Genomic DNA, 72,089 nt, shown 5'->3' with positions numbered 1-72,089 from the left:
TTGAAAAGGACACTTCTTTAATTGGACTAGCCAAAGGAACAAGAGCTTAAAAACACCGGGCGAGGGATTATTTGATACAAGTACCCTATGCTTGTTTAATTGTTTGATTTATAATTAGACAAAGTTTCGCAAAAATATACATTTGTATCATAAATTAGACCTTTGATTTTGAAGAATTAGGATGAGGAGTGTAGTGCATAATTTCAACCTTCAATCAATACACCAATCACGAAGTAAGGCAATATCAATTTGTTATAATTCAGACCAAATCTGAAACTACTTTATTGAAAGCAGAGCAGCTCTGATACCACTTGTTACGAAAAGAGGAGGTTTTTGACACAATATGAGGTATTGATCACACAAGCAAGAACGAGATTAAAGAAAGGAGCGATTGACGGATGAACCGAATAATTTTATTAATTGACAATCAATGGAAAGAAAAATACAATTTCAACAATCTCTGCAATACCTAAACTGAATGAATAGTCTACTATTTATAGGGGACATGTCAAAACCCCAGAAATAATCTAAAAGATGGTAACTAGGTCAAAATAAGCTTGAAATCGACATAAAGCGAAAAACCAGAACGGCGCTGTTGCTCGAGCACGTCTAACGATAGGCGAACGACAACCCTGTCGCTCAAGCAAGAGCTCGACGATAGGCTGGCGATAGCTCCCAGCTCTAAAAACTTTCCCTACTGCTCAAGCAGCCAGCTAGCGATAAACTAGCGAAAATTTGACTACTTTTCTTCTCAGTCCATAATTTTGATTTCTCCATGACCACTTCAACTAAGATTCCAATACCTACTAGAATTTGGGTTACATTACAACAAATCTCCACATTGACACAAATTTTGATGCAACGAACGAAACTCCAAAATATTTCCACCTAGAAAAATAAGTCCAATTGCAACAAAATAGACTAAACTCTTCAACCAGAACCAAACTTTTCCACTTTACGAAAAATTACTCTTTCCTTTCTACAGTATCCATAAATGATACACAAACCCAAACACTGAATTCCCAAAATTCTCACAAGGAATTCAAGATTTATCAAACAGGGTGAAAGCACACATTATAGCAGAATTAGCTTCAAATGCTTTAACTGAAGGTCCCTTTCTACTCTCGAAACCTTCAAAATCACAAAAGACATATGCAACCGGATCGGCATCCTCGTACCTATCCTCAATGGATTTTTCCCTAGCAGTTGAATACAATGGCACCGTACACAATGGTGGCAAAACGAAATTATCCATATCCTCAAAACTCATCCAAGTAGTGTTCTTAATAATGACATAGAGCTAACTCCCAAAGGTATTGTACCAAACTGTATAGCCACCACGGTACTAAACTTGTGCTATTAATTCTTCACTGATTCTACACAACCTTGCAAGATATACAATGAGGACTTCTTTCGTCTTTCCAATACCATACGAACACACGTTTAGACCTTCAAGACTCCACCTCCTTCAGAGAACTCATAAACCTTCAAATCAAGGGTACTTAGTGAAATGAGATTCTTCTTCAAATCTGGAATATGTCGAACATGGCTAAGTATTATAATTGTTCTATCCAGTAACGTCAATTTGACCTGCCAATACCAGCTACTTAACAAGATTCATTGTTACCCATAAAAACATCTTGCGTCACCATTTCATATGTTTCAAACAAATTTCGATCGGAACACATATGAAACGTACAACCTGTATCCAAAATCCACTCATCGTCAGGTTTGGATTCCATGTCAAAAATTGCTAAGAGGTCTCTATTACTCAAATAGTCCTCAACTATGTTGGCCTCATTCGAAGTATTTGATTGCTACCCATAATTTGCAGTCGAATTACCTTTGCTCTACAACTTCTCGCAATCTCTCTTGATGTGTAATTTCTTCTTGCAATAAAAACAAGCCAGATTACTGTAACTCGACCTCGACTTTTCCTTTCGTTGATCTCCATAAACCACAAGAGCTTTTTTATCTTTGGGCTCAACTCTAACCAGATGTTTCATATTCTCCTTAGAGAATAAGGCATCATACACATCTTTGATGATGAGTGTGTCACGGCTGTACAAAATCGTGTACCTGAACAACGAAAACAAAGCGAGCAATGAGTACGACAGGATCAAGGCCCAAGTCCTCTTCATCATATTTTACCTCTAACGTTTCCAAATCAGCAACAATCTCCTTGAACATGGCAAAATAGTCTTCCAAAAGATCCTTCTTCTGCCATGCGATAAGAATATAGCATTTGCTTCAAATATAACTTGCTTGTCAAACTTTAGGTCATGCATAGTTGCTCCTACTTCAACCACAATGCAGCAATTCTCTTCTCACTTAAAACATCCCAAAAAATATTGTTAGATAAATGAAAATGAAAACGTGAAAGTGCCTTTCGATCCTTCTATTGCTTCTCCTCCATTGTCCAAATTGTGGAACATCTTGTTAAATCAAGCACAATACAGATCGTATCTTAACTTGCCACAATAAAAATCTTGTATTGCGATCCAAAAGCAAAATTTCATACTTCATGACTGTCATCGATAACAAAAACCTCAAATAAAATCATAACCAATAGCTTTGATACCACTTTTTATAATTCGGATCAGATATGAAACTACTTTATTGAAAGTAGAACAACTCTGATACCATTTGTTACGAAACGAGGAGATTTTATGACACAATATCAAGTATTGATCGCACAAGCAAGAATAAGATTAAAGAAAGAAGAGAGATTGGCAAATGAATCGAGTAATTTTATTAATTGACAACCAATCGAGAGAAAAATACAATTTCAGCAATCTTTACGATACCCAAATTGAACATGTCAAAACCATAGAAGTAAACTAAAAAATGAAAACTTAGTCAAAATATGAGTGAATCCGACATAAAGCGAAAAACTCTAATGACGCTCTCGCTCGAGGGCCTTCTAGTGGCAAGCAAGTGACAGTCCTATTATTTGAGCGAGAGCTCGGTGACAGGTGGGGACAACTCCCTGCTTCAAAAAATTTTCCTACTGCTCGAGCTGCCAGCTAGTGAAAATCCCGCAACTTTTCTTCTCAGTTCATAATTTTGATCTCTCCATGACCACTTCAAGCAGGACTCCAATACCTACTAGAATTTTGGTCGCATTACAACACAATTGATAATATAACAACATAAACACTGTAAAAAAATGTGAATTTAACTCTCCTTTGAAATGAAATTGGCAAGCAAAAGTAGATTATAGAGGGCTCAGATCAACATCCAAACCATAAGACAACTCCAACACTATATTATCCAAAAGAAACTTGTGCCAAAACCAAAAAGGAATCACCCAAAATGTCGTCGCGAAGTGGTGGCAATGAAGCTGCCGATTGGACAGCAAATAAGGAACGGACGGAGGTGCGAAACAGGGATAGTCGAGGGTTAAGAAGAGGGGCCAAAGATAGACTCTGGTGAGAGAGAAAGTGAAAGGACGGATCACAAAGAAATGAATGTGGCAGCTGACAGTCGAAAGACCAAAATCACAAAAAGCTGCTGCTATCACTCAAAAAGAGGGCAAAGAAGAAAACGTGTATATTGTAATAATAACAAGGCCAAGTGATAATACATAGGTGCCAACAAGAAAATAGGTTAAATAACCTAATGGGTCGAGCCTCACATATAAATTATTCATGCACACAAGAGCCTTGGCTCGTCTGCAATAATTGGATTATCAATTGTCATTTAGGTCGACTATTAATTATTGTCTCAATAATGGGCTCCTAACGAAGCTTATGGTTTTATTCCGATCCAACTAATCATCATAGTCCCGAGTTTATTTGGTATGAAAATACCCACAAACCTCCACCTTGATACCAAATACATATCCATGATCAAACTCTTTCAAATGATCAAGCCACAATTTATTTGATGTAGCATAAAAAGAAGCACCTGAGTCGAGAATCCACTCATGCATATGGGGAGTTCATAAACATGTTATTTTCAGCTAGTTCACTATCTAAGAACATGTAAACCTTCCCAAGTTCATTTCTCAGGATAATAACATTTGCCTTTCTTGGTTCACCAATCCTCTGATTTCTCAACTTATCTTTCTCTTTATGGTACTCATTTATGAAATATCCTAGTTTCTCACAACTGTAATATTTCCTTTCCTTTGCCTTTCCTGTGACTTAGATCTACCTCTCCCTTTCTTATTATCATCACCATTTTGCCCCTCTCTACTCCTAAAATGATATTTACCCCTCATTTGGTAAACCTCTCTCTCTCTCTCTCTCTCCTTACTCTTTAAGGAATTGATAACCATATTTGATGTAAGGATCTCCCTCCCATATTTGATTGCATTCTTGACATCTTTATAATTATCAGGAATAGCATTCGAAAGAATAAGAGCTTTACATTCATCAAAAACCTTTTCACTTCAATTTATAATATTTTGAACCAATTTATTGAAAACGTCAAGAATGTCATACAAATCTTTTGAGATATTAATTTTGAAACTGAAGAAACTTCCAAATAAGAAAAGTTGGGCATCAATTAAGTTAAATAAAATTCTTCAAGCATTTTCCAAAGTTTTTCAGTAGAATCATATTTATCAACTTTTCGCAAAAAAAAAAAAAATTGTAATCAAGGTATAAACAAGTTCGTCAAACTCTTTTTTCTGATTCTCAATCAAAGTAGCTAAAAAAGTATTATCAGTGACTTTAGTCACCTTTCGTTCTACTAAGATTTCTTTCATCTTTTATTACTAATAAAAATATCACATTTACCATTAAAGACACACAAGTCAAAGCGGTGCGTCGACATCGTAACAAATAAGAAATGTAGCACGTAAACACAACCTTCACAAAGATAACCACACAGAATATGTCCTAAAGGTGGCAGATATATGCCAATCTAAATTTTTAGGATTTTCATGAGATTCGCGATCTTGGTCTCAATGGAATTGTCGAGCGGGGTAAGATCTAGGTAACAATGCTACCTACAAACGATAATGGAATCGTGCAACAATCAATATAGCCACAAAATATATAATATCACAAATTAGGTAAATAGTCCTGAAATACTAACATCAGTAAGGCCGCCCTACACGATGGCCTACTATTGTAGAAAATTAAAGAGTTTCAACCAATTTACTAGAGCGAAGCTATCTGTGGTCCAAACAAATGAGATATGCGAATTTTAACTAAGGATTCAAGTCTTTATAGAAAAATCAGCAACAGAAGATCACATTAATACACGTTCAAATCACATGTTCAAATTTTGAAATCATGCGAAAAGGCTTATGCCTCAACCACTGTCACTAGAGCCATACCAAGGCTCTAATACCACTTTGTAGTGTAATTTCAACCTTCAATCAATACACCAATCACAAAGTAAAGCAATATCAATTAATAACATAACAAGAAAAAACACTTAAATTAAAAGTAAGAATTAAACTCCCTTTTGAAATGGAAGTGAACAAAAGTGGATTGTACAGGGCTCAAGGCAACGCCAACACTAGACTATCCAAAAGAAACTTACGCCACATGAAGGAATCACCTAAAACGAGGTTGCGAAGTGGTGGTAGAAAGGTTTCCAATTAGGCAACAAATAGGGACGAAAGAAGGTACCATAAAGGATAGCTGGGGGTTCAAGAACAGTTGCCAAGGGGGAGAGAGAACAATAAATGATTACAAAGAAACAGAGGTGGCAGTAGACAGTCGAAACATCAAAATCACATAAGGCAACTGGTATCACTCAAAAAGAGGCAAAGGAGAAAACATGTATATATATTGTAATAATAGTACGCAAAGGCCAAGTGCATAATATATAGGTACCACCAAGAAAATAGGTTGAATAACCTAATGGGTGTGGCCTTGCACGTATAATTATTTTTATTATGAGGAAATTACTAAAATAGTCAACTTTTGGTTTTGCATTTACAAAAATGTCACTTTTTAAAAGTCTTTTCAAGATTGTCAATTTTGGACATTTTTGCCTCTATTAAAAATTCAAATACCCTACATATCATTGAGTTGACAATATAAAAAGTTGTACAAAAAGTGGAGAAAATGTGACAATCAATCACCTCAAAATTGTACTTCAAAATCCTTACAATATATATAGAGCAAAATTTATTAACTTTTAACTCATTCATTTTTATGTCTCTAGTACGTTTATTTGCAAAATTTCTTTTTTCTCTTTTATTCTTTTCTATGTTTCCTCTCTTGATTCTTTGAAAACTATGTAAAGTGCAAGTTCTTACATTAGGATCCCGTTTATTATGTCAATACAAAAGAAAGAAGAATGTCGTAGGTAAGGTTTCGAATATATAAGTTTTTTTAGATTGATTGAAGGTTTTTTTTTTCAAGTTTTTTATTAATGTTCATTTTTTTTTTTATCTTTCTCTTAGATTGCACAATCAATTTTGAGTTTCCTATATCGAGACCGTGAGTTATATTGTTCTCTATTTTGTGTTCAACTTTGTTTAGAGTGTACATTTACACGTAATTTGGATTTCTCCATTTTTTTGGGGTTTATATTTTTTTGGGCATTTTTATTTTTTCTAATTTTTTTTTGGGTATTATGTATGAATTTTTTTTAAATTTTTTCTAAAAAAATTATTTCACATTTTGTCAATTTTTTACTTCATATTTCTCTGAATTTGTTTTGTTTGTGAAAGCTAGTTATTATATTATACTTGTCATTTCAGCCTACCTTATTTATTATATTTTTCTAGGTTAGGCATGGGTATCGAATTTTTTAAGCGAACTGTTTAATTTGTTAAAATGGAAGTTTGTACAGTTATGAATTCTCAACCCAAGAACTTCTCGAAAAATCATTTATGTAACCCATCTGTTGCGATAAACTGTCGTCCCGGACAATTTGTTTCAATTATTCTCGACAGATGAGTTATCTTTCGATATAAACGGTCATTCTCGAAGTTAAAGATAGTATTTCCCGAACATTATAGTTTGTTTTTTTATTTCTTATACGTGTGTTTAGCATTAACATCTGAAAAATTCAAAATTTTAAATACACTCGTCTCATTTTGTAATATGCAAACTAGAAATATTGAATTCATGTCCATTAGTATTGTAATTATTGTGTTTCAATTAGATGGAGGATACATCAACCCGTACTCCGATAATCATGAGGGTCTATTGCCTAGTGAGAACTAAAAGGCGAACGGTATGTGTGTTAATTATGAGGAATTCAAAATTTTAAATACTCTCATCTCATTCCGTAATTTGCAAACTAGAAATAATGAACTCGTATCGGTTAGTATTGCAAATGTTGTTTTCAAATAGATGAAGGACCCATAGAGCTCAAAGTGTCATGCCAGAATAACAAGAAAGTTCCCTCAACTTGTACAAAGAGCAATGATCAACACACATTCGATTTCCTACAGCATCTACTAGGACTCCATACACCAAGGAGAGGAGAAAAAGAATAAAGAAATAGTGTGACCAAATTTGTTAGTACTACATTAAAATTGATTTGTGTAATCAATGACCTCATTTTGCTTACCTCCAAGAATGTGGTTATAAACATGATTTAGTGATTGCATCCACATGTGGTGACACATTTTTATCATTTCTCGTTTCTCATACTCATTGGATTGTTCAATTAGCACGAGAAAATTTGTTAAGTTATGTATTATAATTTTGTCAGGGATAAATATAGTAAAGTCTTTACCAAATGTTATGCAATAGCTTACCCTTGTGTATCTTATTTGTAGTTACATTTTCTGTTCGCAACCAACTATCGAGAATGACAGAAACCTCCTGTCAGGACCGATAGTTTAACTGTCATGATGTTACGTAATGTTTGCAAATGATACTAAAATGCTAATAATAATGAAAGTTGAGAATATGTTCGAGAACAGCATGTCCCTCATACTCTTTTTTGTGGTCAAATTTTCTACTTCGCAACCATATGTCGAGAATGATAGAATCCTTCTGTCGAATGGTAGGCAATTTTTCTCTATATAATTATTTTGCTTGTGAACTTAAACACGACTAATATCTGCAAACAATAATAAAATGATAATATAATTTTAGAATGTATAATGCTATCGGGAGAATATTCAAAATACAACTTCAACTACTTTTAGATATCAAGCATATTTACATTAGTTGTGTTAGAATGGTGTTGGAACACGTGGTCCGTTTATGGTCAACTCTACCATAACGAGTGTATAGGTCATACTTGTCGGAACTAAAACGAAAGTGGTTTTGTCCACTCTCCACTTTCATTCATCATCCACATAAACAAACTTTCATCCATGCACACGATAAATCTCAAATGATTATTAATATCTGAAAAGTTGATATTGCAACGGTAAGAACTTTGCACAATCAATGTGTCGACATTTAATAGCATGAAAGTGACACTTTTGAATATTTAAATCTATTCAATGACAAAAGATGAAATGAATGGTTGAATCCAAACAGTTAAATTATTTATCTCGACGTTTCTAAATGTCGAGTTCGACAGTTCAACTGTCGAAAAGTTTTAGACGGGTTTGGTACCTTGTTGGAAACATTAATGATTATAATCAATTTTCAACTACAACAACTACATCATCACAACTTCTTTCCCAAAATAAATGACTAAATAATTCATTAAATATGGTATGTAATACTTAACATTTGCCTAAATCTTTTTGTAATTTCTTTTTTGTATCTTTTCTCTTCAAAAATATTTCAAAAATCAAGAGTATCATGATTAATAAGAGTTTCAAAAGCATTCTTCACTTTGATGATCATGTTATTTTTAATATTGAAAAACGGGTAAGCTATTCGATAAAAATATAAACAATTCATAATAACTAACATCTCAAATGGATGATGAATCAAATAGTGATGTTTTCCTGATCGATGAATGAAGAAAATGGATGAAATGGGGGTTTGTTGAAGAAGATATTTGTTTGGTGTTAAAATAGGGTTTTTTTGCTTCTTTTATCCTTTTTTAAGTAAATTCATATTATACAATAGAATATACATATATCCTATGATTATAATATATAAATTTAATATATCCATAATTATAATATATAAATTTAACTAATCAAATCATAACATTAATTGGATTGAAAAGCTAGCATTAAATGCTCCTCAAAAGGGGACATGGAGGGTAAGTTGGACTTTTCCCACAAAAAAAGTGACATTTTTTATAAAATTAGGTGCACATGCAAATTTTTTGTGCATTTTCAAACAAAGTGACATTTTTTATAATACTCTTATAATTATTCGTGCACACAGGAATTTTGGCTCGTCCCCAATAATTGGATCGTCAAATTGTGGTTTGCGTTGACTTATTAATTATAGTTTCAATAATAGGCTCCTAATGAAGCCTATGATTTTAATCCAATCTGTCTAATCATCATAGTCCCAAATTTATTTGGTATCAAAATATCCAACAAGGAGGGTGGGCGAATTTGCTATTTTCAAGCCTTGCTTGTGCATTGAGCCAATTCGGTCAATACCATGGTTCCTTTAATTGTAAGCGTTAGGCATTGGACAGCATTCCACTACTTTTAATTATGTCCCCGGAACACTTATCATAGTTGGAACGAGAGAGTAAATAGACTTTTGAGAATTGTGCATTTGAGTGACTAATGATATTCTTGAGTGAATGATGCTATGTGTACAGGGCCAAAACGTCTAGAATAATCCTTCTTGAGTCGAGCCCTACAACAAAACTTACGAGTTCTATGAGCGTTCAGCTCAAATGATGGATTAAGTAACCAATTAAGTGGTTTAGCTCGGCAATATTTCACATTGATGAATAGTATTCCATTAAAAAAGTGGATTGAAATTCAATTTAAAGTCAACACACAAATACATATTCCATCAACTTTCATCAAAATCTAGTAAAAATCTTTTCTTTTTTTATGAAAGCCAAACGGCGGACTAAATAAGAAAACAAACAAGCATTTCACGAGAATCTCTTCTTTTCATCATGCCGAGTCCATTGCATCACATGACTCAACTAAATTATTATATTGATTATATCTTTCTTCCCATAGAGCTTTATTTTTCAAAAATTATTATTAAAACTTTGGTTGTTCTAACCTGCATGATCAATCATAATCACTCATCTCTTGAAAAGTAACCTTTTAATAAAGAAAAAAACAAAATCGAACCGTGAATATTTTCAGGTTAAGCTAAATGATTATTAGCCTTTATTCATATTATTACAAGTAAATGAGTGATTGTAAATTCAAGATACTTTTAAGATTAAATGTCCATGAGAATAAGACAACATGTCAGTCCATATCTTGACATTCCGTGACCTTCAAAGCACATTACTATTATAATTCCTCAGTCTTTTTCCCCTCTATAAATAGCATGCAGCTATAGTATGCATATAGCTTTGAGTTTGGGGGGAAAACACACACATACACGCAAAGAGAAGATAGACACAGATGTCATCCAAAATGCAGAGGAGAATGGCACTGCCAAGAAAGCTTCGCATTTTGAAAACTCTTACAAATTCCAAATCAGTATTACTCAGTCACACGAGTTTATAACTTGTGCTTGAACTCTGTTTTTCGATCCTTTTTTGAGGTAAATATAAGTGTCTGATTTTGATTGTTGTTTTCTTGTTGTTTGTGAAGGTGAAAAAGAGTTCCATTATAATGGATGCCTTTCTCTATATCTACAAGTTGAAGCTCCAAGTAGAAGCCATCCAAAGAGAATACCAATACCTCGTAAATCATATCCAAGTCTCTCTCTCTCTCTCTCTCTCTCTCACTATAGAGAGTCGCACATAATTAAAGGAAATCTCCATCGTTATCCTGTCTGGTAGTGTCTGATGGACTGATGTACCAAATATGCCCAAAGTGAATGTTTGGTACATTATATATGACAAAACACAATTTGAGTTTGTAGGGAATATTGATAAAAGAAGTTTCTTAGCAGATTTTGATTAAAAAAAATGAAATATGTGGTCGAAAATTCGACAAAGTGGAGAGTCTCACGAAATGAGTGTTTAAAATTAATTGTTGACATTGACCTCAACTTTTTCAAAAAAAATTTACCTTTTTTTTTTTTTTTTTCAAATAAGCACTAAAACAGAAGTCGAAATCTTGTTTGTATTATTTAACCGTGTCATCTGTAAGTACATATGTGGGTCTTTGTTAATCGTGTGTCAGGATTTTGATTATACGCAATTTGCTTGAATTGAACAGGAAGTGAAAGTAGAGAAGAATGGGACAAAATATGTAGTGAGGGTGACATGCAAGAAGGGAGAAGATTTGTTGGTGTCAATTATCGAAGCGTTCGAAGAAATGAATCTTAATGTCCTCGAAGCCAAAGTCACCAGCAAACACTTCTTTGGGATGGAAGCCATTGCTGAAGCTAAAGGCCAAGACATTGATTCAAGAATCTTGACTGAAACCATTCTCAATGTCATTCAAAGGCCAACTGGAAATGGGGCTATCAATTAATAGTAATAGTATACAGTCAGATGGTTATTGTTTTATGATTTTGGAAATGTCACTTGTTTTTTGGAGTGAAGTTGTGATAAAGTGACACCCAAGCACACCCCGTGAGGCTACTTTCCCTAGAAAAGTGAAAAACCACCCAAAAAAGTTTGTATTTGTGGCCTATGTTATATATTCGTGAGATCTTGTTAGCTCCATTGGTATTCTTGATTTGACAGTTTCTTTACATATGGGCATAGTAAACCTTAAAACATAAATTACTAAATTTAAATTAACAAAAAATTAAATAGTTTAGGTGACTATTGTTGAATGTATAAATATAAATCTATGCTTGAAACTTTAGACTGTGATGTTTCAAAGCTATAAGAGATGAGTGACAAAAATCTTGAATAAGTCAAAAGCCATCAAACAGCAAGTAATATCATTTGGACAAGGCTGAATATTTTTTATTAATCTTATTTAGAAAACTTTCAAATGATTAATTTTATATTGATTTCTCAATTTAACATTAGAGAAAAAAATACTGCAATAATTCACAAGTTCCCCACAATATATTTTGATGTGAATTTTGTTGCAGGTGATAGAGTTACCCGTGAATTTTCGTCGTTCGATCCTAATCCCTGTCCACCTCCTATGGTGGAGCCTAAAATTTCACTAGAGAAGTGTGGTTGTCTTTCATAAAATAAAAATAAAATAAAATAAAATCATCATTCGCTTGTTACATTGATGATTTTTTTTTTTTTTTTTTTGTTGTTGATCCAAATGTCTTCCAAATTGTTTCTTCGGCAGTTCGCAGCTATTTGCCATAATAAAAGTTTTCGGTTCTGGTTTCTACAAAATGTAAAAAAGATGTTTGGTACAATTTTCCACAATGTTGAGCCCAATTATAATGGGCCTTTAGTAATTTAATTATGGGAAAAATTCAAAACGTCAACGGTTAAATATGACAAATTCAATTTACAGGTGTCAAATTTCAAAATACAAAACTCGAGTTTTAGTTAATTAATTAAAAATATTTATTAATTAAATTTAATAAGTTCACAAATATACAGCTAATGATCACATATACATAATTATAAGTCACAACCTTTTTACTGGGCACATATTGTCAAATTAATTTATTACAGGTTATTTTGAGGTTACAAATTAAAAATTTTATAAATCACAATTTATTTCATTAGTCACAAATCAAAAAATTACAGGTCAAAATTTACTATCAATCACAGATTTTCAAATTTGTTAGTCACAAATTATCAAATTTTAAGCTCATGATTTAATACTTGGTCATATATAACGAAATAATTGGTTCACCACCACCAACACTAGGGCCACTTGTGACCATCCATGCCAGCACAACAACACTACCACCATGACTAACAAGAAGCACCCCAAAAACCAATCGACTGAATCCAACAAAATCTCATAAATCCACCTGCACCACAACATCGAAACCACTACCAGATTTATTCACTACAATGGAGAAGGCACATATACACAGTGGCTCCTGCTAAGCAGATTAGATCGAAAGGAGAATGAAATCACCCCCAACAACCCCAAATTACCTTCTCAAATTTTCTCTGCTGCTAGCAATCGAAAATCACCAAATTTTCTACAGCATACTGGGCAACTCTCTCTTGAGTTCGCAGCAGCCTCAACATTGTCGTTTGACACTAGGGCTGGCAAATCTCCTGAACCGAACCGATCGAATCGAATCCGAACCGAACTGAACCGAACCCGACGGTTCTTGTCAAATTAAATACCCGAAAGGGTATTTGAATTGAGAACCAACAGGTACGGTTCGATTTTCGGTTCTAAACCAAAAACCAAATAAGAACCGAATCTTTCTAATTTTTTTTATATTTAGTAAATCAAATTATTTTAGTTTTAATTTTTTCTAAACAAATTAACAATTTCTAAATCCAAACTTTTGGCCCAATAATTTGTTTCATTTCTAATTTTTTTAATTTTTGGTCCAATTACCCATTTTATTGTTTCATTTATTAGCCCAATAAGATCTAATCCACTAAATAACCCTAAACACCTATACTAAAGTGCATAACATTATCTCGACTCTCGCACTCACTCTCACAACCTCACTAATATTTCAAAACATATACAATCGTCGGCCGACACTGTGACCTCTGATCGAAGTTATAACCTCCGCCGACCGAAACTTTGACCGTAGCGATCATTTAAACAATGTAGTCTATTAGTCTCTGACATTCCAAAATCATTGAATGTATCATTAGTTGAATTTATATAATGTTGTTATAAATGTTAAAAATTTTAATTATAACACAGAACCAAACGGAACCGAACCCGAACGGTTCCATAATTATATTTGGACCCAACGATTCCATTTACTAGATACCCAAAAATTTTGGTTCGGTTCGGTTCTAAAACACTGCGAACAACAAAATATACACCAATATCTCAGTGTCTCTCAGTGACGTCTTCCAGTGGTACCGCCTTGTCTTCCGATACGTGTACTACAGTCGAAGGCACAAATGTACTTAAGGAACAAATGTGATCGCCTAATGCTGGTGTCACGCTAAAGTCGTCTCTAGTGTGGTATCGTCTTCGACAATGAAGAAGGAAGGGAGAGGGATGTAGACAAAGAATTGTGAGAGGAAATAATTAGGGTTTGGGGATAGGACTATTGGGGGTAGGTGGTTTTATAATTAGATTAATACCTTATATTTGCACAAATAAAATTTCAAACCCGATTTATGAATTGTATTTCTTAAACACATGTTGCCATGTAATTTTCCCATTAATCATTGACAATAATATATAACTACCTGCCTCATAGGATACATTTTCAAATTTGACAAACTTAAGGATTTCTTCCAAAAATTAATTAATAAATAAAGATGTCAAAATAATTTAATTAATCCCTTGTTTGTGCACCTTTCTCCCAAAATTATAATTAAGAATCCGTCCCTTGGAGCATAGTCCAGTGGTGCAAATAACAGAAGTGAGATCTCACTCTTTGCTGGCGATTGCAGCGTGAGAGTTCGATTCCTAAGACATGTAATTGGACTCATTGTTGGCACAATGTACATGCGACTCTTGTTCCCTGACCTATTGGAGCACATCCCGCGATTTACCTCCCTCACAAAGCTCTAGGGGCAAGGCGGTGGGGACCCTCAAAGTTGAGGTACAACCTTTTTTTTATTTATTAAGAATCTGACCGTTATACAATCATCGGGCCCCACTGCGGCAACTATACTTCTGTTTTATCTGCCATCAATTAAAAATTTTGAGAGAAAGATCATGATGCCCCTAACTTGTTGCATTCAATATTCTTAAGTGAGACAATTTTGACATTTCAAAATAGAAAATGACGGCTGCCATTCTTTTTCCAAATATTGCGGTTAGATCAAGTTCAAGCATACTGTTACAACATTCATATTTTTAATTAAAATGTGTAATTAATGGCGCCCAAACAGGCACTAAATTATTACTTAATTAAAGAAAACTGAAATGTTCATATATAATAATCAATTTTAATATCTCCCTTCAGCTGATCTGATACCGCATCACCGATCACCTCCCAAAGATGGATAGAAACCCCAATCAAACTCTCATAAGTTCACTCATTCGGTAACAATTATGTCATGTTCTACATATTGACAAGATGAATTTTTGGTATGAAGTCACAAATTCTTGAGCCTACATTATATGCCACCGTCAACCCCATTTAGCTTACAAATTTACAACTTCTGGTTTGGAGTCACAAAGCACTAATTTCCTTCCTCAGTCATAACGATTGGAGTAGAAAAATTGCTCCTCTTAACAGTTCTAATTATTTGATTTCATATAGGTATGTGATTTCAAATTGCCCTTTAATTTGGTGTCATTTGTGAATGTCAAAAAGTCAGACATTGGGTGTTATTAAGGTGCAATCAAAGTGATTTGAATGTATTTAAATGTGACACTGTTTGTCTGTCATTGTGAAATTTTTTTAATACCAAAATCATTTCTCCATATCTGTGCTGGTCACAAACGCAGTTTGTGAATGTTGATGTTTCCACAATTTTTCTATAACTATGATGTCATAATTTTGATATTGCCTGCACGATTTGAAGATTTTATGAAGTATTTTGTGACCTATATGTGCTTGTTGTAATAACTGCATTAAAAAAACAAAAAAAAAGGAAGAACCCTCAAATTAGGTAATGTTGATGTGTTATTTCTGGTCATGTTACTCTCTGCGTCATTTCTAATATTGGCAATGTGTAATCAATCTGATATCAATTTGATTTCCAATTTGGATGTTCAAAGTCGTAGCTAAGTGCATCAGTCACAAACTTGATAAGATGTGTATTATTGATTGTTATCAATAATGTTTGATGAACTGATTGTAACATCACATGGTCACAATATATGTATTAACAATTTGTTATCAATAATATTTAAATACAATAAACTTTGACATGTAATATTATTGCCACAGCAACCTGATGTTCAATTTTTGCTTATAAATGTTTCAGTCATGGAGTGACTAATTATTTACCTTTCTGAGATATTTTTGCAATTATGGAGTACGTTCGGTGTCAACGCATCTTAGTTTGAGTACAAGATAATTGTGAATATATCAAACTGGTTGACAGTGTAATGTTCGAATTAGGTTTGGATTCTATAGAAGTCTTAGTTATAGTAAAGTAGTGAAGAACATACAACATCTTGTCACCTCTAAGCCAAACACAAGGCAGGGGAAATCTTATAACCATAGAAAAGTTAGTAAATCTTGAACAATGGTTTATATTTGATTCAGTTGGCAAAGATTTATTGCATTATTTCATTTCTATAGATATGTGATTCTGAAATAGTTCACAGATTTCATATATTGTATAATATTGGGTTGATTGGAATAATAGTTTGATGGATATATTAAATCGAAATTAGTGAGATTATATTTGTTTTGGTTGTTATTTTTATCCGTATTTTGACTAAAACCTACTGGTCCTAAATGATTGTGATCTAGTAGTGGCAATGAGTTGAGCCGAGTCGAGCTAGCTCACGAGCTCAACCTCAAGGCTTGGTATCGGATTCAAACATTTTTAGCTCGAGTTTATCTGCGCTTGGACTCGGGCTTTGGTTTGAGCCTTCGTCCAGTCAAGACGATTCACAAGCTTTTCAATTTATCTTATTATTCGAATATATGAAAATTGATTGTTAATCTACAAACTACAAAAGTAGAAGTAACAAGAGGGTAGCACAAGCCCATATACGAGGCCGCACCATATTTGGGCTCATGTGTCTTATGGGTTGGCCAAGGCTCGGCCCAAGCTTTGTCTTGTATAAACGAGCTTCACACCGGGCTAACTCCGACTTTTTTGAGTCGAGCCTTGGCTGCCTGAACCAAAGAGCTTATTTGCCACCACTACGGTGGTCTGTATTAGTAAGAAATGTAAAATGTTTGTGATTGTGACTTATAATTTTATATCATTATGCCTATTCTTTAAAAAATAAATAAATAACTGTGACCAATCTATTTTGTTTGGTAGTGCCCTTGCATGGTACTGGTATGGAAAATACGGTGTTATATGTTTTTTACATAATACCTATTGTTGACTGTGACTTAATAACCCATGTAAACTATAAATTGTGATCTGTAATTTTTATATAATGTGACCTATTATATCAATTGACATGTATGTGATACATCAAATTTCAGAATTGTAACTTATGATCTATAAGAGGTTTGTGACTATTAACCTATGATTTGTGACTAGTGACCTGTGACGTGATTTCAATTTACATAGATGTGAATCCTCAAGTTTCTAACTTGTCATCTGTGTTGTAAGCGTGAATTATAATTTGTGATATGTTATATATTTGTTTGTGACCTGTAATATTGTGCATGCAACCTGTGACTTGTGACAAGTAATATGTTTGTATCATGTGATTTGTGACTTGTGAATGGTTATTTGTGACCTGTGGATTTTCAAATCGAATCATTGAGTGTTTAATTCTATGATGTATCAACATAAATTTTCATTGAAGAAATGATAACACCACATGACATAAATTTTCACATACATGAATATAAAATACTTCACAAAATCAAAATAATCAAGGCGAAGAACAATATTAATTACCAAACATGACATGATTCATGAACATATCAAACTGATATGTTCGAACACATACAGAGTCACAATCTCATACTTGATCAACCTTTCTGAACATTGAATACAGGTAAATGATCTCTGAAATGGATTTGATGAAAATAGTCTAACATTTTTTTCCCATAGTTTGTCGCTTGTCTAATCTATCGATGCTTAAATAGCAATGTGGTATGTCCATCCTTGCTCGGTTAGAACATTCCTTGTCGTACTCGTTATAATTTTCTCGAAAACCAAATATTTATGGGAATAATGTACCTCCATTCTAGCCTTATATTATTCAATAAACATAACGTCAATATTAAATATGAAATGCAGTAATAAATATTCTCAAATATTGGTACATCAAAATAAAACAGGTCAGAGACATTGATAGAACTATTTTGAATAACAAGAAGATCACAATAGCAGAAATTCTAGAGACAACGCAAAATAGGACATACTTTAAGAACAATCAGATTTTCATGTAGTTTGGTGGTGGAATAAGTTACTTCACCGACTACATCATTCTTCTTCAAATGTTACCTTTTAATATATCTAAGTATACTTTGTTTACAAGATTCAGCTCACAGTCAAACATAGTGGTAATAGAGAACTAGTACACAGTCCTTGAAATCTCACAGAAGAATTAGGTCACAATAAAAGCAAAGGTCAAGTCACATTGACAAAATAAATAAATAAAGAACATTTAGTCACAATGAAAAAAATGAGGTCATAATACAAAATCAAGTCACAAATGGCACTTAAATTAACATTATGAAAATCATTGTCACGCAATAAAATTAGAATACAACTTCCCGATAAACTCAAATTAAATATTTTTTTCGATAAAAAAAATAATAATAATGAATTGATGTAACTTCTTCGAACTAGATTTTCCAGCTGAAATCAAATTTTTGGGTTTTATTAATGAAAATTGTCTGTGCTTTGGGTCTTTTTCGTTTATCCTTGGTTTTTTCAGTCTCTTGTTTATCTTTCAAATGAGTTTTTCGATCTACACTTCATGTTAACACCATTTTCTATTTAGGTTTTGTAAGAAGATGAAGTTCAACAAAATCTGGAACTCTAAAACATGGTATTTCAAAGAATGAGTGAGGGAAAATAGAATCAGTTCTAACACCGACAATGGCAGCTTCAAATATTTATCCTCTCGACGAACGTGGAATCGTGGATTGAAGAATGGAGTCAGGCTTCTCTCTTGTTGGATATGTAAAAAGAATAATGAATTTTGAAAATTGTCCCTCTCCCACTATTAATGTAAAAGGCGGTAACTAATTAATAATTGATTATTAATGTTGTAAAAGGAAAGTTTATTAGGGTTTAGAAATGAATGACAATTACACACCTACAGTTCTAAAAATAATTACTATTGTATCTCTAATTCTGTCCTATAAATATAGTGCTTTGGTTCTTAATAAAATACACACAAGTCTATTGACTTCTCTCTATTTTCTTCTCTTTTCTTCACTTTTATAACCCAACAAGTAATGATTTTTACCCGACGTCGCTTGCTGGACAAACTCCCAACGCAAGCTTCCACTATGCCGGCTGCTGGTATGCGACCATACAGGAGGAGAATGGAGCAATAATTGTTGAAATGGAAGATAAATGAGAATTTTTGAAGAAGCGCGAGAGAGTCGAAGGGAACCGTTCGGGCTGTGAAGTGTGAAGAAGGAAGAAAATGAGGGGTTTCGTTGGGTGAGACGGTTTTACCCCTGCTGACTGGACAAAAAATGGCTATCTCTTTTTAATTAACGGCAAAATGGATGGAACTTGGACGGAAGAACCTTCATCGCAACGAAAGGTTGATTTGAGGGCAAAAATGTCAAAAAATGAAAGGTATGGACGTTTTTCACAATGAAACTGAAAGGTAGGGACGTTTTGCGCCAATTACCCCTCTTTAATTAACGGCAAAATGGATGAAACTTGGACAGAAGGACCTTCATCGCAACGAAATGTTGATTTGAGGGCAAAAATGTCAAAAAATGAAAGGTATGGACGTTTTCCACAATGAAACTGAAAGGTAGGGACGTTTTGCGCCAATTACCCAATAATTTTTAGTTGTATACATGTATCTCCGTGTGTAAATTTGGTGAGTAAATTTAATTATTCAGCAATTTTAATTATCGTTCAATTAATCATCAAATTTTTGCTATAAAATTTTGTACTCTTGAAGTAGTACAATATTATAATTAATATTCTTGGATAATACTACTTACTCCTGAATAGCATAAATTATAATTTTCAATATTTCAGAAGAATATTGACATATTGCTCTCGAAGAAGCAAAAGTAAAATACAACGTGTTTTCGAAGTAGCACATGTTTCGAAAAACATATTATTTTAAATTAGTGTTTATTCCTGAAGAAAAACACTCAACTTATGTCATGTTGATTACTTGATTAATTATTATATGATGTTTAACCATATTCTTTGAAACTAATTATATTTTTTCTTACTTTATTGTGTAGTTAATCAAATGGCAAACATCACAAAACTTGAGTTTGCTGCACTTGACATCTCTGGCAAAAATTATTTATCATAAGTACTTGATGCTGATATCTATCTTGTCTTAAGAGATTTGGAAGAGACACTAAAAGAAGGAAATAAAGAATTCCTGCAGGATTGTGCAAAAGCACTTATATTCCTTCGACATCATTTTCACGATGGACTAAAAATTGAATATCTCACTGAGAATGATCAACAGGTTCTTTGGAAAAAATTAACCGAAAGATTTGATCATCAAAGGACTATATCCTTCCCAAAACTCGTTATGAGTGGATGTACCTTCGTTAGCAAGAGTTCATAACTGTTAGTGAGTACAATTCTGAATTGTTCACAATATGTTCAAAATTAACATTGTGTGGAGAAAAAATCAATGATGAAGATATGTTGGAAAAAAAAATTTCCACCTTTCACACCTCGAATGTGCTCCTGCAGCAGCAATATCGGGAGCGTGGTTTCAAAAAGTACTCAAAACTTATATCTTGCCTGCTTGTTGCTGAACAGAATAATGAACTGTCAATGAAAAATCATGGGTTACGTCTAACTGGTTCTGTATCATTGCCTAAAGCAAATGCAATATCAAGACAAGGACGTGAACGTGGATTTGGACATGGACGTGGATGCGGACGTGCACGCGGAGTAAACCATGAACGAAATAATCAACAAAGTTATCAACAATAAGGCAAAAAATTCAAAAGGCACAAAGGAAGCGAAAGTAGCACACCTAAAAAGATACATGAAGAAAGTTGTTTTAGATGTGGAATGAAAGGGCATTGGACACGTACCTGTCGTACGGCATAACATCTTGTGGATCTCTACCAAAAATCAATCAAGGGAAAGGGGAAAATGGAGACAAATTTTGCTCACTATGATGGTCCAATTGATGTGATTCATTTGGATGTCTCCAATTTCTTTGCTGGTCCACATGGAAATATTGACCATTTGATTAGGGTTGGTGTGATGGAAGATATTAGTTTTTTTTATTTATTTTTTTTTATGTTTCTAGTATTTCCCTTTATTTTAGAAATTTAGTTTTAAATATGTTTTTACTTTTCGCAAAAAAATTTGAACTTTATTATGCATCGTTAATTTCACAATATTAATTATGCTTATCATTTTGAATTTAAATTCAAGTTTTTTTAAATTACATTTATTTTGTTATATTGATAGATTCATGTTGGATTGTCAAAACACCTGCTTGATTAATAGTGTAACTGCACATACTATTATTCAAGATAAAAAAATATTTTTTGGACTTAACATTAAAAGAGAATAATGTCAATACAATATCAGGTGTATCGAATATCGTTGAAAGCTCTGAAAGAGCTTGTATTATTTTACCAAATAATAAAAAATTATATATTGACGATACACTTTATTCTAGCGAATCTAGAAGAAATTTGCTTAGTTTTAAAGATATCTATTGCAATGGATATCATATTGAGACGACATAGGAAAATAATATTGAATATCTTTGTATAACTTCTTTTGTATCTGATCAGAAGTAGATAAAAGAAAAATCTCATGCACTTCCATCTGACATGTATTATAAATTTATAAAAATGGTTGAATCAAATAATGTCACGAACCAGAAGTTCGTTGACCCAAAAAGTTTTATATTTTGGCATGATCGATTTGGACATCCAAAAACTATAATGATGCGTCGAATAATAAACAACTCACATGGACATATTTTAAAGAATCAGAAGATTTTTTTACCAAATGATTATCCATATGTAACTTGTTCGTAAGGTAAGTTAGTGATTAGACCTTCAACTACAAAGGTCAATATTGAATATCCAACTTTCTTGGAAAGAATTCATGGCGATATATGTGGGCCAATACACCCACCATGTGGACCATTTCGTTATTTTATGATATTAATTGATTCTTTTACTAGGTAGTCACATGTTTGCCTACTCTCCACTAGGAATGTAGTATTTGCTAGACTATTTGCTCAAATTATAAAATTACGAGCACAATTTTCGATTACTCAATTAAAACTATTCGCCTNAAAAAATGAGGTCATAATACAAAATCAAGTCACAAATGGCACTTAAATTAACATTATGAAAATCATTGTCACGCAATAAAATTAGAATACAACTTCCCGATAAACTCAAATTAAATATTTTTTTCGATAAAAAAAATAATAATAATGAATTGATGTAACTTCTTCGAACTAGATTTTCCAGCTGAAATCAAATTTTTGGGTTTTATTAATGAAAATTGTCTGTGCTTTGGGTCTTTTTCGTTTATCCTTGGTTTTTTCAGTCTCTTGTTTATCTTTCAAATGAGTTTTTCGATCTACACTTCATGTTAACACCATTTTCTATTTAGGTTTTGTAAGAAGATGAAGTTCAACAAAATCTGGAACTCTAAAACATGGTATTTCAAAGAATGAGTGAGGGAAAATAGAATCAGTTCTAACACCGACAATGGCAGCTTCAAATATTTATCCTCTCGACGAACGTGGAATCGTGGATTGAAGAATGGAGTCAGGCTTCTCTCTTGTTGGATATGTAAAAAGAATAATGAATTTTGAAAATTGTCCCTCTCCCACTATTAATGTAAAAGGCGGTAACTAATTAATAATTGATTATTAATGTTGTAAAAGGAAAGTTTATTAGGGTTTAGAAATGAATGACAATTACACACCTACAGTTCTAAAAATAATTACTATTGTATCTCTAATTCTGTCCTATAAATATAGTGCTTTGGTTCTTAATAAAATACACACAAGTCTATTGACTTCTCTCTATTCTCTTCTCTTTTCTTCACTTTTATAACCCAACAAGTAATGATTTTTACCCAACGTCGCTTGCTGGACAAACTCCCAACGCAAGCTTCCACTATGCCGGCTGCTGGTATGCGACCATACAGGAGGAGAATGGAGCAATAATTGTTGAAATGGAAGATAAATGAGAATTTTTGAAGAAGCGCGAGAGAGTCGAAGGGAACCGTTCGGGCTGTGAAGTGTGAAGAAGGAAGAAAATGAGGGGTTTCGTTGGGTGAGACGGTTTTACCCCTGCTGACTGGACAAAAAATGGCTCTCTCTTTTTAATTAACGGCAAAATGGATGGAACTTGGACGGAAGAACCTTCATCGCAACGAAAGGTTGATTTGAGGGCAAAAATGTCAAAAAATGAAAGGTATGGACGTTTTTCACAATGAAACTGAAAGGTAGGGACGTTTTGCGCCAATTACCCCTCTTTAATTAACGGCAAAATGGATGAAACTTGGACAGAAGGACCTTCATCGCAACGAAATGTTGATTTGAGGGCAAAAATGTCAAAAAATGAAAGGTATGGACGTTTTCCACAATGAAACTGAAAGGTAGGGACGTTTTGCGCCAATTACCCAATAATTTTTAGTTGTATACATGTATCTCCGTGTGTAAATTTGGTGAGTAAATTTAATTATTCAGCAATTTTAATTATCGTTCAATTAATCATCAAATTTTTGCTATAAAATTTTTTACTCTTGAAGTAGTACAATATTATAATTAATATTCTTGGATAATACTACTTACTCCTGAATAGCATAAATTATAATTTTCAATATTTCAGAAGAATATTGACATATTGCTCTCGAAGAAGCAAAAGTAAAATACAACGTGTTTTCGAAGTAGCACATGTTTCGAAAAACATATTATTTTAAATTAGTGTTTATTCCTGAAAAAAAACACTCAACTTATGTCATGTTGATTACTTGATTAATTATTATATGATGTTTAACCATATTCTTTGAAACTAATTATATTTTTTCTTACTTTATTGTGTAGTTAATCAAATGGCAAACATCACAAAACTTGAGTTTGCTGCACTTGACATCTCTGGCAAAAATTATTTATCATAAGTACTTGATGCTGATATCTATCTTGTCTTAAGAGATTTGGAAGAGACACTAAAAGAAGGAAATAAAGAATTCCTGCAGGATTGTGCAAAAGCACTTATATTCCTTCGACATCATTTTCACGATGGACTAAAAATTGAATATCTCACTGAGAATGATCAACAGGTTCTTTGGAAAAAATTAACCGAAAGATTTGATCATCAAAGGACTATATCCTTCCCAAAACTCGTTATGAGTGGATGTACCTTCGTTAGCAAGAGTTCATAACTGTTAGTGAGTACAATTCTGAATTGTTCACAATATGTTCAAAATTAACATTGTGTGGAGAAAAAATCAATGATGAAGATATGTTGGAAAAAAAAATTTCCACCTTTCACACCTCGAATGTGCTCCTGCAGCAGCAATATCGGGAGCGTGGTTTCAAAAAGTACTCAAAACTTATATCTTGCCTGCTTGTTGCTGAACAGAATAATGAACTGTCAATGAAAAATCATGGGTTACGTCTAACTGGTTCTGTATCATTGCCTAAAGCAAATGCAATATCAAGACAAGGACGTGAACGTGGATTTGGACATGGACGTGGATGCGGACGTGCACGCGGAGTAAACCATGAACGAAATAATCAACAAAGTTATCAACAATAAGGCAAAAAATTCAAAAGGCACAAAGGAAGCGAAAGTAGCACACCTAAAAAGATACATGAAGAAAGTTGTTTTAGATGTGGAATGAAAGGGCATTGGACACGTACCTGTCGTACGGCATAACATCTTGTGGATCTCTACCAAAAATCAATCAAGGGAAAGGGGAAAATGGAGACAAATTTTGCTCACTATGATGGTCCAATTGATGTGATTCATTTGGATGTCTCCAATTTCTTTGCTGGTCCACATGGAAATATTGACCATTTGATTAGGGTTGGTGTGATGGAAGATATTAGTTTTTTTTATTTATTTTTTTTTATATTTCTAGTATTTCCCTTTATTTTAGAAATTTAGTTTTAAATATGTTTTTACTTTTCGCAAAAAAATTTGAACTTTATTATGCATCGTTAATTTCACAATATTAATTATGCTTATCATTTTGAATTTAAATTCAAGTTTTTTTAAAAAAATATATATTTATTTTGTTATATTGATAGATTCATGATGGATTGTCAAGACAGACGTGTATTATAAATTTATAAAAATGGTTGAATCAAATAATGTCACGAACCAGAAGTTCGTTGACCCAAAAAGTTTTATATTTTGGCATGATCGATTTGGACATCCAAAAACTATAATGATGCGTCGAATAATAAACAACTCACATGGACATATTTTAAAGAATCAGAAGATTTTTTTACCAAATGATTATCCATATGTAACTTGTTCGTAAGGTAAGTTAGTGATTAGACCTTCAACTACAAAGGTCAATATTGAATATCCAACTTTCTTGGAAAGAATTCATGGCGATATATGTGGGCCAATACACCCACCATGTGGACCATTTCGTTATTTTATGATATTAATTGATTCTTCTACTAGGTAGTCACATGTTTGCCTACTCTCCACTAAGAATGTAGTATTTGCTAGACTATTTGCTCAAATTATAAAATTACGAGCACAATTTTCGATTACTCAATTAAAACTATTCGCCTTGACAATACTAGTGAATTTAGGTCACAAGCATTCGATGATTATTGTATGTCATTCGGGATTGCAATTGAACATTCAGTTGCGCATGTCCATATACAAAATGGTTTGGCAGAGTCGTTTATTAAATGCTTACAATTTATTGTCAGACCATTACTTATGAAAATAAAACTCCCAACTTCTATTTTGGGTCATGCCATATTCATGCTGCATCATTGGTTTGTATTAGACCAACTGCATATTATCAATGTTCACCTTTACAACTAGCATTTGGTCACGAACCTGATATTTCTCACCTACGAGTTTTTGGTTGCGCAATCCAAGTCCCCATTTCACCCCCACAACGTACTAAATGGGTCCCCAACGAAGACTTGGAATTTATGTGGGTTTTGATTCACCATCAATTATTAGGTATCTTGAACATTTAATGGGTGATTTATTTACTGCACGTTTTGTAGATTGTCATTTTAATGAAATGACTTTCCCAACTTTGGGAGGGAAAAAACTACATCCTGAAAAATAAGGTGAAATTTCTTGGAATGAAACAACTCTATCTCATTTTGATCTCCGCAGCAATTAATGTGAGCAAGAGGTTGAAAGAATCATTCATTTGCAAATAGTTGTAAATCAATTACCTAATGTATTTATTGACACAAAGAAAGTGACAAAGTCATATGTTCCAACAGAAAATATTTCAGCAAAAATTGATGTCCCCGTAGGACAATCTGTTGTAGCAAATGAATCTCAAATACGCTAGAAGCGTGGTCGACTAGTTGGTTCAAAAGACTCTGTACCTCGAAAAAGAAAAGTACATGAGAAAAACTAACCAAAAATTTTGAAAGAAGTCACATTAGAAAAGATTGATCAATCAAATATTGAAAATACGGTTCTTGAAGAACCACAAATGTCCGAAAATAATGAGATTTCAATAAATTATATGTTGTCTCATAAATTATGGGAATGAAATAATGTTGTTATAGACAATATTTTCGCATTTAATGTGGCTCTTGATATTATACAAAATGAGAATCTTAAACCACAGTCAGTTAAAGGCTATCAAAATAGAAATGATTAACCAAAATGGAAAGAAGTCATACAGGCATAATTGAACTCTTGGGAGAAACGAAAAGTATTTGGACCTGTAGTTCGAACACCTGAAAGATGTGATCCATGTTGGATAAAAATAGGTTTTTGTACAAAAGGGTAATGAAAATAATGAAATTATAAGGTATAAAGCTCGTCTTGTAGCTCAAGGTTTCTCACAAAGATCAGGAATTGATTACGAGGAAACATATTCTCCCATAATGGACACCATCACTTTTAGATTCTTAATTAGTTTGACTGTATCACAAAAGCTTGATATGCACCTTATGGATATAGTAATTGCATATTTGAATAGTTTACTTGATAGTGACATATATATATGAAACTCTCTGAAGGACTTAAGGTACCAGGAACAAACCATACATGCCCGAAAACTATGTTCTTAATTAAATTACAAGGATCATTATATGGATTTAAAAAATTCGGACATATGTGGTATAATCGCCTGAGCGAATATTTGTTGAATGGGGGTTATAAAAATAACAATATCTGTCCATGTGTTTTCATAAAGAAAACAAATAGTGGATTTGCAATTGTGTCTATTTATGTTGATGATTTAAATTTAATTGGAACTCCTGAAGAGCTCAACAAAACTGTTGATTATTTGAAAAATGAATTTAAGATGAAGGATTTGTGAAAAACCAAATTTTCTCTTGGATTGCAGATTGAACATTTCGCAAATGGATTATTTGTGCACTAATCTACGTATACAGAAAAAGTTTTAAAACATTTTTACATGGATAATGCACATCCACTAGCATCACCTATAGTTGTTTGATCACTTGATGTGAAAAAAGATTCATTTCGTCCACTTGAAGATGGAGAAAAAGTTCATGGTCCTAAAGTACCATATCTTAGTGCAATTGGAGCATTAACTTATCTTGCAAATTGCACTCGACCCGACATAACTTTTTCTTTAAATCTCCTTGCAAGATATAGCTCTACACCAACTCAAAGACATTGGAATGGTGTTAAACATATTTTTCGTTACCTAAAGGGTACTATTTATTTAGGATTATTTTATTCTCAAAAGTCGGGATCTGCTTTAGTGGAATATGCAGATGCAGGTTATCTATCTGACCCGTATAAAGCTAAATCACAAATAGGTTATGTGTTTACACATGGTGGAACGACTATATCATGGAGATCTGTAAAGTAATCCTTGACAGCTATATTTTCAAACCATTCTGAAATTATTGCAATCCATGAAGTAGGCCAAGAATATGTATGGTTGAGAAACATGACCCATCATATCCAAGCATCATGCTGATTAATTTCAACAAATGATAGTCCAACAATTTTGTATGAAAATAATGTAGCTTGTGTTGCACAATTCAGAGGAGGTTATATCAAATGTGATAGGACGAAACATATTTCTCCAAAATTCTTTCATACACATGAGTTTCAAAAGAATGGTGACATCGATATCCAACAAATTTGCTCAAGTGACAATGTAACCGATTTATTCATAAAAGCACTGTCAACATCTACATTCAAGAAATTAGTTCAGGAGATTAAAATGCGTCGACTCAAAGATTTTCAGTGATCAACATCATGAGGAGTAACTGTACTCTTTTTCCTTAGTTTAGATTTTGTCTCATTGAATTTTCTTAGCAAGATTTTAATGAGGCGGCATTTATTTTTAGTATTTCAAAATAATTGTATTCTTTTTCCTTCGTTTGATTTTTTTTCCCATTGTGTTTTTATTAAACAATGTTTTAATGAGGCAGATATTTTGTAATATGTCATTCAAGGGGGAGTGGTGTAAAAGGAAGGTTCATTAGGGTTTAAATGTGAATGATAATTACACCCCTGCAACCCTAAAAATAATTACTATTGTATCCCTAATTCTGCCCTATAAATACAGAGCTTTGGTTTTTAATAAAATACACACAAATGTATTGACTTCTCTCTATTCTCTTATCTTTTCTTCACTTTTATAACAATTAATATATCATTTAACTTTTAATGTTAAACAATTAATTTAACCTTATTTATGAAAGATTAAATTTAAAACCCGATTAATGAAAAGTAGAATTAAAAAGTAGAGCTAGATGTGATTTCCTCTTATTGATTGTCCCACACAAAATGTACTTCCCATTTTGCAAAAGAAGTTCACAACAACAAAGGTTCAAAAAAAAAAAATCAAAATTTATAAATTTATTAAAAAATAAATAAATTAAGGGGTTAGATTTATGACATTTGTTAAAATGTTGGATATATAATTTAAATTAAACGAGCTACAGTCGCATGTCATACAATTTATGAGTCAGACTCACTACAAATACACAATGTCACAATCATATCCACAATTTATTGGTTGCAACCACATAATAAGTCAAAAATTACACAATTAATTTGTTACTATTACTATTCTTCTTCTTGGGTTGTGCTGTGGGGACAAACCACTATCCAAACAGGGCTTGTGTGGCAGCCCATATTGGGGGGTTATCTGCGTCTTGGACAGGGTCTGTCCAAGCAGTATAACCCCTTCTTCTTACCCACCTCTCCACCACTGTCGGCAGCCATCACATCACCCATAATTTACTCCATTTCTCCCCAAAATCATATGTATGTTTCTAGACAGAACAACTTTGAACATCGCAAATTAAAAATAAATAAATAAAGGTCTTCGTGTTAGCCTCCAACTCACTACTAAAATCTACAACCACCTCGGTCGTCCAAATCATAATATCTACAACAATCCCCTTTTAAAACAAAGGGTACATTTGCTTTGCATTTCTATTTTTTTGGTTTCATTTTTTAATTCATTTTCTGTTTTCTGTGTTGACCTCTAAAAATGGTTCTTCCAGGTGGCCAACTTGTAGCTACTCCACGTATTCCTCCCTACGAAATGAACAAACTGTCAGGCGCACACGGCCGGAACCAATGGTGGTGGCGGCCGTATACACTCCGACGGTCAAGTCAGGTTTGGGTGGTCGGAACAGTGTCCAGGGACTACACAAATCAATCAGTCAATAAAGGGGGAGGAGAATATATAAACTTGTTATGGAGTGCTATCTATTGAGAGTTTCATTACATTTGCATCTGGGCAATCTTTGGGTATTTATAGGTGGTATGAACCGTGGGATGTGGAACGCGTGTATACATCTGACGGTATGAAGCGTCTGCTCATAGGCGTCAATCAGCCGCGCTTGTAGAGTGGGCGGACAGTTTGTTTCCCCCGAGTTGAATTGACATAAAGTTGATAAGTCACATCAAATAGCTTTATGGGGGACGTCACATCAATTTAAACCTTATATGCAGAGCAAATCTTAAATTGGCAGCGAATCTTCTAACGGGGTCGGAGACGGGACACTTCGGCAGATCAGTGACAGGAATTGGTGTATCACTTCGGAGAGGCTTCGGGAGGTCGGAGTGGTTCCGAGGCTCGTAAAATGAGGCGTAACATTCTGTTTTGAGGAATTAATTTAATGTTAAAGAAAAAGTATCTGGTTTATCATTTTGAAAAATAATTTCTCAAAATAAAAAATTAGAAAACGAGTTTGATTTAAAAACATTAGAAATAACTTTATGACATTTTGGAGGAGTATTGAAAGAGAGAGAGATAGAGAGTGGGAGAGGGAGATGGGTATTTGTATTTGGATAAATTTGTTTGATTTTATTAATTATTTTAATTTGGAAAATTTTTAAGTTTATTTTCCTTGTTTTGAGGTTTTTTATTTTTTTTATTGAAAATACTCAAAACGTCAAAAAATCATTTTAAGTTTATATTATAAAATTTTTCTTGCTTTCAAAATCACATTTTTTAAAATAACATACCAAACGTGTTTTCAAAAACTAAAAATTGCCTCAAAAAGAGAAATCAAACGCACTATAATATTTCCCAAAAAAGCCCTCCGTTAGAAAATGAATACCTCAAAATCCAACTTAGGGATGACAAAAAAACTCATTCGACCGTGAGACCCTGCCCCCAAATGGGACGAGAATACCTACCCAACCAGGTACATGGTTCGGGTACGGGGCAAGGGTCATTACCCTGAATCGGATATGGGACGAGTACGAGAAACATAGTTCCCGCCTTGTTACCCACCCCTTTTAATGTTAATTTCAAATTTAAGTTTTAATCAAACAAAAATAATAGATTTATTATCAGTTTTGAAGAGAACATAATTATTTTTAACAAATTGGTAAAAAAAGTAATAATATTTACTAATTAAAGACATAAAAAAATAAAAGCAAAAAATAAAATAAATAAAAAATAAAAAGAAAAAATAAATGGGGCAGGGGCCCCATCCCGAACCCACCACGTCCCGCTTTAATTGGGTATGGATATAGGGTAAGATAATAAAAATACTTGACAGGGCGGGAGTAAAAATGATCGACCCGTCCAATTGTCATCCCTAATCCAACTGCTGCGCCCAATCCATAAATCGCTGTGATGAGTGTGACGCCACCACTGAGACTAATAGAGAACAATCTAGAGTTAACCAAAATTGTATCATCGAGAAATAAGTCGTTCGAATCCTTAAAAAAATATAACATACACAACAGCGTTGTATGTACTGATAGCATTGTTCACCGAAATGCCAGAGAATACTCATAATAGGGATTGGTGGATGATTTTTTTGACAATTTTTTATTACATCATGGGACACACCCATGTAAGTGTCTAAAGAGGGGAAAATTTTTGTAGGCATATTCTCACAATACAAAAAACCAATTAGAGTTGACGACATAAACAATGATTTGACGTTTGCAATCAGGATCCATATAGGACTTCCTGATCAAAAATGGAGTAAACGATAGGTTGGGACGGGTGGTTTGTTGTGGGGTATGGTGGGGATTGTGGTGTAGATATAGATATATTTCGTTATTTATTAAAATTTATTAATACTTCCTCGATTTATTTTGTTGCGTGAAAACCATCATTGGCTTGCTTAAATTGATAACCTAATGCTTGAACTTATCCAATAACCTACTCATTTGATGAAAGAAAATACTATAGGACCATGACATAGTCAATTGTTGGGAATTAGCACGTGTGTGCGACTAAAATATAGGGTCTGTTCATTATTGATTATGAAAATTGATTTTTTTATCATTAATGAGAAAAGTAAGTCTTATCTGTAAGTGTAGAAGTCAAAAATGACAGTTGAAATAATGAAATAATGATAAAAAATAATTTTTTAAGATGAAAAATTGCTATCAAATAGGAGCAGACAATATTCGTGTGTGTGATAGAGAGGGAGAGAGAGTTAACAAAGTTATCCCATGCCCATAATCAGACAATATAGTAAAAGCACATTTCATAAGCTTATGTTTCAAACCATCCAATAGAAAATTTTCAGCTCTTTTTTTCGTCTCAGGACAGAGAGCCAACACTGACCTCTTCAATTGATTAAAAATTCATAGGTCATCATTTCATAAATTTTGAGTTAATTACATTAATTATTTTTTGTAGAAAACACTCAATTATATATTAAAGGATCAAAATCCTAGAAAGCATTGCTAAACGAGATACATAATTAAAATTCTGATTTATTTCACGTCATTAAATAAATCATAAAAGCATATTGTACGTTTTAATGGACAATAACATGATTAAAAATGATAATATTATGACATAAATTTTATTTGTTATCATGTTAATATTATAATTATTAACTAGTTGAGCCCCGTCTTTTGGAAAAAAAAAATGAATTCTTGAAGTGTTTGGACCTGATTTCAATCATACATTTTTCAATAAAATAATATTAAACGTAAATTCAAAAAAATTTCTTATTTTTTAATCATATATTTCTCATCAATACACTATTCAAAAATTCATTTTTTGACAAAAATCGGACTCAAACAAGAGAGGTGTGCTCTAATTTTTTTTTTTAATACATGCAAAATACGTCACAAGATCTTATCTCTTTGCACTTGTATTATTGATAAAATATTAAATTTCAAGGCAGAATTGAGTTCTATTGAAGTTTTTATTGCCTACTAATGTAAACTTGCATTTTCTAAAGAAAAAACTTATTGAATTGAAGCTTCTAATGGCTTTTTTTTTTTTTTTTTTTTTAAGGGCTTATTTGGAAACGGATAATAAATTGGGATTAATTAATTAGGATAATACTTGCCGTTACATGCCTCCTTATCAACATTTTTTAGGGGTTCAATTAATTAGCAAAAACTACTAATAAATTGGACATTTGACTTTTAAATTTAATTACTTTTAAGTGGCATGTCATTATTAGAGATAGTAAACCCAAAAGAGATTTCGGATTAGAGATGTTAGCGGGGCGGGTTCCTTTGCCTCCCGCCTCTCCGAGCATTTTCCTATCCATACCCGCCCCGTTACCCGTTTAAGTAGAGGAATGGCGTTTGCCTCTGTTACTTACTTGTTTAATTATTTTTTTTAAGTTTTTAATAATTCATTTTACTACTCCCTTAATTAATTAATGTATTTTTAAAAGTTTAATTATTCGAATATATTTGGTAAATTAATGTCTTTATTATTTATCTTTTTTTTTTAGATAATCTTAGTTGTCATTCAAGACGGGGCCCGCATGTATCGAGTATGACGGAATTTTTTGCCATCCCTATTCTGGATTATGCATTCAATATTATCAATTGTTGTGTCTTGGGCGGACATGTGCCAAGAAAATGTGAATTTGTAAATGAATTTACAATTAAGTTGTACGCGTTTCTTTTGAGTGATCGCATGACCCATATGTACATTAAACTTTACGTAATTGATTACATAATGTCATATGTCATTCTATCATTCGTCAATTTTAAATACAATCAATTTTTTTCATCTATATCATTTTATGTAATCTATTATATACCATTTTTATGTACAAGAGCATAAACACATTTTTTCATTCTCACAATAAAATATTTTACACGTAATTCAAAAAGAATTTTCTTATTTTTTAACCACACATTCTTCAAAGATTCACTATTTCAAAACTCATTTTCCTACTTTAATGATAGAAAAACCGGGCTTAGTTTGACCGTATTAACGTAATTGGGTAGTTGATTCAATTTGAATAGTTATATTAGACTAAGTGCTTTCTAGAATCATTTCAATCTCCTCATGTATTTATTCTTTTTACACCAGCTGAACTACAACGAATAAGCTCCGAAAAATCGATACAATGTAACGATTTGATTTTCTAAAGTTCATTTCCTTTTTCAAAGTTTGATCAGTTTGTTTAACTACAAAAGTTGATTAAAATTTAAGTTAAAATCAATAATTAATTTTAACTACATTAATAAACCTCATAATTTTTCAACCACACATTACTTTAACTTTTATCAAAATATACTAAAAATTAATTTTTAATTAAACCAAACAAAGGCTTAGTCCTCCTGTTGGCTTTTGAATAACTTTATTTGCTAAATTGCGGCAAAAAATTTGGTATGGAGCAATCACTGTGGAGGAGGGTCTCTTGTGCGCAGAAGTGTACAGTCAATGGGGGGAACCTGTGATCCAATTAAGGCATAACCCGCGATTTACGCCCTCCAAGGTTCTAGGGACATGGATTTTGGAGGTCCAGGATTTAGTCTGGTAGAAGATGGGATACTTGGATATAAAAAAAACTTTATATGCTACTATGATCTCTATAAATTAGAGAACATATAGAATATAAACAAGATAATGTTATATATTTTGACTTCTTAATTAAAAATTTGATTAAAAATATATGATTAGATTGTTTATTGATTTGGGGATGAAACCGAAAGAAATAATACGGCATAGGAAGTCTACAGCTCTTTACTATTACATTGGAAAAAGCAATTTTAATCTTGTTATGTTAAACAGTAAATATTAAATAAATCGTGCTTATTCTTAGCTCGCTCTTCACAGGCTGCTTTTGAAATAAAATAAACATGCAAAAATAAAAAATAAATATATAAAAAATTTATTCATCTTCTTGTAATTTCTTAAGAACTTGAATTAGACAGATTAAAAATAAATTAAATAATCAGCGCCCGCAGAATTTAGATTTCAAGACAAGTAGGCTGGATCCCCCAAAGGCCTACCCCAAGGTGGAATCCCCTGCCTTGTCCCCTACCCGTTACCCGATTAATTGGGTAATCCTCGTCCCATTCAAGACGGGACCCACATGTATCGGGTGTGACATATTTTTTTACTATCCCTATTCCAGATTATGCATTCAATATTATCGATTGTTGTGTCTTGGGTAAGAAAATGTTAATTTGTAAATGAATTTACAATTAAGCTGTACATATTTCTTTTTAGTGATTGCATAACCTTGCCATATGTACATTAAATTTTACATAATTGTCTACATAATGTCATATATCACTCTATTATTTACCAATTATCAATACAATCAACTTTTTCATTCATTCTTTTTCATCCAAATCATTTTGTGTAATCTCTTATGTACTATTTTTATATATAAAGGCATTTTTTAAACTCATTTTTATATTCTCATAATAAAATACTTTGCACGTAATTCCAAATTTTTTTCTTATTTTTTAATTATAGATTCTTCAAAAATTCATTATTCCAAAACTTATTATCCTACTTTAATAGTAGACAAACAGGGCTTAGTTTTACTGTATTAACGTAATTGGGTAGTTGATTCAATTTGAATAGTTATATTAGACTAAGAGCTTTCTAGAATCATTTCAATCTCCCCATGTTTTTATTCTTTTTACAGCGCAGAACTACAACGAATAAGCTCTGGGAAATCGATACGAGGGTGTTTAGTGAAAATTAAAATTAGGTTTTTTAATAGATTGTTATAAAAAAATTTGAAATGTATGGTTAAAAAGTTGTGAGATCCATAAAAGATGTGATTAATATTAAAAACCTGTTTGAGCTACATTATTCGTAGAATGAGAATGAAAAATAGAGTCGTTATGGATTCCATACAAGAGATAGAAATTCAAAAATGGTGGCTTGATGTGATTGATAACGGTCATATTTTTCATTTTAATGAAGTAAAAATGGAGCTCAAACAGGGCCTAATTGTTTGACTTTGACTTAGATTAAAATCAGATTTTAATTCGAACCAAACAAGTAATTCGATTTGATGTTCTAAAGTTCATTACCATTTTCAATGTTTGATCAGTTTGGTTCTTGATTAAAAATGATAATGTTATATATTTTGACTTCTTGATTAAAAATATATGATTAGATTGTTTGGTGATTTGGGGATGAAGCCGAAAGAAATAATACGGCATAGGAACTCGACAGCTCTTTACTATTACATGAAAAAAGCAATTTTAATCCTGTTATGTTAAACAGTGAATATTAAATAAATCGTGCTTATACCTGGCTCGCTCTTCACAGGCTCATTTTGAAATAAAATAAACATGCAAAAGTAAAAATAAATATATAAAAAATTTATTCATCTTCTTGTAATTTTTTATGAACTTGAATTAGACAGATTAAAAATAAATTAAATAATTAGCGCCATGTAGAATTTAGATTCCAAGACAAGTAGGCTGGATCCCCCAAGAAATAAGTCATTTGTACAATAGATTTGTATAACATGTTTGACAATGGTGTAGGTGTCAAAAAAGTATTGATGAGAAAGATAAAGTATTTTTAAAACTGTCCAATGATAATCTGTCGCGCAGCATGTTGTCAAACTTATTGTAAAAATCATTGTACAACAAGCATGATTCATCCTCCAAAGGCCTGCACAATAATAATAATAATAATAATAATAATAATAATAATAATAATAATAATAATAATAATAATTTTGAACCTTTTTATGCTAGGCAAGGAATAAAAATTGAACTAAAAGTCGATTTATTTCACAAACAGAGTATGTGGTTTTTTTTTTTTTTTAATTGATGTATGACATTTTATAGTAAAATCATCTTTTTATCTTTTGTTCCGACCATCAAACATCATTTTCGATTTATTATTATTATATGGCCTAAGCTTTGATACAATTGATGTGTAAATTAAATTAAACCATTAAGACAAGAATTATTTCACATATGTTTGATTCCATTCTTAAGTTTTTTCCATCTGCAAAAAATATAAATATATATGCCTAACCATTCAGGGTGTGTTTGATTGCCAATATTTTGTATGAAAAATGTGTTTTTCCACCTAAATTTCTACTTCTGTGCAATTTGACTAACATCTTTCTGTAGAAAACATTTTCCCACTTTAGGTCACTTGACCATATTTTCCTCAAAATCAAGGAAAATATTTTTTTAAGGAAAGTATGATTTTATTTTTAAGGGAATTCACTCTGTCATTCTCTCTTTCATCTGCCTACCAATAAAAATCAAACAAGTATAATATTTTCTAGGTTGAAAATTAAATCAATCTAACACATTTAATTGACAATTTACATATAATAAGTTCTAGGCAATGAATTGTCTAGATTATATTTTCTTTTCATATAAATTTCATACTTGCAATCAAACGCTGCCTAAGATAAATTTCCTTGATTAAGAATGTTGATAAGAACAAGATTAATATAAGCAATTGGATGAAATATCCAAAAGAGTTAAAGGGAAATGGTCATAAATCACTAGATTAAACTAATAATAACACACAAACCAGCATTAATTAGGGTCACTTTCACATTCTAATATAATAATCCAAGTTTTGTATTTGCTTTCTCATTTGCTTTTACGTCCTTCAAAAACTATACATTGCCCATCTGTCACCATTCGGACCCCTATTAAAATCTACCCAATCTTTTACCACCTTCTCCTTTTCTTGTTCTCATCAAACTTTCTCTCTCTCTCTCTCTCTCTCTCTCTCTCCCCCCCATTAATTAGGGTCACTTTCACATTCTAATATAATAATCCAAGTTTTGTATTTGCTTTCTCATTTGCTTTCACGTCCTTCAAAAACTATACATTGCCCATCTGTCACCATTCGGACCCCTATTAAAATCTACCCAATCTTTTACCACCTTCTCCTTTTCTTGTTCTCATCAAACTGTCTCTCTCTCTCTCTCCCCCATACACACAGACACGCACTCAAATCTTCCCCAAGAGGTCACTTTAATTCATCAGTGGTGTAATCACTTAATCTGGGCCAAGTTCATGGGAAGTAGATTCATCAACAACCAGTTTGTAAGCGAGGTAGAAGATGTCGAAAATTCGCCTGAAAACAGTGGAGATTCGCCCACCTCCACCATGTGTAACGATACCAAGATGACTTTCACTTCGTCTCCAAAGAGAAGGTTTGTAACTAATTCGATACATAGTAATAGTCTTTCTCCCCGTTTTTAATACTGTCAAGTACTGTCTAATTCACCAAACATGCCAACACGATATATGGCTCTATATTTGTGTGTTTGTGAGAGGGATTTCATTTATGTTCCAAGAATATTTTAGGGTTTGATTCTATACATGCATGAGTGATAGGTGTCTTTGGGGGTAATTTTACAGTAGGCGAGCCATTCGAAAAAGAGTGGTGTCGGTGGCAATCAAAGATGTTGAAGGATCAAGGCTTAAGGGCGATCATATGAGTAATCCACCTTCTGATTCTTGGGCATGGAGAAAATACGGCCAAAAGCCCATCAAAGGTTCACCCTATCCTAGGTAATTAATTAATTTCCAATTTAATGTCCCCCAATTTTTTAGTAATATTTGATAAATCTTTTGTGGGATGAAATTTTTTTATGAATTTCGTTTGATTATGCAGAGGATATTACAGGTGTAGTAGCTCAAAAGGTTGTCCCGCAAGAAAACAATTGGAAAGGAGTAGACAGGACCCTAATATGTTGGTGGTAACATATTCTTATGAACACAACCACCAGTGTCCGGCTTCTAGGAATCATCACATCCACCGCCGTAACGCCGCCGCCGCCGCCGCCATGACAACGACACATACTACACCTTCGATTTCTGAAGAAGAAGAAGATCAAGATCAAGATCAAGAGCAGAAAGAGCCCATAATTGCTTCCAGTGAAGCTGAAATCAATTCTGAAGATAAATTTTCCAATCTTGATGAAGGGTCCTTAATTAACGGCAGTGAGTTTGGATGGTTCCCAGATTTTTACCCTACTTCTTGCACCATGCTAGAGAACCCGATTTTAACTGAAGACAGAGATAATACTGATTCCGATATGTCTATGATCTTCACAATGCGAGAAGAAGATGAATCACTTTTTGCTGATCTTGATGAATTGCCGGAGTGTTCAACCGTGTTCCGCCGTGAGATGGTGCAGAGAGAGGTGGCGCACAGGCGGCGCAGCCTTGCAACCACCGGGTGAGATCAGCCAATACGTCATATTTGTCTTTTCTTAGCAAAATATTTTAATTTCAACGAGATAGGCGTATCGTGCGGCGTGAGATAACCCAGAAAGAAAAAGTATTTTTTATGTTATTTTTCTTAAAATATCTTAGCGTAGTGGTTAGGGAATAAAATGTTAATTTATTTGCATTATGTCATAATCTCATTGTAATTAGCACCAAAGCCGTCGGTTAGAGGTAACTTTTCGAAATATTACATTTGAAATATATTGTTAAAAATTTATAATTATACTGAAGATCCTCCCCGGCAAATCAGTCATCCTTGTTCACCAAAAAAAAATAATAATAATAATAATTAATTAATTAATTAAAATAATAATAATAATAATAAATGAATAAATAAAAAATGTACCTACCTTTCATCTATTTTCATGTCAAAATCAACAACATAGGGCGAGTTTTAAGAAACATATTATTGTCATCAATGTAAACACATATGTATATATAGGACTACGCTATTCGTACCTGGACGTTTACACGCCTGGTTACCTAGTCTCACCTTCCCCTTCAAATGGGGGTCAGGTCCCACATGTGGGCCCCAACGTAGGACCTCGCCCATGTGAGGGGGTGGTGGGGTCGGATAACCGATCGTGTAAACGCCTGAGTACAAACGACATTACTCGTATATATAAGCATATGTTTGTCTCCTTTCTAAAGAGTTTTTGGGAGAAAATGATTTCTAAAGAGTTTTTGGGAGAAAATGACTTTTTAAATAATAATTTTTTAAAGAATGTGCAGTTAAAAATCATGAAATAATCTTGAATTTACGTGTAAAATATTTTATTTTGAAAATGTGTAGTTGAGAATAAGTATGAAAAAAAAAAGGTTTTGAGAAAAAGTGATACAAAAAGGGGCTAATTAAATATATAATCCTTTTAATTAAATTTGAAAATGAATTATTTTTGCCATGTTAGATAAATAATTAATATTTTGAAATTTACAAGACATTTTATTTATAATGATGATCCTTAACTTTTATTAATTTTTACATTTATGTGTCACATTTTTCTTTTTTTCTTTTTCTTTTTGTATTTTTATCCACAATCTTCATTAATTAATATATTTTGTCCCTAATAATGAGAAAAATTTCGTTAATGTTGTGTTTGATTGGAAAAATTTCCAAGGAAAATGACAAGTTTCACCTGAATTCCAACTTTTGAAGTGTTTGATTATCATTTATTTCCACAAAAAATATTTTTTCAACTATTGATAATATGTCTTATTTTCCTTGTTTTTGAAGAAAATATTTTCTTCGAAAAGATGTAGGTTTTTATTTTTATCAAAAACAAATATTTTATATGCCAATCAAACATACCCTAAATGAATTAAAAAAATAAAAAAAAGTTACTTATTCCTCATATTTTTAAATAAGATAAACAGCCATACGAAAGTTCAACAACAAAAGAATTTTCCAATGTTAGCAGAATAAATGTGCACAAATCGTCATTACATACAATATGTACTAATTAATTGAAAATTAAATATGAAAAGGTAAGATTAAAAAGTAAGTGTGAGAATGAAGACCTTCATTAATATTAAAATGTGCTACTGTTAACAAAAATCGTGGTATAAATATAACTAGGAATACCAATAAAGGGCTTTGCAACTTGTCAATTTTAGACAATGGACGCTTTTTTGGAAATTAGCAAAAAAGATTACTTTTAAATAAAATTATGAAAAAATTGCAGCAACGGTCCCTAACCTTTTCATTTTTTGCAACTAATAAAATCATCCAAAATACCGTCCAATAACACGGTCAAAAAAGGTATCAACATCAATAAAACTATCGTGGTAGCAGATAATTCAAGAAATTTTTTCAATCAACTGATGGTGTTTTGGACGATTTCCATAAAGATGAATCTCAAGTGCATATTTATCAAATGTTAGGAACCTTTACTGACACAAAATGAAAGTTAAGGTAAAGTCTGCAAAAAATGAAAAGATTAGGGATTGTTATTGCAATTTTCCCTAAAATTATTGAAAATGCTCTTAATGTTCAATTTTTCATAAAATCTAATAATTATTGGGCAGGTGCGCAACTTTTGAGATAACTTTTGAAAGCTTCCAAGACACAATTCATTTTGCTAGATGGATTGTATGCTAGATAGTTCTAACTATATCGAAAAACTATTCAATTAATTAAAAAAAAAATCAACTGTCTTTTCGTAGGAATTCGACTAATAAAGACAGTTTAACTTCCTACATAGATGGTTGAAAATATTTTGATTAGTCAAATTGTATTACTTCTTCAAGTAGTTAGAAATGTCTTGATTTGTCTAGCGTACTAACAACTGCTTCATCAAATGAATTTTCTCTTAAAAACTAAGATTTGTATCCATCAAATAGCATATAATTTTTTTGTCAAAAATAGATACAACTGATATTTCATATGTAAACTGGCATTTCCTAATTTCCTTAAAAAAAACAAAAAAAAAAGTCATTTTTTTCTCCCACTTGACAAGGGACCCCATATAACTACTCATCTAATATAGAATTATCCTAAACTTTTCTCACTTTAAAAGAAGAGAGAAGATTTTATTATTACTCGAAGAGAAGAAAGAGCCAAGCCCGATCCAATCTTACTAATTAAATTATATTTTTTACCCTTTTCATGCAAAAAGCTAATCCATTTTCACTCACAATAAAATTATAATAAACTAACTAGTCGGAGAGAGAGAGAAAATAAGTAAACAAGTAATTCTGCTATCTATGCCGGAAGAGTTTTTCCTTTTGGACAATCCCTTGTCCAATTAGGGGGGCGACGTGTTTGGATAGGGGATTGTCCAAGTAGCACGCCCCATACTAGAAAGGTCAATCTTAACAAAACTTTTGACTTTCAAACATTGATAGGAGTATTCGTTTAATCTTGTCATTCCACATGAAAACCCTAACACCATGGTCGATGCACATGATCTCTACTAATCCTATAATAGACTAATTATTATAATCACAATTAAAAATAACATATATTATTAAAGCATTTTTAAATCGTTGATTATTATCATCTACGGTCTAAGCGAACCCACTTTCTCATTTTAGATTGCTCTTTCAAGTAGGGTCTAACTTAATACAAGTAGGTAAGGAGATGCCTTAATAAGGGACCCCACATGACCTTTCATTAATATTCAATTAATATTATTTAGCACAATTGATGTATAATATCAATTTAGGTGACAATATTTGTATCATTAAATTAAAGGTTCAATTAAATCCAAAAAATTATGACCCATTTAATAAGACCAATAATGTGCTGACACCTAATTGATATTCAACGATGTTAAATAGCATTATTTTATTTAATACAATCTATAAATATTTGAATAATACTATTTAGCATCAATTTTGGTGGCTATATTTTATGTGTTCAATTAAATAACTTATGTAGTTTCACATTTCAATAAATAAATCATTTAATACCATGTATTTATCACCTATGCAGGCAACAATGATAAATAACATTACTCTAAATTTTTTGTGGTTTAAATTCATGTCATGGTCGATTATCAACTACAATTTACAAGTCCTTGCTTATCCATTTCATTTGGTACATAAATTTATGCTTCAAGGACCAATGAGACTTGACTGAGGTAGTTGCAAAGCACATCACTTGGTCTGTATTTTAACACTAATATCAAATATTAACCCATTTTGATTCCAATGCACCACATGTTTCAAAAGGTTAATAATATTGAAGAATTCCACAACTTCTGAACCAGAATTCCATCTATATTGAAAGCAATAGAAATAAAACCTGCGGTTTCTAACAACTCTTTGCCTGCAAAAGTAACATTTCCCAGGACTCTTGATATAGAAGAAAACATTTCTTCCAGTCATCTTCTTCTGCAAGAAAATTTTGGTGTACATGAAGACATGATTTATGTCGAACAGCAACCGCCGCTCTTCATAGCGGATAAATCTTTACTGACGTCGATTTTCTCACCCTTTGAAGGAATGTTCGATGCAGCTCCATTCTCGCCTGTTTCCATTGTCTTCTTGCTCACAATACAGTATATCTGAGTAAGAACCTCAGCAAAAGCATTTTCCACATTAGTTGCTTCCAGTGCAGAAGTTTCCATGAAGTAGAGTGACTCCTTCTCAGCAAATGACTTTCCATCCTCAGTCGAGACTGCCACCAGATGTCGGAGATCAGACTTGTTCCCAACGAGCATGACAACTATATTGGGATCAGTGTGATCCCTCAACTCTCTTAACCACCTTCCAACATTTTCAAATGTGGGGTTCCTCGTTACATCGTAAACAAGCAAAGCACCAACTGCACCACGGTAGTATGCACTGGTAATGGCACGATACCTAGAAACCAAAAAGGATCCAAGCTATTAAAAATTGTAGAAAACCCCAAACTAGTGATGGAAAATTCAGCAAGGCCTCAATGTATTTACTGTCACCATAATAACTACAAAGGAAGTCTCTGTTGATCAAATTAATATCAAAGGTTATTGTCATTAACATCCCAAGCATCTCTTCAAAAAAACTACATTATTTCCCTAAAAAAGAAAAGTTCTCCAATAAAATTTTTCCTATAAAATGTTCAAAATCAATGCTTGGAGACTTTGACTAGTTTGAACTAGAAATGCAAGCCAAGAGTGCAAGTATGATGACTGTGGCAGGATTGTAATGGCACACCCATGTGAATTAGACATAAGAAGTTCATGACAACCCAGTGATAGTAAGCTATAAGGTTATGTTTTTGAAACAGCTAAAAGAAAAAGGAAAAAGAAGGCTGTCATCGTGATCAAGGGCCTCCATCTCTGGCTTGTCATTGCCATTGCTGGTGAACAACCACAGCAATATGTGACAACAAGACATCATAAATTATAGATAATGCATAAAGGTCTAAAAGGTCCCCTGGGGATAATTGCGTAGCACAAAGCCTAAGCACACTTTATCCAATAGCACTTGGAGATGAAGGCAAGCTTAATGAGTTTTGTCTTCAAATCATCATCTATCATTGGATGAAATTGCAACTAAGAGATCTTACGCTAGAATATACTCTCTTATTCTTCAAATGTTGAGGCAGATAAAAATTAAATAAATAAATATAAATAAAAATAAAAATTCTTTCCAAAAAAGTATATCAGAACAATTAATAAAGAATTGCAAGATTCTGCAGGTTCTTTGCTGAATGCTTTCTTAGTATATAAAATATTTAGGCACAAAAACCTCTCATTTATTCATAGAAAAACTTGGTTAGGAAGACTCTTAGCTTTCCATGAAAATTCCTTATTGGCTAAAGATTTTAAAGCGACCTACTTAATACTCCTATCCATTAATATTGTATGACAAGTCTTTCAGGGGTCTAAATATAACTCTCTCTTCATTTTTATAGAGTTGATCAGCACAAGAACTTGATATTCAATTTCAGGAATTTGGGCAAAGCACTGCTCTCATCTTTTACAGTAAAATGATTACAATATATTGGAGAATAGTGGATAGGGAACCTTCAACCTAATGAATTTGTTATAGAAATTTTCGGATCAAGTATTAGGCCATGCAAACTATAAATCTCCTCTCTTGTTCTTCTTCTAAAGACCTCATAAAGTCATCAATAAACAATTACCAAACTGACTAGCCACTCAATCTACACAAATGTCCAACCACAGCAATCATTTGTACGGTGCTTTCTGAAAGTTTTTCTGAAGTTGTCCTGCATCACTCTGGTGGCCACCAGGCATCCACTCTACGTATTTGTATATAAGTTTAGGCGAATCCTAGGAATCATTGAAACATTCAACCAACCACACTACAAAGCATATAAAGAATAGGAAAATAGAATAAATGAGATCAAAATAGTTTGATCAACTAACCTCTGTGCAGGAGAAAAGAAGCAACATGTACCATATATGTGAATAGAGAGGATTCTTATATCCCAATACCCTAAAAATCTCCGTTTGCTACTATTCTCAACTAAACACTCATATATCAATATATGATATAGCTACAGAAGAATAATACTAACAGAGATAATCTACTCAACTTACATTACACTCAGAGAACCCTTTTTTTCTCTTTCCTGTTATTACCATTTCAATCCAATATCACTGTTAGTAATTATACCTAATTGGATGTTGTAATATTCCCTTGAATTATTTGAGGATGTAAAATTTTCATGTCCTCGCCACTTCAAAGTAATATCACCGTGAGTAACTTTACCTAATTGGAAGTTGCAATATTCCCTTGAACTATTTTCGCATACAAACTTTTTCATGTCCTCATCACTTCAATCTAATACTGCAGTGAGTGATTTTACCTGATTGGAAGTTGTATTATTCCCTTGAACTATTTGAGGATACAATGGTGGTCACAATATACTGATGACCTCTTAATCTTAACACCAAAGTTCCAAGAACTCTCAAGAGTAAAGTTCTGAATTGCTCCCTGTGGCAACTCCATTTCCGTAGGCCAGATTTATCTCCCCTCAAACCTTGTTAAAAATGATAATAACAAAACAGGTATCTTCTAGGAAGTTCATCCTAAGTGATACATGGTAGTCGTATAGTTTCTTGGATAGAAACTTACTTCTTTCATTCAATAACTCCCATATTTTAAGATAGAGTTTCAAAAACAGTTTTTGTGGTTTCTATTATTATAGTAGCGTCTGTATTATATATATTTTTGAGTCAATAATTTTCAAAACTAGACAATAATTTAAAGGAAGATCTATGTAGATGGATTCTGTACTCATATATTTAACTTGCAGAAAATTCTGGTGTTTGATTTCAACTGCAAATACAATTACATTCAAACTGTTAGCACTAGGAGTGAATGCACTAGAAGGATTGTCTTCACTCCTAATGAATTGCACATAAAATAAGCATCAATAAGTAAATAACTCCATCACACAGATCGCTTAAGAGCGAACAACCTCCTCAGTAAGTTCTATATACAATCTAAAACCAACAAGCACATGATTTGACTAAATGGAGAAACGCAACACATGAGAATCAGTAAAGAAACTAAGATCTATCAGTTCAAACAACAAACTAACACTCAAACCAAGACTATCGAATGTACAAAGCATGATCCACCTTTTAAATCAAGTTCAAACTTCTTTATCAGATTAAATTTGAAATCTCGTTCTCTCTCATATCAGATCTCTTCAAATACGCCACATACTCTGCAACTCATTCTTTTCTTTACATAAAACAGCCATCCGGAACCATCGAAGTTCACTATATACTTTTAAAACACATAAATTGGAGGCGCATACACAGAACCCAGATCAAATTTTATCGATTCTCGAAAACAAAGATCTCCGCTATCTAATTTATCATAACATACACCAAGAAGCTAAACAATGTAGGTAAATAAAGCTGCAAAAGGGCAGATCAGAACATTTTAAATAATTACTTCAATGGTTACCTTTCTTGGCCAGCAGTGTCCCAAATCTGAGCCTTGATGACCTTTCCATCAACATTCAAGCTTCTGGTGGCAAACTCAACACCAATGGTGGATTTGGACTCAAGACTGAACTCATCCCTAGTGAATCTTGAAAGCAAGTTGGACTTGCCAACACCCGAATCCCCTATAAGAACCACCTTGAAGAGGTAATCATAGTCATCTTCTGCTCTGTACCCTGACATCTCTCTTCTCAAATTTCAACACTGGTTGAACTTTTTTTATTTTCTAGGTGTAGGAATCAAGTTCAGAAAACCCTCTTTCTTTCAAATTGTAGGATTTGGTGGAGATTTGTTACTTGTTAGATTTCCTTTTTACTGTCATTTGCGAAAAGGGTGAAGGATTTTTAATTTTTATTTCTTTCGGTTTCAAGGATTTTTGATTGGTTGGCTCTCGACCCTATTGCCCACAGGGACAGGGTCGAGCACTCGACCCTATTGCCCACGAAGTCAGCTTGTGCCCTAATGCCTACGAGGCTCGTGGCTCGAGCTTAGCCCATGAGCTAACCGAATTTATTTATTTATTTATTTTAAGATAAAAACCTTCCTCTTTTATTCGAACTTAAGATTGATTACTTAAATTTCTAGTAATTGAAGTTAAAAATTGTATACAAATAACTCGTTATTTGAAAAATTAAAATATCACTATATCAGTTTTTGGCAACTTAATTGATAATTTATGAAGTTATGTATTGTATAACTTTGTAGCATAAGAAATTGTTGGGTATATATGCATTTATCATATAATGATATTGGTTGACAATATAAGATCCATGACAATTATGGAAGCATCGCATATGTTAATGATTCAAAGTATCTCGATGGAACAACACTCAATGGTATGTCTGTAAGAGATATTATTAAAGAAGTCGTTGTGCTAAATCTATGCACATGATGTTCGGTAATCATCATACTTTGAAGACATTTAGAGATATGCTTGTTGGTCATGTCGAATTTCTTGATGCGTAGAATATGATTATTTGTGTATTTCAATTTTTTTTTTTTTTAAGTTTAGCATTCTCACAAATGAACAATTGTGAGTTCTATATTATAAATTGTTGTGACTATCGGATAATCATCTACATGCATATATAAAGTATGTCAAAAATGTTGAGATTGACTCACCCACGCGATTAATCACCTCAATTTTGGGATATGTTGGGATGAGATAACATGATCATGTCGTGGGCAAGATCTGATCGTCTTAATGAAGCATCAAGATGATATTACTATGAGTAATTGAAATAGATTCTACCATCTATTAATATATTTAGTAGCTCAATCAAGTTTTCAGTTTGAGATTACCTTGAGCATTGAACATAAGGATAACTCAAGTTAGGCATAATACCTAAACTATAATCTATATAGTATTATTTATTTTTAAAGAATATGACATGTTTTAAGAGAGGCAGAAAATATCAGTGCATGTATTTTATACATGTACTTTTACAATCAATAGAGGGTAAATGAATGGATCCTACTTGCTCATTGTATGAGACCCCTATATTTATATAACTTCATATATACATTATGACTATTGAGTGTTTATCAAGATTTTATTTCAGTATTGCTACTTTAACATGTTGTCATAATTATGATTGATTCAATTTGATGGATCATATCTAAGAAAGTAAATGATTTAAAGTTGAAGGATTCGAGTAAGAAAGAAAAAATGTTTTGACTAACATTTTTATTTGCATTCACTAGTCGAACAATTGTATTAACCATTTATGGGTTGTGAATACATGAATATGATATGAAGTTCAAGTATGTTCCATAATTATTCAAGAGTAGATATACTTGAATTAGTGTTAAAAAATAAGTTTGAGGTATAACAAAATGTAATGCTTCTATATGAGAGCTGCTATATCCATAACAAATTTATAGTACCATGAGATCTAAAAATGTACTCATTGGTCAAATGATATATTTGCCATATAACTCTTTGTTAGATAGATCTTGAGAATGATCTAATGTGTGATATTAGTTGTTAGGTATCATTTGGGTCAAGTCCATCATATTCGTGCGGGAGATGTTGAAAAATAGTTTATGGGTCGTTCATGTGAAATGACCCAAACCGTTGTCCATGTGAAACGACCCGACCCTCAAGAATGGATTGGGGAGAATAGTTTGAAGTTGGAATTCAAACTTATAAACCTCCCTCAATTTCCTAATAACTCCCCTTTAACGTGTCTTGCAAAAATGGGAGAAAAAAATTGTTAAAAATTATGAAACGCCCTGGGACCATAATTCTTGCTAGAAAACTTGATACATAGATTGTGAATAATGATATCCTCCCACTGTGATCGGGATTGGGACCATGGAAGTGCAACAAAATATAAATTTTGGAATATGAAAAAACAATGCGATTCAATATGAAGAAATTGAAATCATGTTAAAAAATCTTTCAATAACAATTTCCAAAGAGGGAGAACGAAATAAAATGAATGGCAAAATAAAGGTGTGCAAAAATTCCAAAAAGACTGGACCCTCAAGGCCTGATCGTCGACCAAAGGGTCACACCTAACCAGGCTATGCAACGGATAGCTCAATGCATTAACATCCTTAACTTTTTCATTATTGGGTTTGTATGTATTTATAACTTATACCTTCAAGTCCATATCTCTATTGGAAAGTGTTTGTACATATTTCCATTGAAAACAAGTCCACATCTCTATTGGAAAATGTTTGCATATATTTCCATTGAAAACTTTTGTCCATATTGTATTGTATTTTCATACCGCTCTTACATATTATTGTGTCCAAAACGTGCATAAATATCTTTCAATTATATTATTTTTTTAATAATATATTCTTAGTCATTACAAAACTCTAATAATTTAGTTTCTCGTGTTTTAATAGTTATGTAATCGATCAAAGTATTTTTTTTATTTTACGTAATAAGTTCTGAATATGATTGTGTTATCATTTAAAAATTTCAATAACACAAAAGATATTCTCAATATATTACAAAATCTACGTGCAATGCACGTGTTTTTTACTAGTATTTGGAAAGTGCTCAACTTCAATAACAAACAAGAAGCGTTTTCCTAATTCTAATTATGATTAAAGTCCCGGTTTGGTTCAACTAAAAATTTAAAGTAAAAATTAATAGTTAATTTTAACTAAATATTTTATGGGATCCACAATTTTCAACGACATATTCCATCAACTTTTATCAAAATTTACTAAATATCTTATTTTTATCTAAACTAAAGAGAGGCATAATGTCAATCACTATATATTGCTAAAGGAAAATAAAATTTAGATTAATGCAAGTCTGCTACCCCCTCCATAATGCTAGCCTGCCATTACTCCAATCCAAAGCAAATATTTTTACAACTTTAATGCTAGCCGGTCATTAATAAATCAAATTTAAATAATTTTACTACTCCTTATTTGCTTGTAACAATTATAGTCGAACTAAAAATCAAGAACATTAGTATATTTCAATTCCTTTAGTCACATCCTAGTCTAAAACGTTAAATGCATGAATCAACCCTTGTGGTCCAATCTACTTTTCGAAACTCGACTCGAGCCGCAATTTAGTCTTTTAAAGATGAAAAAAAAAAAATTACATCGCGTCCACACATGAAGCACAACCAGCTGCAATACACCAACTTTATTATTGAATGAACCTTGCTACATGTACACTATGGTGTACACTTTAGTTTACACTTTGTCATGTGACATTGCCCTATTGAATAGTTTAAATTTCAAATAATTTTTCCATCCAATTGACACTTGACAACAATGCAAGTGTCAACCAAAGTGTTAAAAATCAGTGCACAAATAGCAAATTTCATTATTGAATAGCGAATAATGCTATTTATAGTTAAAGCTATCGATAGTCGTCCTACGTCGCATACACAAGACAATTTGTTATTTGATGGTTGAGATAATAAAAAGCTACCATATTAATACATCAAATAATAAATTGTCATGTACATGCTATGTAGAGCGATTACTTATAATCTTTACTATAAATTAAATTACTTTTGAATTACATACAGCCAGCCAGCCAGCCAGCCATGAGGACATGTCTTTATCAATTGTCTCATATATATCGTTTATAATTCCATATATAAAAACAGTAACACATCTGTCTATTTTCTCACCAATCCCATCCCCCTTTTTCTCATTCATTATCTTATGTTAAGGTTCAATCATTTTAGCAAATGTCCACCTCTGAAATTTCATCGTCTTCACCAAATTCACTGCCTAAGGTTTCTGTTTCGGTTTCAGTTTCAGTTTCAGTTTCTACACAGAAAATTCAATCGGTGTCCAAATCAGTTTCTGAAAGATTACTTTTCAAATTTTCAGATGTTTCAGAATTCGACTTTGATTATTCACGAAGTGGGCTATGGTCCCCTCCAATTCAAAGAAACGTGTTTATGAACTCACCGGGACAGATTCTCACTGAGCATGACATGGCTGCCAAGTTAAGAAGTGCATTGGAAACGCAGCATGCTCGGAGAAGAAGATCTCGCCTTTCTTCTTCTTTTAATGTACGTATGTTTTTCTTTTTCAAGAAATTTCATGCTTATTTGATGTATATACATACAGATATTTACTGTTTTGCAGGCATGCTTGTGTTCTCCAAAGAGACGCTGATTGAAGCTCATGAGGCATGCTTGTGATCATTTTATAATTGTCTTTATAAATGTAAATTCTTTTTTCACCTTCTCTATGAAAATTTAGTTCTAAAATTTTATGTTATTCTTGGGTACATCAATTTCTATCAAACAACAAGCATAAGGCATGAATTGGCACTTTAATTTGGATAAGAAGATATGGGAAATCATGAAAATTATTACAGTAATTACTCTCTTCGTTCCAATTATATAGACTTATTTCGTTTTTCACTTTGCTTAAGAAATCTTCTTTAATGTAATTGGATAATTAATTTTTATCAAGATCTTTCATAATTTACCTTTATTTAAATTTCACTATGTAGTAGTAAATTATTATTGGATTAGTAAAGAATTTGAATGATTTAACTTGAAGAAGAAACAAGAGTTGTTCTATATTTCCAAAAAGTGGAAAATGTGTGTATTTGAATTATTTTAAGATGTTGGCATATTAAGTGGGAAAAATTAAATAAGAGTATATTGATAAAGGAACAAAATAAAATATTTTAAATTAGAAAGCAGACATGTTTGGGGCAAAAAAAAAAAAATGAAACTCAGCCTATATAGCGCTTGTTTGATAGGGATGTTAAGTCAATTAAAATTATTTTTTTATCGTTATTTTACTATTTCAGTCGTCATTTTTGAATTATTCTCTCACAGATATGATCAACTTCATCTTTAACGATCAAAAAATTATTTAACAAAATTCCAACCAAACGTCGGAGAGAGTAATTGATATTTACGGTAAACGTTTTGTTGGAGTTGGAGGCAGCGAAGAACAAAATTCAATTCAATTAGTCTTTGGATTCTTGGTCGTCCAACCCTACCAAATTTCTGACATGTGACAGATAGATAGTACCACTACGATGCCAATAATATGGCTTTATGTGAAGAATCCCAACAGTTCCTTCCTGCATATGTCATTATTAAGCCCCTGTTTAAGGACGGCTTATCTGTGAATTTTTATCTATTTTCCGATCGTCAGCCACAACCGTCTAAAAAAAAGGAAGCAATTGTCTTTTTTTAAATTTGAATTATCAGAAATGTTCTCCTCAAGAAGAACGAGTGCAATGTTAAAGAAGCACGTAAGTCATTTCGTTGTCTACTCTAATTATTGGGTACTGAGACAGTCAATAATTTTTATTGGTACGAGATTCATGTGCACTGTATCACCGTCAAAAAAATTGTTGAAAATTGAAGAATAGGAGTGACCAGGTAGGACTAAAATTATAAGATGACATGCATCAATTTTGTAGTCATGTCCTCTGTTAGAAATGAGCCTTCTATATAACAATCCTACTATGTGTACAGACGACGGTCGACAAAATCTATACAGATAAAACACGGCTGGAGGAGGTAGGTTTTTTCCCACTATTTTATTCACATGGAGCCCACCCCATATGAGAGATCTGTAGCATTCAAACCCATTTTTATACAAATTGAATTTCCCTCTATATAAATATGTCATATTTACTTGCCAATGTTTTTTACTTTTCTATTTTATCCAAAACATTATTGGACCCTTAGTTCTCGACACAAACGTTGTTGCAACTTTGTCTCAGCTTATCAGTTTTGTTACTTCTTAACGGCTGAATAGTACATTTCGGCTTGTTAATTTCCAGCCCGCCGTTGGCTATTTTTTTATTTTCTTTTATTTTATTTTATTTTTAAATCGAAACGGGTAGCCTGAATTTTCACTGTTTTTCCAACATATTCTATTCTGACATAATTTCAGCAAAATCCAAAACATTAAACGCATCTTAAAAAATTCGGACACGCAAAACCTGTCCCCTTCGCTATAATCTGAATTATTTACACGTACAGAACAAGTTGAGATAGCATTTAATTTGAATCTCTGTGTGGTCAAGCAGAACCACTGAATTCTAACTACAAAATCAAGCATTTAAATTTGCACGCAACAATCAATGATTAATAAGAAACTTTAAGCTATGCTTTCCTGATGTTTAAATATGGGATAAACGCACTTCATACACTTTGTCGTTTGTCAAATTGTCCACTGCACTGACGAAAATCTGATACCTGTACCTTCAAAATTTGAATTGTGATTGAAAAAAATAATAATAATAAATAAATATTGAATTTTGGTCAAGAAAGCACATACTGGTAAAATTCTTTCCCTCCGGTCACTCCAGTGTACTACTCCATACTCATTTTACATTTTGGCTGTGCCATTGACTCCATCGGGATGCTCATTTGCAACTTTTATTGTACCTCAACTTCACTTTTATACGGTCATTTTCACCATGGAAAAAATTTCCACGCCAATAAATGTGATAGAGCCCCCATCCAACGCCCACTCCTCTTAAAAGTTCACAGGCATTTTCAGGGTTAGAGAGAGGTGGTTTAATGCCCCAAGTTGATTTATCTTTATAGGTTACAGACGGGGACAGACCAAACATGTCTAACTATGGAATCAAAAATGAAAATTCAAATTTTTTTTTAACAGCGTATCATTAACGAAAATAAAATCATGTGCTACTATAATTGTAGCCTAAGCATTTTCATACACTGAAAACGTCGTATAATTACATCGTTATCAATATTGTCAAATACATTGCTCTTTGAATATGCAATCAAACTATCACTTAACATACCTTTTTCAAATTTTCACAATAGTCTGTAGTCGAGTAGCACTAGGATCGGACCTATCTAGCAAGAGCCGAGGGTTGAGCCGCTGAGGGACAATCGATGGTGGAGGGCCAATGGCGAACTCGCGAAGAGAAAACGGGAAAGTCAAAAAGTGGGAGAAAACTCACGTTTGGTTTGCACTTTGGGAAAATGGGATTTAATTTGAGAATCTTGGAACTGGTTACAAGTTGGATTGGATAATTGGAATTGGGCTTTGGGAATGGGTTTATATTTATGGATATGGCCCATATGGATATATAGGTGATTGGATTTGGGTTTGGAAAATTAATTGGGTCTGGCAATAAGGTAATTGGCACTTGGTAACCGGGTAGTTGTTAGGTTCTATGAGATCATTTGACCCCACATGACCCATGTGGATCCGTCCCTGATTACAGATAAAACTTTTGCTTCCAGAATAAATTTTTTTTCTCTGCCCCCTTGTCTCAATCCCTGCATACATTGCTTAATTACAAGTAAATTTGTAAAATGAAACTATACCCGTTATAATGCCAAGAGGATGTCTGGAAAGTGGGATATAATTTTTATCTGTATAATTAATAGAACCACAATTCATAATCATTTCCCAAACAAGTAATAGACTTCCAATTCTAATGTCATAATAGAGGACTTCCAGATTTGAAGCAAAGGCAAATAAGCAACCTAACATGAGATGCTGAGGAAAATATGTTTCGAAAGGTGATTTTCTGAAGAATGTGCAGTTAAAAAATAAAAATAAAAATAAAAGTTTGGATTTATGTATAATATTAATTTATTAAAAAATGTGCAGTTAAAAATAAGTTTTAAAAAAGTGTATTTTTAAAAAATAAAAATAAAAATAAAATCCCAAACAGGTATGTTGTAAAGTTTTATAGTAGTAACATCAACATGTATTCAAAGTTCAAACACAAATCACAACCATCCTCCATCACCCCGGTCCCAAGAAAAAATGAATCTTTAGAAAAAATGTATTGAAAATTTGATTAGTTAAGGGCTCATATGGTTTATGTTTAATTTTGAGTTCATTTTCAGTTTTCAGCTTTGAATGTTTGTTTTAAAATTGCTAAAAACGCGTTTATTTTGTTATTTTGAAAAATCATTTCTCAAATACAAGACTAGAAAATACTTTTTGTATGAAAATTTGAAAAAATTATTTGATAGCATTTTATTTCATAAAATGTGATTATTAATTAAACATTGAATAATTTAAAAATTAATAACGTGGAATGAGAATTTTTTCTCTATGTTCCTTTAAATATATATATATATATTTTTTTTTGAATTTTACGTAAGTAATCATTAAAGAGCTTGAACTTTTTTTATTTAAATTTTTACAAAATTTTTATTTTTTTAGAATTTTATTTTTAATTTTTAATTATTAATTTTATAAATTTTATGTAAATAAAGTTTTGTCTAAACACTTGTTTTCCACATTTTGAATGTTTTTAAAATTCTTACTAAAAATATTCAAAACATCAAAAATACATTTTTAGTTTTATATAATAAATTTAGCCTGTGTTTGCCATTTTCAACATATTTTTAGACGTTTTTTGCCCGTTATACAATAAAAATGTAGGTGCATTTATTGACCAAACCGATGTGATTACCTTTCTATGTTTTTCATATTTATGTCATTGTATTTGAGAGGGGCATTTCAACGAATTTGCATGTTGTTGAGTCAAAAAAGGATGGCTACATATGGGCCCACGTATTATTCCAAATGATAAGATATCTTCTAAAAATGACTAGAAAATAGGTACCAAACAAAATGTTAACCTTATTTTCAAAAACACATTTTCAAAAATATAAAACCAAACACGTTTTCAGCGTTTTATAAAATTGAAAACTGAGAATGTCTCGAAAACAACAAATTAAATGTAACCTAAGTTTTTCCCCATACTATGGCACATGGTTGTGGAAAATAGCCTATCAGACTCCTATTCTTCTTTAATAGGAAGATGACATGTCTAATACGAAGCGACAAAAAAGAGAGAGTATATAGTCTACAAGAAGGTCCATAATTTTCCAATTGTTACATATTATATCGTAAATAGACTCTCAAATCGTCTCAAATTTCAATTGCATGGGAGGGATTTTGATTTATGTTGCAATACTTGGAGGTACGATTTATATCATTCGATTTATTATCAGTACCAACTGTAAGCATTTTTCATAACTACAGAAAAATAAAGTAGAAGTCGGAAACTCTAGCTAATAATCAGATATGAAAGCACTTTTGCATAATAGAATGTCAAATTTGAGATGATTTAACTAACCTATTCAAGTTTAATATTAGAGCGTCGAAGAAAATCACAAACTCTCTAGTTTAACATGTATTCTTGCCAATATCTCGAAAACCGTCTTCTAGTGGATTAATGGTCACTTACCTCAATATTGGACCCACTAAACATGATGATGTGTGAGTAACCTTAAAATTAATTTAACACGAGGCATAACAAAAAACAGCAAGCAAAATAAAAAGCTAAGCAAGAGGTCGCGTGAGTAAGGTCCACAATTCTCTTCGTCTTACCCCTTCACTTGCACCCTCCGAGGCTATTGCACGGTCGGGCCAAGCCCTATGACGCATGTATCGGAATGATCCTTCCGAGGTGAGGTGTCGACCTCCTTCAAGTGCAATATATTTTCAAGGCGAATGACATTTTCCTCAAAAGGCCTATTTGCATGGCCTCACCTCGAATGAGTTAAAGCACATATTATTGATTGATGTGACATCTTTACAAAGTAATTGCAAGCCTGTGACAGTTAGGGAACTAATAGACGGACACAATGAATTGACTGTAGACAAAAAGTTGAGCCATTAGAATAATGTCATATGTCAAGTATCCGGCGCAACTCAACTCTTCTCTTTTGGTATCTCATACTTTGTCTTTCAAAGATAATATGTATTTTGAATCTTCAACTAACATAAGGAAAACCCGAAACTCCTATTATTCCATCCATTTTGTCTCTCCAACACCTAATACTTTTTCTTCATCCGACTTCAGCTTCGAAGTGTCAGCGTTCGTTGCACCCCACCAAAGATATGGTCACATGCAGTATGATGTTAGTATCAAAGTGTAAAGGTATATACATATGGTCTAGATGAAATTTTTGGACCCACTGGATTTGGAGGTTAACAAATTAGTACCGTCGCATACCACATAAAAAGTCTACTAGAAAAAAGGTTGTATTCTTTCCATAATGGACGATAAGAGAAGTCTTTGAAAATTAAGCCCAGTCGCAGAGAGGCCCAACACCGATAGCCACTGATAGCTTGATGTGGCAAAAGCCATTGATAGCTTGATCAACCAAAGAGGCCATATCGAGGCTTCCAAAACGCGCAACCGTCGAGGACCTAGGATAAGGGATCATGCTCTTGCGAGAGCCGGAGAAACACATACTTTGAGTCATCAAAACCATTTAAAAACGAATGTTCAGATAATTTTATTAAAATGAGGATAAAATGCATATTTTATTTATTAATTGGTCTAAAAGATTAAAATAATATTAAAAATAAAAATTTATTACAATTAAGCTCTAGAGCTGAAAGTTTGACTTCTATGTCTTGTCACGCTTTGCTCCTCATACCTTGCTTCTTGCACATTTAACATGGGATAAGGATAGGAGTGAGATAATCTCAGCATTACTAGCAGCCGCAGTGTAAGGATTCGATTTCTAAGATATGAAATTAGACTCTTTGTGGGCACCAGTGTACGGACAAGTTCTTGTCCCCTGGCTTGTTGTGGTACATCCCGCGATTTACCTCCCTCACGATGTTGCAGGGATGGGACGGTGGGAATTCTCAAAATTGGAGTTCAACCTTTTTTAAAATGGGATAAGGAACCCCGATGAGGCAAGGCAAGGTCGGGGAACTTTGCCATCCTAGATGTGCACGTTTTTGTTGTGCTTTTAAAAGAAACAAGTGTAGCTATGATGAAAAGGAATCGGTTGTGGTACACTCTTGTTTCAAAAGCCCCGTTTGATTCTCATTTTTATTAAATTATATTTTTCTCTCTGTTCTTTTAATCACACTTTTTCATTTAAATAATATTATATGTAAATAAAAAAATTTTCCTTATTTTTCGTTCACACATTCTCTATCAAACTATTATTCTAAAATTCATTTTTCCATAAAAATGGGTGTCAAACGGACTCTAACAAATGTTTGGTATATTGTTGTTTATATATAGTTATTGAAATGGACATTGGTTGTAATAATATTTTTTGTATTATTATGATTATGTGTGAAGACAATTCAGTTCAGGCAATTTTTAAACTATTTTCAAATTAAGCCATTTTAACCGATAGGTAACATTTCAAATTAAACTAGAGATTTAGTTGAATTCATCAATTTTTAAGGATATGCTGTAATCCATTTGTAATAATATATTAGAAGGGAGGAATATGATTCCAGAACTTATAATTAGGTAAATTCAAATATAAAAAAATAAAATAGTTTGCACAAGAAAATAGTTAATAAGGAGTTTGTAACAATTATAAATTGAGAAGGTAGAGCTTCGTGGAAAAAATGAAATGGATGTGGTTTATATAGAAAAAAAGACATTTTACCATTGGACCAAACGGGCACAAAAAATTATAATTTTGGCCCACTGATAACATGCCGGCTCATGGACCGAGAGCCAATCAAACGACTTGGTCGATTTCCATCCCTACTTGACAGTGATCCTCATGCCAAGTTTCAAAGAATGTACCTTTATTTGATACAATTATTATGAAGTCACTCATTTTGGGCTTCAGGACACTCCTTTTAGCTTTCAACAAGGTAAATAAGTTCACCAATTTCTTTCATGTTTTAGTGTAAGGGTAGGGCTAAATTCTTTCATTCCTAACTGAGAGGTTCACGGGAAAGAGAACCCCTTGGGAGCCGATTCCCCATCTGCAGGCCAGGCTACCGACTTTCGCTTCGATGACATGATTCGAGTTAGTATATATGTATAAAGCGTGTAGATCTATTGCAATTAATTGCCCGCACGTATAATTTATTGACTATTGAAGCACTTTTGGCATCCCAAAGGGGATTTTGTCCCAAGGCAGACACATGCTCTTTAAACATGGTGAAATTGTCTACGGACCAGCTAAACATATCCTCCCAGCATGTCACCTTTCTATGACCCTGTCATGCCGACAATTCTGGCATTTCATGACCCATAAACCCTATTTTTCTTTATCATTATTTTGACAATATATATATAGATGAACACTATGTTAGCCTTTTGTACTGTCTAGTATTTAAACATACATCCTAAGTCAATAATGGGGACCTCACCTATGTTAAAGGTTGAACTCCAACCTTAAGAGTCCCCCACCACCCCGTCCCTAGAGTATAGTGAGAGATGTTAATCGCGGGATGTGCCCCAACAAGTCAGGAAATAAGAGTTGCCTGTACACTGGTACTTTGGTCTGCTAGGATGAGAAAAACTTGTATTGATATCACATTATTGTTAGTAAAAAATATATTAATGTGCAAGCCACGTGTATACAAAATTATATTTACATTGTATCTTCATGTTTTGATTCATTTTGAGTCTCTAGCGTTGGATTGTTAGATGTTGGTCATTTGTACATCTTTTTGTATTTTGTTGGTTCGAGTATGCTCGAAGTATTTACACATGAATTTTGATCAATAGAAATTTACATTTATGGACTAAAAAAATATGTTAATGTGAGTTATAAAATATACTCTCAAGTCTTTGATTCCCAAAGTGTATATAGATCGGTATTTGAATTGTCGTTAACATTTCCTCATTTTATATATTTTGTTTAATATGGGTCGAGTAATATTTCAATAAATGAATCTTTTCATAAAATGAATAATAAGGATGGGATAAATCACCCCCTACATCAATCTAATCGTTACATAGATTAATTATATAATTCTTCATTGTAGTCAAACAAAATCAATAAATAAATAAAAGAAAAAAAGAAAAAATTGCAACAGCGGTTCCTAACCTTTCAGTTTTTTGCAAACTATTTTTTTGCAGACGTTACCCTAACCTTCACTTTATGTCACTCACAGTTCCAAAACTTTAAAAAATATGCACTTGGAGTTCAAATGGATGGAAATCGCCTATTCTACCATTAGTTGACCTGAAAAATAAAAAAGTTAACCACTCTTTATTGAAAATGGTAAAATAGTATATTTACATTTTTCCAAATATTATTAGCAATTAGAACAACCAAACCAATAACTAGGAAAAAAAGTTGAAAAGAAGATAAATCTGCCCTACCTACCCACACCCACAACTACACCCACCTGTCTTCATCATCTTCTTCTTCTCCTTGTCGGTGACGGCTACAATGCCACCACTCTCTTCTCTCTCCCAAGCCCACTACATCTTCTCTCCACCTACACTTGCCCACCTACATTTGCAATTATAGAAATCCAAAAAATAAAATTTAGAGTAATATTTATCCATTTTTTTGCCAAATCCAGTTTTGTAGGAATCTGAAAATCAAATCTAGAGTGAAATCTGATTTTTGCTGATTCTACAAACTTGATTTTTCTTCATGGCCTATCAAAAAATTTCAATATTTGGTACCCATTTTTGCCGGTGCAAATGAGGGGTCTAGAGTAATGCCGCATTTACAGTGAAGGATAGAAAACTCTCGAAAAGTTCTGTGAGTGCTTGGGAAAATCAAGGTTCTTATTAGAACCGAACACGCCTGAAATAACAACTTGTAGTTAAATAGTTGCAACAGTTAGTTAGTTAAAGGTAGCCAGCTAGCATAACTGATTCCTCATACATGTACTCTTTATTTACAGACGGGTGTAAATCATTTTTTGCTTGATTGAATAAAGTTTAGTTCAATTCTATTTTCTTGTTCTTAATATGGTATCAGAGCATACATAATTCAGCACAATCTTCATTTTCTTTACACATACATCCGTTTCAGAATTCAAAATCAAAAATGGAATCACAACAAACTGAAGTCTCAAGGTCATCAGTAAGTAAGTCATCCATTGATGATCCTTCAAGCCCATATTTCCTCTATCACTCCGATAGTCCAGGACTGGTTTTAGTGTTACAATAGCTCGTCGGAGATAACTATGCCTCTTAGAGTTGAGTCATGACAATCGCATTGTTTGTGAAGAACAAGACTAGATTCATAAATGGATCTATAATTAAGCCTGATGATGGAGATCTTGAGTTACTCAATGCGTGGATCAGAAACAACAATATTGTGATATCATGGATTTTAAATTCAGTCTCAAAGGAAATTCTGCAAGTGTGATATATATCAAAACGACGTATGAGATATGTAATGATCTAAAAGACAGGTTCCAGCAGAAAAATGGGCCAAGAATTTTTCAGTTGAAAAGAGAATTGATGATTTTAAGCCAAGATCAAGACACTGTGAGTGTTTATTTTACTAAACTCAAAACCATTTAGGAGGAGTTGAGCAATTATCGACCGATTTGTAATTGTGGAAAGTGTACGTGTGATGGTGTGAAGGAACTGAACAAATATTACCAGACTGAGTACACCATGTCATTTCTAATGGGTCTCAATGACTCATATTCACAAATTAGAGGACAGATTCTACTTATGGATCCATTGCCTCAAATCAACAAGGTTTTTGCGTTAACTTCACAAGAAGAAAATCAAAGGAAGATTGGTACTCAAGTGACATTTGGCAATGACCCAAATGGAGATGCAGCATTTGCTTTCAAGGCTAACACTAGAAAATGAATCACTTCTCAAGATACATACAACAGAAATGCAAGATTCAGCAACATTAAACGAAGAGAGAAATCTTATTGCACACATTGTAATTTTCATGGGCACGCGGTTGATACATGTCGTAAGTTGCATGGTTATCCACCCGGTTATAAGCCTAAATCAAGGGAAAGGCCTCAACACTTTTCCAGCAACAATTAGGTTAATCAAGTCTCTACAAACATACAGGCTCCCAAGCTTGACAATGGTCAAAACGATCAACATACTGGGGCTGGAGACTTTGTGCAAAACCTCAGTCCAAATCAATACCAGCAACTAATGTCTATGTTGTCTTCTCATCTGGCTTCGAGCTCAGTCACCACAACTCCTGACCATGAAAGTAATGTCATCTCTTATGCTGCAGGTATATGTTATTCGATTTCAGTAAATCCTAAGTTCTTATCCAAAGACATATGGATAATAGACTCTAGTACAACAAGGCATCTATGCTCAATTGCTTTTGCCTTTGTTTCTATGAGAATTTTGGATAACTCTACTGTCACATTGCCAAATAATACTTAAATTCCAGTTGGACTATGTGATGACATCAGATTGAATTCTAATCTTATTCTTCGTGATATTATGTTTGTCCCTTAATTCAAGTTCAATCTACTATCTGTTAGTGCCCTAACGCTTGGATCTCATCTCACTGTTAACTTCTTTCATGATCATTTTGTCATCCAGGAGATCAACACCAAGAAGACGATTGGTAGGGGTAGTAGGAAGCAGGACTTATATATCCTGGATGCCAAAAATCTGAGTTCAATTTCTAGTAATGATCATTTTTCTAACAACCTTGTAAGCAATGTATCTGTTCAAATCTGGCACAATAGATTAGGTCATTTATCCTTTAAAGATTAGAATGCTTGAAGGACAAAATTTCTTGTACTACCTCGAAAATAAATAGACGTTCTCCTTGTTATGTTTGTTCATTGGCAAGGCAAAGAAGATTATCTTTTGATTCCAACAATCATTTTTCACAGAATCCTTTTGATCTTGTGCATTGTGATATTTGGGGGCCATATCAAATCCCATCTTACACCGGACACAGATTCTTTTTAACAATAGTGGATGATTGTTCAACATTTACTTGGTTATTCTTGTTAAAGCAAAAGTCAGATGCTACTGTTGTAATTTCTTGATTTTTCAGCATGATGGAAACCCAATTTCACACCAAAATAAAGGTTTTTAGATCAGACAATGCACCTGAATTGGCATTTAAAGATTTTTTTGCTATGAAAGGAGTCTTGCATCAATTTAGTTGTGTTGAACGTCCCCAACAAAATTCAATAGTTGAACGTAAACACCAAAATCTGTTAAATGTAGCAAGAGCTTTATATTTTCAATCAAGGGTCCCTATACATCTCTGGTCCGAATGTGTGTTGGCTGCCACCTTCTTGATCAATCGAACACCATCTCCAATTCTACATGGCAAGACACCATATGAGATTCTCTATAAAATGGATGTGGATTATTCCATGCTACGGGTTTTTGGATGCTTAGCTTTCGCTTCCACCTTAGTAGTTCACAGGGACAAATTTCATCAAAGGGCCAAAACGTGTGTATTTTTAGGCTATCCTTCTGGGATGAAAGGATACAAATTATACGATGTTGTTTCTAAGTAGGTTTTCTCTTCACGTGATGTCATTTTTTATGAGAATATCTTCCCATTTCACACTGTGATAGAGACTAGTCAACTGGTGGATCCATTTCCTGATTTGGTTTTACCAGTTACATTCTTACCCCATCATCAAGAACATTCTATTATAGCCATTGATAGCAATCATGGTGAGCTATCACCACCAATTGAGCTACCCTCTCAGGATAATGACAATGCAATCAACCAACCTACATCCGAACCACACAATGTGGACGTTCGAAGATCTCAAAGAATTTCAGACCTCTTGCATACTTAAGAAATTTTCATTGCAATTTAATTACACAAAATCCTCAATCCTTATCTCATTTACCATATCACATTAGTCATTTTTTATCATATGACAGGTTGTCCTCTTCTTACAAAAACTTGGTTCTCAATGTTTCATCTCAACAAGAACCACAATTTTACCACGTGGTTGTGAAAAATCTAGAGTGGTGTGTAGCCATAAAGCTTGAATTGGATGCTATGGAACAAAATAATACATGGTCTGTGGTTACATTGCCGAAAGGAAAACACTCTATTGGATGTCGTTAGGTTTATAAAGTGGAGTATAACTCAGATGGATCCATCGAAAGACATAAAGCCCGTTTAGTTGCAAAGGGTATACTCAACAAGAGAGATTGGATTACTTTGATACCTTTTCTCCGGTGGCTAAAATTGTAACTGTCAAACTCTTGCTGGCACTTGCAGCCTACAATAGATGGAACCTAGTGCAATTGGATGTTAGTAATGCCTTTTTAAATGGAGACCTGTTCTAGAAATTCTATATGGATCTGCCAATGGGTTATCAGACATCTGAAATTGCCAGACAAGGGGAGAAGTTAGTGTGTAAACTTCACAAGTCCATTTATGGACTCAAGCAGGTCTCACGCCAATGGTATTCTAAATTCTCTCAGGCATTAATCAATTTTGGATTTACTCAATCGAAGGCAGATTACTCGCTGTTCATCAAGGGGCAAGGAGCTCAGTGTGTTGCTTTATTGGTATATGTAGATGACATTGTCATCACAGGTCCTAATCTACATGCCATTGATGCTTTAAAAACCTTCTTGCATTCTCAGTTCAAATTGAAAGACTTAGGAAATCAGAAATATTTTCTAGGCATTAAAATTGCTCATTCCAAGTCTGGCATTGTAATATCGCAAAGGCATTACACCTTACAGTTGCTCAAGTACACTGGTTATTTAAACTGTAAACCAACTAATACTCCTATGGATCCAAAATCCTATTTGAGTTTACACGAAGGAGACCTCTTGCCTGATGCTTCTCCATACAAACAGTTGATTGGCCGGTTACTTTACCTGACCATTTCCTGGCCAGACATCACATATGTTGTCCACAAGCTGAGCTAATTTCTATCTCAGCCTAGGATGCCTCATCTTAAGGCAGTGCATCACTTGCTTCGATATTTGAAACATAGTCCAGGTCAAGGCATTCTTTTTTCTACACATGCGGGATCTAATTCACCTTTAAAATTACAAGCTTTTTCAGATGTTGACTGGGGATCTTGCATTGATACAAGGAAATCCACCACCGGATTCTGCATTTTCATTGGTGACTCTATGATTTCTTGGAAATCTAAAAGGTAGGCAATAATATCAAAATCCTTAGTAGAAGTTGAGTTTCAAGCTATTGCTGCCACCACACGCGAAATTGTGTGGATAAATCAGTTGTTGAAGGATTTCCAAACGAAGGTCGCATGCCTAGCCACCATATTCTGCGATAATCAAGCTATAATCCAGATTGCGTCCAATCCCATTTTCCATGAACGTACATCAAGATTGACTGCCATTTCATTCGGGAGAAAGTTGTCGCTGGTGTTATCAAGCTGATGCCAATTCGTACTCAGCACTAGCTTGCTAATGCATTCACCAAGCCACTTCTTGCATCTATGCTGCATTCTTTCTTAGCCAAGATGTCTGTCAAGAATCTTTATAGCACGTCTTGAGGGGGAGTATTAGAACTGAGCACACCTGAAATAACAACCTGTAGCTAAATAGTTGCAACAGTTAGTTAGTTAAAGATAGCCAGCTAGCATAACTGATTCCTTATACCAGTACTCTATATGTACCGACGGGTGTAAATCATTTTCTGTTTGATTGAATAAAGTTCAGTTCAATTCTATTTTCTTGTTATTAATAGTTCTACTGGGTCTCCGTTGCTCGTCGAAGCTCCGGAGTCGAGTACGACGGAGGTGGAGGAGACTGTGAACAAGGGCCTCTATGTGGACCCCTCTTGTTAAGGTTGGGAGGGAACTTGCGTTTGCGGTTGTTCTGGTAGGAAGGTGAGTCGGGAAGTTCAATGGTGGTTTTTTTTTTTTGGGTGTGGGCAGAGGACACAGAGGCAAGAGGCGGATGTTGATATCATGTCGGTAAAGATTTTCCTACTACGGCTTGGTGGGATGGAGTTTTTGGTTTTAACTGTAGGTTTGATGGTGGTAGTGGTGGTTGTGGGGACGTTTGGTTTTGGTTTGTAGAGACGACGGGTGGTGGTGGTGGTGGTGGTGGTTGTAGCGACGGCGATGGTGAGTTGATTTCTAGCTTTAGTTGAGGTGGGAAGTTGTGTTGGTGAAGGAGGTGAATAGTATTTTTCATTTTGTTTCTTTTCTTTTTATTAAAAGGAGAAGATGGGATTGACAAGGATGTCCGTGCTTAAAATGGTCAAAATATTCAATTTTTGCATTTTCAGGTCAACTAACAATAGAATAGATGGTTTCCATCCATTGGACCCTAGATGTATATTTTTGAAAGGTTTGGAACCCCCTTGTTTGAGCCACATTATTGGAATGAAAATGCATTTTTGAATAGTATATTGATGAGAAATTTGTGGTTAAAAAATAAGGAAAAGTTTTGAATTTGCATATAATATTATTTTATTGAAAATTGTGTGGTTGAAATAATGTCAAATCACTTTTGAAGAATGCATTTTTTCCAAATAATATGGTTCAAACAAGACCTTAATTTATGGATAGTGTATCATTTTTTGTTCCGTTGTTATGCTAATTCAAATAACAATGAAAAATGAGAATTGCATTAAACATATAGCCCACGATTGGTCTGGCTTTAAAATTTTGTCAAAAATCTAAATAAAAATTAATAATTAATTTTAATCACATATTTTATTAATTTTTTAATCATATATTTCATTAAATTTTATTAAAGTCTACTAAAAATATTATTTTTAGCTACACCAAACAAGAGCAAAGATATCTTTGCGATGATCAAGAGATAAAAATTTACTAAAAATCTGATTTTTAACTTCACCAAATACAAGCATAGATATCATTGCAACGGTGAATTAAGTCGGTTGTTTTATATACTTGGTTAGGTGTTGACATTTGTGTATATGAAAACAAGAATAATTTCAATATTGAATTTAAAAAGCAAAATTTGCTAATTTTACGGACATTATGTTGTAGTCGGCAGCCCCCAATCCATGACGTCATATTAAGTGTTTGAAAAATAAATTTAATTAACCAACCAGATAAACTGCTGGACTATAATATAATCTTAATTGTGGATTATTTATCAAACAGTGGCCGGAAAAGAAAGTGACGATCTCAACAGAATCCGCGTAAGCACGAGATTAAGGAAACACTTAATTTATATAATTCATTGAACTATGAAATATGATAATAAATATCATGATTACAATTATTATTCAACCATATAATACTGCTTCTGGCCGGTTTTGCATGGGCAGCATACCAGTTTTTTAGGCCGAAGGGGGAGAGAAGGTGCTGGACTGAGGAGATTTGGAGACCTTATGATACTTTAAAACATTCCTTCATGTTGTGGTTAGCTGCGCAGTCTAAGCTTCTTAAGAAGGATAAGTTTATACATCTAAACATCGATAGGATGTGTGTCTTTTGTGGTACAAATCTTGAAACATGGCAGTACATGTTTTTTTCAATGTGTTTTGACTTCAAGTATCTAGGGATAGATCAAAGGTTGGTTGGGAATGAGGAGGTCAATGACGACAATACATAGTGCATGAAGAGGATGAAGAAAGAAGTTCGAGGCACATCTTGGCAATCTAAAGCTAAGAAAATCGCAATTGCTTGCACGGTCTATCAAATTTGGATAGCGCGGAATAGAATAATTTTTGAGGATATAAAACCAGACACTGATAACTTAGGTGGTATTTGATTGCCATTGAAATTGAAATTGAAATTTCAATTCCATCTTCCACTTTAACCGTGTTTGATACCCCCTTTTTTTTTTTTTGCCTAGAATTGAATTTCCATCTTTGGTGCCACATAAGCCATTTTCCATGAATTCAAGGAATTGCAATTCTCACAAAATGGTGAGAATTGCAATTCCCGGTTATTGTAGCATTTTTTTTTTGTAACGTAAACAAACTCTAAGAATTATTGTAAAAAAATATTTTCCTTTAATTGATAATTTTCATGTAAAATAAGGCCAAACGAACATTAAAAGATAAATGATTTTTTTTGTATTTTTTTTTGGTAATGGGAACACATTTCATTTCCAATACCAATAAATTATATCCATTTTATTGACAATTTTCATGTAAAACAAAGCCAAACAGACACCAAAAAATACTTTAATTTCAACATTTTCCACGTGGAAAATTATACTAATCAAACACAATAATTTACAATTTTCAGAAAAACAATTTCTAAGCAATTTAATTCCCTGAAATTCGTTTTCTAGGTAATTCAATTTCATATTTGCAATTAAACGGACCTTTAGTGAGACGGATTAAAACACATGTATACAAAGTTATGTTCTCTTCATATTGTAATGATTTCGTTCATTTGAGTCTCTAGTGTATGGTCGATAGATCTTTGTCCTTTGTACATCTTTAAATCTTTGATTTGCTCGGGTATGCCCAGTGTATTTGAAATGAGTTTTGATCAATGAAATTTATATTTATAGATAAAAAAAATATGATTATGAACATTATTTAATAGGTCAACGTCCAATGTATAGCCTCAACCTTGAAACGAAACTAAGTGAACTGAACGTAAATACGAATTAATTAATATAAATATTTTTTCTCTCGTATTAGTCTCTGTGTGTATATGTATGTCGTTAGTTTTTGAAATAACGGCATCTAATTTATCTTAGTTGTCATCGTCGTATTGAAAAGTTTTACATTTACTTCTCTTCTAGAATGAAAAAATTGTAACGAAAGATTTTTTGTGAACTTTGAAATGACTTTAGTGCGAACCAAATTAATATGACAACTTTCTACAAATTAATATGCACTAGTTAGACATGCACGGAGAGTTTGTTGAAGATAATATAAATAAATTTATCCTATTTCTAACATCTTAATTAAATTTTTGCATAGTCAATCGACTAGAGGAAATAAAAAAAGTTGTCGGCTCATGTTTATAGTGACAATTTCCCTAACCAGAAAGCATGTCGAATCTTATCGATCATGTCCAACAAATACTAGTTGACATACGTGAGATAGCAGTTCAAAGGTTAACATTTGATGCCATGCTGATAAGATACGAGTGGCCACTGCTAACGGCAGTATTTGGACATGTACGTGCTAACAACCAGCAACAATGGACAGACATTTTCATTGACCTTTTACATAATTTGGAAGATTTGATTAAGGCTAAACAGAAGCAAGAAGTTAATTTCTTGTCTTGATTAATATTGAAGACTTGTGATTCCATTCGAGTAGCTCAAGTTCTTGTAAGTTAGTCTATATTTTGAAATTTAATCGATATGAAATTTATTCCTTAACTCCCGTTTGGCCCTCTTTAAAACTTTTCAATCTAATTTAAATTTTCCTCTCCTATTTTCAACCATACGATTTTCGATAAGATAATATTACACACAAATCGAAAACTTTTCATTCTTTTACATTCATCCATTAAAAAAAAAAAACACCATTCCTCCCATTATAAACCCAAATAATGGGGGCCAAACGGGGGCTTAATATGCCTCGTAAGATGATAGCTCGTTTGAACAAATCAATCTTGAAATTCATATGCTTTCGAATTGTTCGTTGACATTTAATGTGCTCTGATGCTATATTAAAGCTTGGAGTTTTATGTTAAATATTCGAATTTATGAAGAGAAGTAGTTCAAATCTTTATAAATTGGTCTATATTTTGGATATTTAATCAATATGAAATTTATTCTTTCAATTAACAACTCCCAGCTGCTCTCTAATTTATTGGTGATTAAGGACTAATGAATTGCTAATCTTGATGATGGAGAATGCACGAAATTTTGATAAGCCCACGTAACCGCCGGTCGTGCAATCATGAACTCTATAATTATTATTAGAATAGAAATACTAAAGCTACAAGAGACACAGCCATGTGACTATAAACTTGAAAATGTTAACCTGAACTACTTTTATAGTCCATACGTCTCCAGAAAACAAGCAAGCTTGTAATGGCATTTGAATTCTGTGCCATACAATAATGTTTTATATAGCCCTCTTTGACCACCATTAAAAAAGTACTTAGGAAAAAATAAATTTTAAGATAGTACATTTTTTTAAGAATGCGGGATCAAAAAATAAAAAAAATTTGTATTTATCTGCAAAATATTTTATTATGAAAATGTATGATTGAAAATGAATTTGAAAAAAAAAAAAATTGTTTTCATGATTGTCACAAGGGCATAAATTATAAGTGTCACACTTACCTCCCGAAAATTCACTTTTAGTTTAACATATTTGGTTCCCATTTTTTCAATAACTCATTTTCAACCACACATTATTCCGTAAACTTTTCCTTCTTTTCTACCGCACTTTTTTGAAAAAATATTATTCCAAAAATACATTTTCTTATCAAAATGGGGCTCAAACAAGGACTAAATTTATTTTTCGATATCATTTTACTTGTCATGCTAGTAGAGTAGCTAATGAGATTTATCGGTTTGTTGTTAAGTGTTAGGATTTATGTTGTATTGGCAATTCTTTAGACAAGAAGGACTAATATGAAAAGTTATAAAAGTCAAGGAATCAATTGGAATATTGTATAGATAAAATAGATAACTTACGGTCAAAGTCGATCCTATGATAATCGGGGCCCGAGGCAAAGTCCATAAATTGGGACCCCGACGAAATCAACGTAAATGCAAAATTCAATGATATAACTTGCATCATATTACTAAATTAAAACTTAATATTAAAACAACAAAAAAATATATTATTTCAACGGTATATTATGCAACCTAATGCCCAATGATTAACCTAAAAGACAATTACGAAATATCTCAATCATCTCACAATTAGAGCTTTCAATATAGTTACACGTACGCTTATGCAATTGTTGATCATAAAATAACCAATCATATAAGCCGATCGGACCATTATTATATAAGCTGAGAAGGCTTCAAACATTTCCAACATACTCAATAACAAGTTAGGGCAAGTCATTGTTGAATTGAGAAGTAAAATTTCAATGAAAATTATGGAATCACACCCTTGAGAATTCTACCGTCACAATTCATAAGCCTAGAATAAAAATTTCATCATTACACAATGTCATATTGCCTTATGCCAGTCAGGGACGCTAAATAGTAAATAGATACCAAACGTGATGCAGGTTCAAGTAGGACACACATTCTTGGATTAAGAAATGTTGAACAAATTTCCATTTTCCATTTTGCACATCCAATAACATTTTTGATTATTTACGCAAAAATTTGAGCATTACAAATTTACAGAAACAATACAAAATTAAACTGACACATAGACTCTAGAGTTGTTCCAAAAAATTTGTGACCTTGTCTTGATGAAATTAAAATGAATCGTCAATCGCACTGTCATAGGCATGAGGAAAAATGAATGAAAAACCAATTTTGCCTTTAACTCTCTAAATCCTTAAAAAAAACAAAAAAAGGCCAAAATTAGGCCCCTTTTGGTTTTGGGCCTGAGGCATAGGCCTCAAAAGCCTCGGCTCAAGACCGGCTATGCTTATGGTTGGAATTTGGAATAAAGAGGAAAGAGTTGTCGAATTTATGTTGGCCTATCACCCATTCGTTGCTCGAGAGAAAAAACAATAACCTTGTTACCCGTCTATCGCTGAGCTATCTTTTAAACGATACACCGTTCGCTCGCATGTCGCTAGCTTGGCACTCGAGCAACGGTGCTATTTTTCAAGATTTTTAATCGGTCCATGCTGGCTAAATGTCTTCTACTATAAATACCATAGTCCTAAAACGAATTTTGGTGGGGTTGATCATTACAATTTTCCTATATATCATCCTCCAAAATTCAATCACACGTTTAAGCCTTTGATTTATTTATTGATTCTTAAATTCATACAACCACATATTTGAAAAAATCATCGACTTCATATAATCCAAAACACTCACTTCCTATACACATATGGAAAATTACATTCTTAAGAGATTTCAAAGATTGTTACTAACTTAAGTTTGTCATTGCTTATAGTGGGGGTTACTAACTTGGTCCCAAAGTTTTTATCCAGTCGTGTTTCTCCATTAATAGTTCTTGTGTTATTTATCGCTTTCATATTACAAACTGTGGTAATTCAATGTATGATAATTTGACTTGTTTGATTAATCATCTAGAAATAATTAAAAAGTGATTTGTTACTTTTAATTGTACAATTCCGCATGTTGTGTCAAAATTAAATTGGCTAAATAGAATCTTCAAGTAAAACTAGTAACTTTCATTAAGGACATTAGATTGATCAACTTAGCCCCTTTTGGGTTCGACTATGTAAATATACATTTTCCTATTGCTTATTTTCAATCACATTTTTCAATAAAATAATATTACGCGTAAACTCAAAATTTTTCCTTATTTTTAAATCATACGTTCTCCAAATTACTATTTCAAAACACATTTTTTCTCAAAAATTTAATTGTAATGAAGCCCAAATAGATCTTAGTCACATATTCAACCCTTCAAGTAACATCCTTATTACGGTTCTATCTTAGTGGATTTACATAATTGTGGAGCACGAATATTATCTTTAATTTGTTTTTGATGTAAGAGAATAAATAGGGAACAATACTTGATTAAAAATTGGACCTAGTGTGTGCTAAAACCATAAAATTGGAAACCCATTTTAGAAAACAAAATTAGTTAAATGATTTACAATAATTTATACTTCTACAATCCATAGTTCAATAAAATATAACAACAAATGAATGTCACAT

The 72,089-nt window shown here is 32.9% G+C and overlaps 4 protein-coding genes across 4 annotated transcripts; 3 read left to right on the top strand and 1 right to left on the bottom strand.

Annotated features, from left to right (window-relative positions):
• The first annotated feature begins 10,356 nt into the window (after positions 1-10,356).
• LOC111412823 lies at positions 10,357-11,601 on the top strand. Its single transcript, XM_023043716.1, has 3 exons — positions 10,357-10,468; positions 10,583-10,690; positions 11,156-11,601. Exons 1-3 carry the CDS (start codon positions 10,391-10,393, stop codon positions 11,411-11,413), a joined length of 444 nt encoding a protein of 147 aa, XP_022899484.1. The 5' UTR covers positions 10,357-10,390; the 3' UTR covers positions 11,414-11,601.
• A 25,923-nt stretch (positions 11,602-37,524) lies between these two features.
• On the top strand, positions 37,525-39,074 carry LOC111412156 (probable WRKY transcription factor 65). The gene is made up of 3 exons (XM_023042945.1): positions 37,525-37,792; positions 38,001-38,153; positions 38,257-39,074. The coding sequence occupies exons 1-3, from the start codon at positions 37,653-37,655 to the stop codon at positions 38,825-38,827; spliced, it is 864 nt and encodes a 287-aa protein (XP_022898713.1). The 5' UTR covers positions 37,525-37,652; the 3' UTR covers positions 38,828-39,074.
• A 3,376-nt stretch (positions 39,075-42,450) lies between these two features.
• LOC111412153 (ras-related protein RABA1d-like) lies at positions 42,451-46,672 on the bottom strand. Its single transcript, XM_023042943.1, has 2 exons — positions 46,248-46,672; positions 42,451-43,178 (listed from the first exon to the last, which is right to left on the bottom strand). Exons 1-2 carry the CDS (start codon positions 46,466-46,468, stop codon positions 42,743-42,745), a joined length of 657 nt encoding a protein of 218 aa, XP_022898711.1. The 5' UTR covers positions 46,469-46,672; the 3' UTR covers positions 42,451-42,742.
• A 3,715-nt stretch (positions 46,673-50,387) lies between these two features.
• Positions 50,388-51,001, top strand: LOC111412155. The gene is made up of 2 exons (XM_023042944.1): positions 50,388-50,790; positions 50,867-51,001. The coding sequence occupies exons 1-2, from the start codon at positions 50,461-50,463 to the stop codon at positions 50,894-50,896; spliced, it is 360 nt and encodes a 119-aa protein (XP_022898712.1). The 5' UTR covers positions 50,388-50,460; the 3' UTR covers positions 50,897-51,001.
• The last annotated feature ends 21,088 nt before the right edge of the window (positions 51,002-72,089 follow it).

The sequence above is a fragment of the Olea europaea genome, chromosome 16, assembly GCF_002742605.1.
Source record: "Olea europaea var. sylvestris chromosome 16, O_europaea_v1, whole genome shotgun sequence".
Taxonomy (NCBI): Eukaryota; Viridiplantae; Streptophyta; class Magnoliopsida; order Lamiales; family Oleaceae; genus Olea; species Olea europaea.
Note: the sequence above shows the minus strand (reverse complement) of the source record. Positions and strands in the feature narration are given on the sequence as shown.

What these genes read in the sequence shown, in the direction of transcription:
- LOC111412823 (XM_023043716.1), top strand. Translation starts at nt 10,391, where the DNA reads ATGTCATCCAAAATGCAGAGGAGAATGGCACTGCCAAGAAAGCTTCGC. An exon ending in CTCTTACAAATTCCAAATCA is followed by an intron (nt 10,469 to 10,582) that starts GTATTACTCAGT and finishes TTGTTTGTGAAG; the next exon opens with GTGAAAAAGAGTTCCATTAT. An exon ending in ACCTCGTAAATCATATCCAA is followed by an intron (nt 10,691 to 11,155) that starts GTCTCTCTCTCT and finishes TGAATTGAACAG; the next exon opens with GAAGTGAAAGTAGAGAAGAA.
- LOC111412156 (XM_023042945.1), top strand. Translation starts at nt 37,653, where the DNA reads ATGGGAAGTAGATTCATCAACAACCAGTTTGTAAGCGAGGTAGAAGAT. An exon ending in ACTTCGTCTCCAAAGAGAAG is followed by an intron (nt 37,793 to 38,000) that starts GTTTGTAACTAA and finishes GTAATTTTACAG; the next exon opens with TAGGCGAGCCATTCGAAAAA. An exon ending in AAAGGTTCACCCTATCCTAG is followed by an intron (nt 38,154 to 38,256) that starts GTAATTAATTAA and finishes TTGATTATGCAG; the next exon opens with AGGATATTACAGGTGTAGTA.
- LOC111412153 (XM_023042943.1), bottom strand. Translation starts at nt 46,468, where the DNA reads ATGTCAGGGTACAGAGCAGAAGATGACTATGATTACCTCTTCAAGGTG. An exon ending in GACACTGCTGGCCAAGAAAG is followed by an intron (nt 43,179 to 46,247) that starts GTAACCATTGAA and finishes TTTGGTTTCTAG; the next exon opens with GTATCGTGCCATTACCAGTG.
- LOC111412155 (XM_023042944.1), top strand. Translation starts at nt 50,461, where the DNA reads ATGTCCACCTCTGAAATTTCATCGTCTTCACCAAATTCACTGCCTAAG. An exon ending in GCCTTTCTTCTTCTTTTAAT is followed by an intron (nt 50,791 to 50,866) that starts GTACGTATGTTT and finishes ACTGTTTTGCAG; the next exon opens with GCATGCTTGTGTTCTCCAAA.